Here is a 58337-nt window from a genome sequence, read left to right as displayed (position 1 = left end):
TGTGGTCCCTCAGACTTGGGAGGTAAATGAATAAGTAGACAGACTAAAATAGAAGTTGTACTGAATTGTGCAGGCCCCCAATATCACAGTGTGCATGCCGCAATTCATGTTCACACGGCAAAATAGGTGGGATGGATACCAAGTAAGCAAAACATGACTTTAATTTACCCCCTTACAGATAAAATTAGACTCAGAGGACTTCAAGAACATTTCCTAATACGACTTTTTCAGGAAGAGATCACAAGGTATGAAAATATAAGCCGTTTTTCCTCTCCTGTCCTATTTTTGGACATCAGTGGCCTTGTGTAACTTAACTTTTCTTCTCTCTGAGAAAAAATGGTTCAGCTTTTCATCGTAGCCTAGTAATTTTACTTCCTTGTTGTCAGGGTCAAACATGCCTTCCTGAAATTTTTTTAAATGCCTACTGCAGACAAAGATACAGGTGCGACTTGCATAAGCACATCTGTGTTACCTTTAAATGAGCCAGCCTGGGTACTATGGCAACAGCTGATTATTGGTGACCTGTGGTTACTCTGTGCTAAATTACTGAATTAGTGAATTAGTAACCTAGAAAATAAGCAGGCTACACTGCTGGATAAACGCAATCTAACTAGTTAAAGTTAGCTTAAATTTGTTAATATGAGCTGTAGTTACACAGGATCTGCAGAGCTGAGAATATTTCTGCGACATTAGACCCTAAATCACAACAGCCTTTCATGTAGCAACACATTGCAGTCTCCGTGGCCAGTAGATCACTGAGTTGATCTGGAATTCAGGACCCAGAATCCCCAGCTATTTCTCAGCCTTACATTGAAATGAAATCCAACCACACTCGACCTTCTCCACCACCTGGTTTGGATGGGTGGAATAAGAATTGGGCATGAGGCCAGAAAGAAGCTGTACTTAGGAAACTAAGGGACCAGGGTTAGGGTATGTTGTGCAGCACAACACTTGTGCAGTTTAGACAGGACTTGAGAACATTCAGACTGGTTTAGATGAATAATGAATTTGTTAAACACTGTGTGTATAAAAGTTCTTTTTTTCTGAATTTAATCACTGCTTAATCATGCCTCCCCAGCAGACGGTAAAAGAGCATAGATATTTCAAATTCTTTCCCTGTTTTTCTTAAAGTAGCATACCATTATTTTCCTGCTTCTTAAGAGTTACTTTTGTGGGAGTTTTCTAGGCTTGACCTCTGGCTGAAGGAATAATCCCTATTTATATATAGCAACAATTCACCCCATATATTTAAGCACTTAGAATTTAAAAACTTACCTATTTTTACTACATTCATCCTTTAAGGAAGGTTTAATTTAACTGATGAGGTCATAGTACCCTAACTCTCATTTCTGTTTGAAATGTCTGAAAGTTTTTCAAAACAGCTATCTCAAATGTTTCACATTTGTTATCATGCTGCTTTGTTTTGTCCTCTAAGAAATAAAACAAAGACATCTATTGATGAAGACCAGACACTCAGTTAACCAGAGACATAGTTTTTTATTCGAGCAGCACTTAATTAAACTGGAAAATCATCCTTTTGTAGGGCCAAAAGTGTTGAATCTGAACAGGAATATATGTCAAATTGCTCTCCCCTGCATAAGTGCTGCAGCTTGCAACATAGTCATTTTAAAATGCCAAGAAATGCTGGCACCAGAATGTGCAAATGTCAGAAATGTTAGTTGTGTTCTTAAAGTTTTAACTCTAAATATCTTATTCATCTCATAACTCATTTAACCTCTTCCAAAATTATAATTATACTCTTAAACTTTTTTTCCCTGAAGTAAAAAATTATTTATTTTTACTAAGTGCAAGCAATTTAATACTCTAAACTAATTAAAATAGCTAAGTGAATCATCCCTAAAGCTACTTTAATTGCTATTTTACTAATGTTTTATTTTTTAATAGGATTTGTATTAATATTTTCTTAGCATATTTTCTAAGAAAACAAGCTTTGTATGAAAGGTGGTCCCCGTCTGGTATTTTTTTAATTCATTGTCCAATTTCAGATGGGGCTGTCAGAAGGTTAGAAGTCTCAAAGTCACTATGAGGTTACGATGAGGATACTAAGGATAGACACTATTCATGTCTCCATTGACAGCAAGGGAAGGAGAACTCAGGAGCCTTCTACTCTATTTGGCAGGAGGTGCCACATCCTCACCAGTGAGTCAACCCATTCTCCTACTGTGGTCCAGGCAACAAGCTGGAAAAGAGCAAGCAGAGGGCAAAGGTGGCCCTGTACACATGAACTAGAAATATTACAAGGTGAGGGGAAGGCATTTGAGAGATGGCAGGGAGCTGAGGGTATTGGAAGGAAGTGCAGGAGGCAAAGAAAAAGACTGGGAGAATATTTTGATGGCATCGTGGTGGGAAGGTGTAGGGAACACAGGATACAAATTTATTAAAAAATGACCTTCATTTGGTTTACTACTCATGAAACAAAGCCGTGGTTTCATAGGTCAGCATCTTCTCAGTCCTTTTTGATGGAACCTATCTGCATACTAATTGCCAAAGTTGTTTGAAAATGGGGTTGTAGCCGGGATTTCTACATTTTTTCTTTAAAATGTGCCTGTTCAACTTAGAATCTCAAGTTGGAAGGGATCCATAAGGATCATCGAGTCCAGCTCCCTGCAGGACTACCTAAAAGTAAACCATACAACTAAGAGCATCGTCCAGACACTCCTTGAACTCTGACAGGCTTGGTGCTGTGACTCCTTCCCTAGGGAGCCTCTTCCAGTGACCAACCACCCTCTCAGCGAAGAACCTTTTCCAGTCTGAACTTGAATCAGTACTTGAAATGAGAAGAGACTGGTATAAATGATTGTGTAAGTTGGACACTGTCTTGGGATTTCCATATCTTTTTCAAACTTGAAAAAATATGATTTGCAAATCAGAGAGTTTTGGCTTTACAAATTTGGTAGGTTGAGTGATCAGAAATTGGTTCAATTGTCATCACATTTGTTTTCAGCTAATAAACCTATTGGGATTTATAAGTAAGAGAGATTTTTAAATGGGCATTATACCTTACGCCTTGATTCTGATTGAGAGATGCAAGAGAAATTGCAGGGTTATGATTCTAAGATACTACTTTCTCTTTGCACCAAGCTCAGATCTTCTCATTTATTCTTTCATGGACTAGTTGAACTGCATTCTTCCCAATGTCTAAATTCTGTTCACACTTTTACCGGTGTGTCCCAAATATATTTGAAGTCAAATAAACACAGATCTTCTGTGGGTAGTCTTATCTCTAAAAGTACAACCGTCTCCATGTCAGTTATGTGAACTGTCTAGTCTTACAATAGAAAATCAGCATTTGGCATCTTGGTCCTTAAAGCAAATCATGGGTTTGTTGGTCTGAGCTGCAACTTCACTTCAGGTGCATTGTTTCAACTGCAGCCATGCTGTCCATCAAGCTGCCTGCTTGTTGAGTGGGTATTTATATGGCAGCTATTGCTGAGAAAAACTGAGCATAACTTTATCAATAAGCAATTGCTGAGCAGGGCGGTATTCGTGTGACCTGCCCTTGTCATGTCTGCAGTTGTTGTAAAAGTTATGAAAAATCCTGAACCTAAATTCTTTTAAATTGGGTACAGCCCTGTGAGCTGGTTACCTTGAGCTACCGATTCAGTTCTTCTCAACCTACCTGGAGCAGAAGCCTTCTAAAAATCTGTCTGGAGTGTGTTGCAGGGCATTTTTCTCAGTATCACGTCAATGGCTAATACTGAACATTGCTAGAGGATGCAGCTGCTGCCCACACACTATGTAAATGGATTTCGTAGAAATACACACTTACTGTGAATTTTTTTTTAAGGAATCTCTTCTGATTGTATCCTAAGTCAGCATGTGATTGAACAGCTGTGTAGAGAGATGCTTCAAGATGCAAGAAAAAGCTTCTGCAGTTTATTAGACTACATGGTTGTCAGCAAGAGAGAAAGCATTGGAAATACAATGCATTTGCATAAGATAATCCATGTCCTAATTGCCACTCTATCCTCAACTGTAGTTCTGCAGCAGGAAAACTAACACCAAGAAGATGGGTGGCATTATTATTTGTGGACCAGTGGTGACTCACAGTGGCACAAAGACCTAACGAACCTGTGCAAAGAACAGTCTATCCACGGAGGAGTGCAGTGCTGCTGTGAAGGTTGTTTGGTTGTTTACTTAGCATGGTGATGAGGATTTTCAAATGGGACTTTCATACTGCGCTGGTGAGAGCTTTTCACACTTTCTCAGCTCGTAAAGGGCAGACCTAGACCTTATTGTAGGGAGGAGGGTAGAGCCAAATAGCTGCTGATCAATGCCTTCTGTCTTGTGCCTGATGAACTTTATGAATTACACTGAATAAAAGGGTAATTTGTCTCCTAAAGCATATAGCTCATATAAATGTGATCACTTTTCTGCACTACCTAACTTGGGTTAATGGAGTGTTGCTTCAATGTATTGTGTTTCTGGCATGTTCTGACTGTATTAATAATATCTCTGTGTGGTCTGAACTTCCTGTTCATCACAAATGGGTGAACAGCAATAAGCACTTCAACAAACAGATATTTCTTAAGCTATCAAACTTAAAGCCTGAATAACCTAAAGAGGAGTGCAAACAGACCCAACAACTGTAAACAATAAACACTTTTCTAAAAAGTAGAATGGCTTACAAATCGAATAAAACTGGAAAGTTAGGTTGAACTGCAACTCAGTTGTAGTTTATGAAAACATTAATACAGAAAAGAATGAAGGCAGCACCAGTGCCTGACACCAACTGCCTTCTTTTCTGCTTTTTTCTCTTTTTCCCTCCCTGATTATTTCAGGCACAGCACAACACACTACAGGCATACAAAGGGAACAGGCTGCAGGGTTCCCTGAACTGTTCCAGTTAACCCTCTTCATGTTTGACTGCCAACTCCCATGCATAGAGATTAGCAAGAAACTTGCAGAGATTTTAATGTTTTACTAAGCTGAAGCATCAGCAGAGCAAGAGGGCGGCGGTGATTGCTCCATGCAGGGGCCTGAGTATGCACAGCTACTGTCCCTGTGAGTTTGGCCCTTCCCTTTAGCTTCTACCTGTAAGAAAGTCCTCTGAAATTCTTGGGTCTGCACACACTTATACCTGAATTTGAAAAGATAATGTCATTTCCTTAGTTACTTTTTTCCCCATAACCTCCATACTTGCAAGCTGTTTTTTCTGTCCCTTCCTCTTTTCCTGCAGTAATTCAGAATTCTCTGCTGAACTTCGGACATAATGTTATGTGCTGCACATTTCCATTTGGTCTTCTGTGGTAGCATGCGTGTGCTGAGGCTAGACAGGAAGATGCCCAGGCTCTCCAACCCGGAGCCTCAGACCACAGTAAGAGTCTGGTCATTTTGTGTGTGTATGTGGTAGAAACAAGACTCCACCATCACTTTCTACTTCTACAGAATAAGGCCATCAATCACAACTGTACAATGTTAGAAATTTTACCCTGACCCAAACCCACAGGTAGCAGGCAAATATTGATTAACAACAGAAAAAATTCACAATATATTCTTGTGTTAATTTAGATATTATTTTTAAGTAAAGTTGTCTTACTCTAGGAGAAAGCAATATGACTGTCCATGAAACAGTTAACAGGGAACAGAAAATAAAGAGCTGAGTTTAGTCAAGGCTGTCTGTCTTTCATAGCAATTCATCAAAACCACAAATATTTTGGAAGCCCCAGAATGATAAAAAGGTGTCTTTTCGGTCTTGGAAGAGGAGAGTATCCTTTCAAGTACACAAGAGTGCTTTTCAGAAGACCAGTGACTGTGCAACGTCTGTCAATGGAAGGCTCATTTCAGAGCAAACCTTGCTTTACCACTTTAGGTAGCTATTGACTACCATTACTGATTGACTAAAATTCTTATTGCATAAAAATCTGTAAATATCACCTCTTTAATATGAGTAAAAATCAGGGTAAAAGCACAGATAAATTGCTTAAGTAACCACTTTTTGAACAGTGTCTGTTGAAGCACACTCCTCCCTTGCCACAAGTTAAGGTGAGGAGGGAAGAAAACTGTCTGGACTTCAGCATTGAGGGCTTGCTTGTCTGAGTTACCCCAGCCGAAACTGTGACTGGCCAATGGGACTTCAGCCAAAAACACTTCACCTCTCCTTCTCTCCCTTCTGTTTTTCCTATTCCACTCCAACACACAGTTTCCACAGAAACAGAGTAGCATGAATAGTACAGGGTTTTGGGTGCCTTCTGCAAAGTAAATTTTTTTTTGTACCAAGAGTCTGCATACAGTGTTGACTAATTAACACCCCATTTCGGTGAAAAGCTTTATTAGAGTTTAGATTCAAAGATTATCTGGATACTAAAAATCATATGCGGAACTTCTCTCTCAACATTTTGAACCTTGTGTAGTAACTCCATGGATTGCCTGACTATCTGGCAGCAGGAATACAAAACTAATATTCTATTTTATCACTTGGTTAAGGGCATTTCCAGGTTTCTTTTCCCCCTACTATTCATCAGCAACACTGGCAAGTGTCTGGCACAAGAAAGAGAATCAAGCAAACCACTGTATCAGCCCACTATATGGCTTCTACCACAGCCAAGCTTAGACTCAAAGCAGAATCCTCCCTAACATTGCACTTATTTCATAATTACAAGGTAAAGTTGTACCCTGAAAAATCCGGTGAAGGTGACTGCTCTTAGAACATACTCCATGCTCCCAGCTGACCACCAAGCAGGTAGCTGAGAGACTGGGTTGACTGGAAGGCGTACTCTCAGTTTGCCACTGACTCAGCCTCCTGACCTCCTTACAGCCCTTCTTCCAACTGCCTGTAAATAATTTCCCTGACAGAAAAATGTTGTCATGCCAGTCACTAAGCTCAGTGATTAAAAACTGGCAAGTACCTCTAGCTCCATATAACAGGCAAACTTTGCTGGGATGTTTTCAGGATTCTAGTCCTCATCCTCAGCTGCATTTGTGTGTCCCCAGTACCAACACACTGACCCAGTGAATGCCCAGCTGAACAAGCTGCTGTGAAATGACACGGTGGTGGAATACATTCCTAGTAACTATTTCCTATTTAAAATCATGAGTGTTTACTGTACTTCTTCAGTAGCTTGAAGTCAGTCGTGCTCCTTTTGTCAAGCAGCCAGGAGGACTCAGGGATTACTTTCGCCAGTGCTAATCAGTTTGGACAACTCCCTAAGTAAATGAAGGATCAATATTATCTACAGGCAGCAGGAAAGAGAAGGGTGATAGAAAGGTGGAGGATAGCCTGTATTCTGGATTTTATCATCCACAAACTACGTGAAGCATTAGCCATGTAAACAGGAATACTACGATGTGGCTACAGCCTAGAAGTTAACCAAATGCAGGCATCAGGATTTTCCGTATGGATGATGGGGAATGAGATTTTTAAGTCATTCACAGCTAAATACCACAGGTATTGCCATAATCCATTTTAGTTTCATGTCTGTCAATCTTTGACATGATTGCTGTGACTTCTAAAGTGTTTTTAGTGACCAGATCCAGTCGTACTGAGGACAACAGGCATTTTACCAGGAGCTTAACAAGGGATAAAACTTCACACCAATAACAGCAATCAAAGGCAGCCAAAAAAATTAGTGGAAAACTCAGTGTGACAGCAGGCACAGGCAAGGCAGGCAGGCATATGAAGAGCATGCTCTGCTACCCTGCAGGCCAGTGCCTGAGCAGTAGGAGCTGCCAGGATAGCTCGTTTTCTCCCTCCACCTTTGCAGCCTTCTGCTTTTCCTCCTGCATGGGAAGCAGCAGCTTTGCTGCAGGAGACAGTCTCACCCAGCACCGCTCAGCATCGTTGCTCTTCTACAGCCCTTGTGAGAGCCGCGGGAGCAGCCAGCGCTGCTGGCAGCTGGTGCTTCACGCTCTGCATCCTATCTCGGCTGTTTGCCTCCTCCCATGCATGTGGCACTAGCCCAAATACACAGAAAGGTCTTTCAGCCCTGGGAGGTGAAAGGCCTTCTGAGATAATAGGGTGTGGGAGTAGAAATATATAATTATTCCCCCAGCTCAGATTCCTGTTTCTTGTAATACTGGCTCTTTACTATCTTCACAAAAACTGAGCGCTGCCACTCAAACATACTTGATCTGTGGGCGATAACATCCTGTTTTGTCTATGCTGCTGCAAAGCTTTACAACCTCCCTGAATCAAACTTCTAACAGCAACACAAAGGTACAAAAAGAAAATATATTTCAGTTACCTCCCAAACCTATGATTAAGGTTTTACTTACTCTTCTATAGTCACATACATTCTTAATTCAAAATTACCCTGTACAGCACAGTACCTGACCGTTTGTTTACAGCTATTTTTATATAATAAATTTTTTAGAGAGGAACAAACTTGATCAAAAAAACCCCCAGTCCTCTGTGCTTAAAATTCTCATGGTCCGTCTAGATAAGAGGCTTTCCCACCTTTCCCCTATTGCAGACTTAATTGACTAAGGGATTTTGAGAGATGAATTTGAAAAATAAGCAGCTTTTCATTTTTTTAAAAAAACAGGGGAAGGGAAAAGTGGAAGAATCAACTTAAAGGTGATGGCCTGTTAAAGCACTATAAACCTTGATACTTTGTGTTCTTGGAAAACCATTTTTTGTTCTTATTTTGGAAACCTGTATGATTCTTTTTGGACTGTTTTCAACATTCTTCAAAGATCCTCCTCACTGAAATTACTTACCTTGTGCATTAAGTTCTCTATCTCCAAAAAACCCCTTTTTTTTCGTAACATTGTACTTTTAAATTTTGCATGGTAAGGAATTATCACCTCCACTTTTCGCTTCATGTAAGGCTTCAAAATAAGCATTAGAAATGCAAACAACCTACATATGAAAAATACATTAGGCTTTTAATAGTTCTTTCATTTTAATTCTCTGTGGTGCTATTAGTGACAGGTAAAAATCAGACCAGTTAAGTGCAGCTGGTGCAAAGAGGTGTAAAATTACAACTTATCTTAATGATTGTCTGTGCCCCTGGGAGGCATAAAACTGAAGAGTGAGTGCAGTTACTGCTGCTCTATTTTATTAGTTTTTCCTATGGAGTGGGAACAGCTCAACTTTGTACCTTTCGGTTTTTGAGGAGTATCTTTGGAGAAGACTGACTCAACATGCTTCCCACTTGTGTTCTCTTCCTAGCCAGATTTATGCTCCCATCTGCCAACATGTCTTACCCTGATTTCCCCTCCTGGGGAGCTTGAGAGTAGGAAGACATTATAAACTTATTACAGGCCATAACTATGGTCAGTCATAATTTTTTTTTGCACAAAACAAACTTTCTTTAAGTTGCATTAAATGAAGTTTCTATGGGAACGTACTGATACTGACATTTTAATTGATATTAAAAAAAAAAAAAAATAATGGTACCACCTGACGAGTATATTAGGCCATTTGTAATAAAGTATTTTTAATTGTTAAACCAAGCAGAGGAAAACATCAAGCTGAAGTTGCAGACATATCATTATTTTCTTAATTATATTTTACACTACACTTCTGTACATAAAATCAGCACTTGACTAATGGAAAGAGAGAGTGGTGATGACTGTGTGCCCTTTGCAAGCTCGCATTTGGAAAACATATTACGGCTAGACCATGACAGAAGGTCACTGAATGTGACCTCTTTTTTTTAAGTACTGATGGTCTCTACTTGCCAGAAAAGCTCAGTTTTATCTCAGAAGCAGAACTAGAGATTCCCTCCTTCCAGCCCCTGAACCATAGGAAGGATGGTCTCAAGGATTTTGTCTGCAGATTCTCAGACATAGGCAAATAGTTCTTTACCATGTCGGAGATGGCTTACTGGTATTGAGAGAGGAGTAACAAACTTTGCTGAATATATTAGAAAACTTGAGAAATGCATAGTAATGATATTAGCTATTTACCTTGTGCTAGCACCTGCAGGTCCTTCAAAATGCTGGTTCTTCACTGTATGAGGCACTTCATACCACTCCAAATTCTATTCGATCTGAGCTAATGGTAATGAATGATAGATGAACATAGTCAACAGGGAGAACTAACAGTAGGGTAATTATCATACCAAGCACAGGTTGTAACATACAAGCCTCTTAATTACTGACAAGGATTTTGTAGACGGCAAAGTACTTAATGTAGGAATTTGGAGGAGGAAAAATAAGTATTTCAGGGAACTTCCCCTGTGCAAGACAAAAGAAGCAAAAAGTTACATGAGAAAAAAAAAGTTGGACCGATGCATGGTATTGCAAGTCTTGCTGAAGGATCCCTCCAGCCAGATATTTTCAGCCAGATAATATGTCTTTGCCTGGGAGAGGTGAAGGAGCTACCTTGCAACATCTACATACTGCAGCTATAGTAATTGGTCAGATGACAGCAATGTTCAAACAACACATAGCTCCTTTTGTATTGCCCCTGACATCGAAACAGCCTGGGAGTTGGACAACGGTAGGCCTAGCTCTGGATTCCTCAGTGATGCTACAGTCTTCAGGAGTACCATACCCTGCCTTGTCGATCGCTGATGTCTACTGCTGCTTCCAGCCCACTGTTGACCTGTTCACAGAAGCTCATTAAACCCATTCCTGATACCCATACTGGTTTCTAGTACGTTATTTAAATCCCAAGTGTGAAGGGTGAACAGGGGGTAAACTAAAGCTCTGTGATAAAGATAAAGCTTTGATCCCCTAGTACTTGATAAAACCAATCTCTATGGATCCATCTCTGCTCAGAACTAAGGATAGCCACAAATCTTTGCCCCTTCCTTTCTAACTGCAACATGCATTTACTTGACGTGGTCTTTTATAAGTTAGCCACAGAGCAACACATGCGTACCTGGGATTTTTTAAATCCAAACCAAAGCAAAGCAGTCCATTGTGTTACCTCCCCTCTAGGAGCAGAGCAAGAAAGGAAGTACAAGGGATGAGAAAATAAGTCACCCACATATGAACAGCAATTGTAAGTCTCATCACATACAAGTGATGTACACACACAACTAGAGAATGAGAAACTAAAAAGTGGTGTTAATAGCCTGGCAAAGAGGAGCTCTGAGGCTGGTTGGGATTAAGATATGACACAAAGGGTCTTAAAAGTAAAGGCAAATCATACGTGTCAAAATTAATGAAAAGATGCTCTTTGCACCACTGCTTAAAATAGAAAGGAGGGTGGAAGACGACATTCTGACAATGTCAGAAAAGACTCATAGCACAGATCCATTTAGTTTTAAAATGGTAGCATGTTTTGCATAGCTATGGTGTAGGTTTTGAAATGGTGCTCGAACATGCCAGCGCCCTGGGACGAACGTCGACTTGCGCCACGTTTCCAGGGTTGCTCAGGAAGGCCACTACCTCCTGTACGTGACTCCCTGCTTTGGCTATAGCTGTATTTTGGAAATTAAACTTCTCTGTAGAGCTGTTGTTATTTTGTAAACTCCTGTCTGCTTCCCTTGGATGCTTCAAACTGTGTTTTACTGTCAAAGAAAGCATGTGCAAGAGCAGCCCCCCGATGGCTCCCACCGCCCCTCCCGCCCCCCCCCTTGCCCTCGCTGCAAGCAGCCGGGGCCGCCCCGGCCTGGAAACTCTCTGATGAAGCACGATTACGCCGCGGCAGGGCGCCCTGCTCAGGGCACCTCCCTCCGCCCGCGTTAGGGCCCAGCCCGGCGGCCAGCGCCGGCGGTTACTCGCCGCTTTCGCTCCGCGAGGCGCGGCCCAGCCCCGTACCGCAAAGCGGCGGCTCTGCGGAGGCGCGCTGGGACGCGGAGGTGCTGCTGCCGGCAAATGGCTGCGCCGGGCGGCAGCGCTCCCCGGCGGCCGGGCCGCGCTGGGCCGGGCCGCTGCGGCGGCGGCGGCGGGGCCGGCCGGGGGCGGGCGCAGGCAGGAGGCCGCCTCCGCACACGCGGAGCTGGGGCGGGCCCGCGCCGCTCGCTCCCGCTGCCGCCGCCTCCTTCCCCGCGGCGCTGGCGCCTGGCCCGTCCTCCCGTGCCGGTAAGTGGCACCCCCTCCCCGGCTCCCGCCTGGCGGCGGGCGGAGGCGCGCCCTCCCCCGGCAGCAGCGGCCGCCCAGGGCTCCTCGGTTGGCGGGCGGGAACTGGGGCCTCCGCGGCGGGGCCGGCTCCCAGCTCAGGCGCGGGGGCTCAGCCTCGGGGCAACTTTCCCCCCGCTGGCTCAGGCTTTTCCCGGCCCGCTCCGGGGCTCCCGCGGCGGGCGGCAGCCGCGTGGTGGCGGGACCCCAGCGGCAGCCGTTTCCTTCTCCCTCCTCCCCGTCCTCCCGCCTGCCCCAGCTCCTTCGCTCGCTCTCGCCCTGCCCCGGCAGCCCCGGGGCTGGCCGCGGCAGTGCCGGGCCGCGGGACGGGCCGCCGCTCGCCCGGCCCGCCCGGAGCGCTGCCTCCTGCGGTCGCCCGACCCACTCCCCCTGGCTGGCGCCGCCGGGTGGGTGCCGAGCCGCTGCCGGCTGCCCGGCCCCCGCGGCCGGGAGACGCGCCTTGCACCCAGGCGGGGTCCCCGCTGCCCCCTGCGCCCCCTCGCAGGGGCTGCTTTCGGGCGCTGCTGTATCATCGGTCGCCTCTTAATCCGATCTGTCTCGTCTCATAAGGAACCAGCTTCGTACCCGGCGCTGGCGTGTGCCCCTGCTCTGTTATTTATCAAGTGGGAAGGACCCCGTAGCCCCCACCAGCCTGTACCGCGCCAGAGATAATAAATAATAGCTCAGCGTCTCTTGCTTGGGAGAGTCAAGCCCATTATTTGTAAATTCAGTCTCTGCTGAAACATGGTCTCGTCTGAAATTGCTTCGGAGCTGCTGCTTATGTAGATTGTGGCTTTTATGGAAGCACCTGTTTGCTAGGAAAAGGACTGAGGTGGTTGAGCAGCTGTCAAAAAATAATAGGCGCCTCTCACCAGCAATCTGCACAAGTGAGACAGCGCGTGCCCCGCTCACTTCAACCTGCTCCTTCAAGTAATTTTCCTGCAGAAATTTTCCCAGATGACGGCCCCTGTTTGGCACAGGGTGGTGCTTTGTGTGTGACAGTTGTTCCTCTGCTGTGAGAATAGGCTGTATTGACAACTTTTCGGTATTTGTGGCCAACGTTGAATTCTTCTAACAGTTTATATCTTTCAATAACTGGGTATTACAATTTTATTTTAGAAACACGAGATTTGTGTTGTTACCTCCTTTGGCAGGTGTCTTGGAGGAGTGGAGTTTTTTTCGCCATGCAAAGACATTCACAAGCTGTCTAGAAGTCTTTTCCACATTGGTGCTTTGTAATCCGGGCTCCATAAATTTGAGTACATAGGAGAAGAATCTGGAAATGATGGTGAATTGCTTCTCTTGGCTATGATTTTTTTTTTTTCTTTTTAAAGAAGGATTTTATGTACTCTTTTTATTTGAGGACAAACTGAGATTGGTGCTTTCTGCTGGAAGGTACACTGATTTGCTAATTGTTCTGCTTTCTTCTCTGTGTGTTTTGTCACTCTTTAGGCAGTACGTTGGGTTTTTTTTTTTTTATAAGTCTCTCCTTATTTCCCTGTTGTCCATTCTTTTTTTTTAGTGTTCATTTTCAGTTCATTTGAGCAAAACATTTCAGGTGTTTCTAAAACAGTTGTTCCTGCCTCTTCACCCTAAGTTTGTGACCTCTACAATGGGAAGTCCAGGCAGTGAAATCAGCAGTGGCTAACAGCTAACTGGTAACAGTTAACAACCCAGCACGTGGTGATTGAGTTAGTAATGAGTCTTCCTTGAAAAACATGCCCTTTAAAATTAAATAGAATATGCTATCTAGTGACTGGAGAAATAGTACAGGATGATGTGTGTAGCTCTAAAATACTGCTCTGTGCCTAGATTAGTTTCTTAGTAACAGTTGAATACTATTAATTTAGAAATTTGCCTGTTGTTGTGGGCAAAACTTTCTTGACTCGGGGAATTTAGTTTAATTTATTGCCAGTTAACATAAACTTTTAGTTACTGATTTGGCTAGTGAGATACAAAGAATCAACCAGTTAAACACTTGGGGAAAGCTCCTTCCCTCCGGCTTCCCTTCACTCCAGACACCTCCCCTCCCGTGGTTGTCCCTGTAGGTTACACTCTGTCCCTTGTGTGAGCCAGTGGTGGTGCAGGAGGTTGGGGTTGGTGCATGGAGATTTCTTTCTGCTGCTCCTTCTTTCTCATTTCTTCTGCTCCCGTGTGGGCCCCTCTACAAGCCGCAGTGCCCTCAGGGGAGTCCTTGCCTCAGTGTGGGCACCTTCACAGGCTGCAGTCTTCCTAGGGGTGTCCCTGCTCTGGTGTGGAGAGCCTCCTTCCAAGAGTGCATCTCCAGCACAATGTCCCCTTCCCCGTGCCTCCCCCTGTGTCACTTAGCACACTGTCACCCGCCTTCTCCTGTGCTTTCTGCCACCGGCAGCTCCGCCCTTAAGTGAGCCAGAGCAGAGGCACTGTGTGCTCGTCTGATGAGTTGGAGTCTTGGCAGGCAGTGAGTTTGGTTTGTTATGGAGCCAGCTGGAACTGGCCGTGGCCAGCACAGGGTGGTTGATGGCCTCTTCCCATGCAGCCCCCTGCTACCAGAACGTGTGGTTTGTCCCCAGCACAGAAGTGTGCCAGCTGGGTGATGCTGGGAGAAATGTCCTGTTGTTGCCTAATTACAGGAACTCTGGTCTCCTTTCATAAACATAGAAATAAAACCAAACTTCTCTGCTGTAGCTCGATAAACAGCAATATTGTGTTATGTCACTAAGTTGATTACACTTTTACGATCGTATTTGTTACTAACTTGTCTCAGTAGTGTCCGCTCCTGTGTAACTACTGGGTTCAGAGGCAGCCAGTTTCTGTAATGATCACTTTCATACATGTTTTCATAGCCAGGTTTTTTTGCCTAAAATTTTCTTGAAGAGTTAGTTTTCCTCTGTTTTTCAGATCTGAAAGTACTAATTCTGCTGACGCAAAGGCAGCAGCTCAAGTTGCCAGGGAAGAGTCAGATCTCTGCTTGACCAGTGTGAGTAGTCATGTTCTTCTCTGAGATCATTTCACTTCCTTGTTGTTTTGTTTGTCCCACTCATTCAATGATTTTGTTATCTTATCCCTCCTGTCTTTTGGTCTGTATTGCTGCTACCTTGGCTTCCATGTGGGACTGTGTGTGTCTGTTAGAAGAGATGAGATTTTAGGTTTCAGCCATCCTCTCTCAATCCTTGCAAGACTGAGTCTTGGTAGAACAAGAAATAATCGAGAATAGTTACGTTTAACAGAAGGCTTGGGAACAAAAAGTTTCTTAGGCACTAAATTGCTATTGACAGCAGAGCCTGTGTGCACAGGGCTGGATGCAGCTGTGGTAAGAGTCGGCAAGAGTGGCGATGGTGGTAGATGGTTGGTGTAGCATTGAATCCTGCTCTTCTGTGGCCTGACGTGCATGCTGTCTTGGGTGGGTATTAAGTCCCCTTAACATCTCCCTTCTTTCTTCCCAAGTGCATATTGTTTCTAGCTGTACAAAATCTTTACTTGATGTTTAACTTAAAAATGCAGAAAGTTACTTGGTTTTCCTGAACTGTTGCGGGGCGCAGAGTCCTTGGAGTGGAGACTATGTATTGATATTGCTCTTAAACAGACAGGAAATAAGCCGTTCTTCTCGCTCCTCAGGGCTTTTTATCCTATACTGTGCCTTAAACATGGAAACTGTAGAAATGAACAGCGTATCCTTGAAACGTCCTCGCTCTGAGGATGATGCGGCTAATGCAGACGAAATTAAAAGACAGAAGATCTCAGAGAAGTCTCAGACAGGGAACGACTCTGGGCAGAGCGTTGAGACTGTAACAGGACAACCTGACAAATCTCTTCATGAAGACACAAAAAATGAAATAATCCCCAATGAGGAAAGTGAGGAGCAGGAAGATGAGGAGCTAGAGGACAGTGATGAAGATGGAGATCCAGAGAGCTTTGCAGACATGATGAAGCACGGACTGACAGAAAGTGATGTTGGCATAACTAAATTTGTTAGCTCTCATAAAGGGTTTTCTGGAATCTTGAAAGAGAGGTAACTCTTTGTCTTGTTATGTATGTAAATTCCTTGTGTTAAGGAGCTGCTGTTCTCCATTTTTCTTTTCCGACTTGCAGGATGCAGCGGGATTATGTATGGCCACTTGAGAGGTTCATCACTTTCTTTTCCTAGTGGTGAGACTGAAAGAGAGGTTTAATTTGGGACTTTTCTAGATATTTTTTTAAAATTTTTTTAAATTTCTTCGTTCCTTTCAAATGGAGCTCTGAAGAAGAAGCTGTGTATGGATAGAAATACATGATTACACTGATCTTTGCCATTTGTCTTGCTCTCCGGCAGGAGCATGCAGCATGAAACCTTATACAGTACACTCACCTTTTGTACCACTCTTCAGTGCTGATACAAGATGCACTGGAGAACAGTATTGAAACCATCCCTCTTTGGTGGTTCTTTGCTTTTGCCTGGCTTTTTTGTGCTAATGTCTGTAAACATGTATGTTGTCAGATGGTCCATTAGGCTTTAAATTATAGTCTGATCAGTTGTAATGTCATTTCCAAAACATAAAAGGGAATTTTATAACTCAGGGCGTGAATTTTACATTATATACTTCAAAAGATGTTTGGGTTTTAGTAGCTTTTTTAAAATGAAACTTCTAGGGTTTTTTAAATAACATCTTTGAATAAAACAGAATGCAAATACAAAAACCTCACTGAGGTGAGTATCATTGTTGCCCTGACTTAAACAAAACAGTTAAGGATGTTTTGTTTACACACCAAGAAGTCCCTGTTTTTAAATACTGGCTTCATATCTAGATCATTTTACATAATAAAGCGATATATACATATTGTGTATGTATTTAATCTTTATATGCAGCATTAAGCAGCTAGCATGGTCCTTCACTGGGGAACACAGTCTGTGTTGAACTTCCTTCTGGGAAATCTGCCAATTTTGAGCTGAGGTGGCCAAAGGTAGCTGGTGGTAGAAATGTTCTTGGGCTCAGGGTCTTTCTTAGATCTTAGCTTGTAACACCTATCATTAATTTCGTCCTGGCATTTTGATGGTAGCAGTCACTAGCATGTCTAGACAGCTACAGCTAATAAGAGTGAGGACACATAACACTCCTTAGGAAGGAATTCTACCAGTATGATATATGTAGGTACGTACAGAGGTACAGCAAATGGGGGCTTGGGGGAGATACAGTAGAAACATTCCTATTGTGAAGTTTTATTAATCTTTCATCATTCATAGACTAAGGTTTTGTTTGGTTTTTTTTTCCTTTACAAGCAGATGCTACTTAAAAATCATTTAGCAATTGCAACATAGGCTGTCTGTGCTCTGTCAAAGTCAGGATGTTTTTATTATTGGACATAGTGACTTGATCGAAAATGTCACAGTCCAGTTCTTTGTTGCTGTCACAGAGTATGCAGAGTAACTGTTTCTTTGAAAGATGTTCTCTATAAATGAATATATGTAACAGAGATTAATTTGTCCTGCTTTCCTTAGGGTGGCTAACATGCACTTTATTCTGCAGGTTATTTGAATGGCAGAGTTAGTGCATATGTGTTCACATTGTGGCAATGCAGTAGAGTCTTGATTGTCAGTAATGACTGGAAGTGAGGACATGCATTACTGAGCTCTGCAAGCTAGTGAGAAAATGACTCAGAATAACTACAGCAGGTGTTTGGTATCTGCAAAGAAGTCTGCTGTGTTGAGATATGCCAGACTTTCTTCTGTGCTCTCGTGGTATTCTTCTGTGGGGTGGGAATAGGTGCAGCTTTTTCACAGTTGAAGTTTATTTTGTGCAAGTTGAATGATGTGAATTCAGAATTTTTACGTGAATTCTGCTAACAAACACGTTCTTGGGAAAGGACTTTGTGATGTGGGATTTTTATTTTTTAAATTACAAATTTAATGCATGTTTCTTCCTATCAGATACTCGGACTTTGTTGTCCATGAAATAGGCAAAGATGGACGTGTGAGCCACTTAGATGACTTTTCTGTTCCAGTGGATGATGAGGTAAATTTTGAGGTAAAGATTCGGTAATGGCTATGCTCCTTAAGCAAAATCACAAAAAGGCTGAAAGTTGTTCCAAGAGGGTTACTGGATATTTATTTTTCCCTCCCCAAATGTGTATTAGGACCCATCAGAAGAAACATTTACAGTTTTGTCAGATGAAGACAAGCAGCGTTTAGAGGAGCTCCAGCTTCTTAAGAATAAGGAAACTAGTGTTGCCATAGAGGTAAAATTAATAAATGATGGGGCAGGGGATGGGGGGCATGAGAGGGTGAGTGAGTGGCAGGTACGTACTTTCTAGTGCATGTATACCAAAATGTTTCCGGTTTAGGGTTTAGTTCTGTAAAGCGTTACAGATATTCTCAAACTCGTGCACGTGAGTTGTCATTTTGGTTTCGGTGGGACACTACACATGAACTCAAATACACATCTTCGTTTCTGTGGTGTTAAAATTTTCTCACATTATTTTGGTTTTTGACTAGTAGTGTTTTGTAGAATAATTATGTAAGAAGGATTAAATAAAACATCCATCCTGATGAAAGACTATTTTCAAGGTCAGTGTTTAGTTATTTAATAGAAAAGAAGATAAATATGCTCTTCTGTAACAAGAAAAATAAGAAAGTACAAAATGAAATTAAAACTTGGTATTTTTAAACATCCAAATGTTCCATATACTTGAAAAATAACTATTGCCCTAAATTTGGGACACAGAGATGAGCAGGATTAAATCTGGTCATTTCAAATAAACATTCACACATTAAATAATCTTTTCTAGCTGCTTCCCCCCCCCCTTTTTAATGCGTTTAGAAAAACTGCATTTTGACAGTGTTTTCTTTAGAAGAAGGAATTTTATTAAGCACAGAAGAGGGGAATGAATCTTGAGAATTTTCATTTGTGAATGTTGAGACTGGCGTTTGTAGCAGAGTTATTTATTATTTTCAAACTAATTTTAATAAGTGGGGCAGACTTTTAGAAGTATACCTGTTCAGTACTTTAGTATGATTTGGTAGGTTTTCTTTAAGCATGCAAAGTTTAACTCTGAGAGAATCCCTCCCCTTTTGTATTACTTTATTTTGTTTCTGCATGTGTGTGTATTGACACAGGTAATTGAAGACACCAAAGAAAAAAGAACGGTTATCCATCAGGCTGTGAAGTCCTTGTTTCCTGGACTGGAGACTAAAACAGAAGATCGAGATGGAAAAAAATACATTATTGCTTATCATGCTGCTGGGAAAAAAGCACTGGCAAGTGAGTTTCAGTATCACAGCAGTTGGGTAAAGTAAATGCTAAAATTATCTCCAAAATAAAAACCATTAGTAAGTACTTCAAGTGGAGTGTAGCTGCTAATGTAGTCTGGCTTTGCTTTTTCCTCTTTGCAACTGATGCTGTGCATCTAAAATGACTGGGAACACAAGGAGTGTCTCAAATTGAAATTTCTACTTGTTTTTCTTTCCAAATCATTCATCAAATACAACCATGTTAGAAGTGAGAGGATCTTTTGTTATTGCAGTGGGAATGGGCAAAATAGGGGCTTTATTTTCAGTGTTGTTTGAACTCAGCTTTCATGAACTTACCTGAATGTGTCAGTGTGCACTGTGGTAGTAGGAAGCTGTAGTTCAAATGCATACATTACACTGGAAGTCAGTGTAATCTTGACTGTCTTGAAAAACCATGACAAAGCTCTCAATGACTTGAATAGAGACAAGCACCTATTTGTTTTCTCAGAGTTGAAACTTTTTATAAACATAATATATTTACCATGATCTTTAAGGCTACTTGTGCTTCCAAGGCTAATTATATTTGCAGAAAATTGTCTTTATTAATTATAAATTAGTTACTCTTTTTGGAATAGTCAAAGTAATGAAGGATTTTCAAAATGAAGTGTTACCCACCTTAATCTTGCCAAATACTGTTTTGGTTCCTGGGGTTAAATTAATGTGTTCTACATCTTTTAATGTTGTACGAATTTGTTGCTACTGTAAGTTGAGAGGACTGTATACGTACGGAATGTTGCGCATTTAATGAAAGGTATTAAGGTTTGGTTTAAACTGATTGCACTCCTCTGTAATTTCCCCCTACTACAAATGACAGTACGTAAACCTAGCCTTTTCATTTTAAGGATGAAGGAAATGGAGAAATGGTAAGGAGATAAGATAATTTAAAATTGGAAATAACACCATCTCCTCATTCAGTTTAGTTACTATTTTTTTAAGGCTTGTTCTAAGCAAATGTGGGAATGTGGTACTTTTATTGGTACAATTATAATGTATTTATGTATCTTGCTTAACCATGTTTAGAAAATTTGTATGTTTGCATGCTTTATGCATGGAGTATGTATTACCAGCACAAAATTCTCCTCAGCCAGTTTTGTTCTCTGTTGGTTTGTAATGGTTTTACCTCCACCTTTTCCTTCTGCTGCTTCTCTTCTTTATCCATTGTTACAGTAAAGTGATTGTTACTAAGCTGACCAGTCTGATTTAAGAGATACTGTATAAAGGAATTTAAGTATTTGAAATATGCTGAAAAGAATTTAGTGATGTGTCTCTAGGATTAAAACATTATCTGGAGCACCGCCTTGTGATGCAAAGCAGCATCTTCTATTTAAACCTGGATTCCTAAGTTGTGATGCTACAAACACCTGTGTGCGTTGGAGATGTGTGTGGTTTCAGTGTGTGTGTGTGTGTGTAAATGCTTATGAATGTAGGATTTAAGAGTGCAAGGTCTTTTTAGTCAGGATTATATTAATCTTTCATGTTTATATTGCCACATCTTGGTCCTGAGCGGGTTCCCCAGGCAAGAAACATTTCAGAAGTGTAGAATATTTGAATATCAGCTGAGATACCGGATTACTTCTGTTGATAATGTAAAAGGTTACCAAACATGCTTTTCTAAAATTTAAAATCAGAAGTTGCTCTGTGTCTATAGTAAGCTCACACCCAAAATACTTAAAATACCGCCTTACTAAATTGTCGGTAAACTGCTGTTTCATCATTGTCCACAAATGAAGTTTGTTGCATCTCCGATTGAAGCTTTCCATATGTTCACTGTTTGCCTCTGCACGATTCCATTGCATAACTGTCTAAATTGCTGTCATCCACCACCTAACCGTTGGATGCTCCCCAAAGCATACACAATGCCATGACCATAAACCTGCATGTTCACCTCTAAAAACCCTTCGACAGTCTAAAAATTAAATGCTACTCTTTTGTGCTCTTTATGCTATGCATTGGGACAGAGGTCAGAACTGCAACAGGTAAGAGATGTTGACATTTCATACTAACAAAATGAAATGCCAACCGTTATGACCTCCTAAATAGCGACAAGACTGGCCAAACTAGTAACAATTAATTCTTTAAAAAAACTCTACACATAAGTAATACTTAAAACTCCCTGAAACAGCCAAAAATTGGGCTTGTGCTACCTCTTTTTCCTGGTGCAGTATAGGCAGTAGTCATTTGCTGCAGAGAAAGTCTGCCAGCAATAAGTGATGTGAATTACCAGTTTTGACAATACTTTTGACTTCTATGGTAAATTTTCCATTGATGTCATTAAGCCAAGCCTTTGCCCTTCAGCCTGGTATTTCAGACACCACTATCTGTATTTATAAAACTCAATATATAATACACCCCAATATTAAAAAAAGCTTCCATCCCTCAAGTTGCAGCAAAAGGTTTGGAAAAATGGCTTGGAAATACAATTTTACTGTCAGAAACGTAACATTACTTTGAAACATAGCAACGAGGACTGCAAACAGTCCCTCTGGTCCATCTACTCAGTTGAATACTTTGATGTATTGGGTGAGCAATGGTTAAATATCAGGACTGTAGCTGCAGCCTCCCACTACTCGGCATGGCTGGCAGTGGGGTGCACAGGCACATGGCTGCGATGCCCAAAGCAGGAGGAGCCCATTGGTATAGAGTCCTCTTACTCTAGCCCAGATTAGGGCTCGCTTTCTGAAGGGTGTTGAAATGACCGTGTACAAGATGGATTAGTTAAATTTAAGAGCAATTCCAGCTGGAGAAGACTTTCCTTGTGAATCATGCTCTGTCTTCCTCTTCCCTTCTAACTACTGAGTTCTTCATGAAGGACCTTGCTCTTCAAGCTGAATGCAGTGTTTCATTGACTGTGTTTAAGAGCAGTGGTGGCTCAGAAGGGAGACCAGCAGGAGCATGAGGTCTCTTAACAGGTTTTGGACCATACTGCTCAGTTTAGGCCCTAGGAAACTCCATGGGGGGGGCTTTGCTTAGAAACTGATGGCACAACGCAAGTGTTGCAATAACTTTTAAGTGATTAAAAACTACGTGTATAGTATTTTATACTGTAGCATCCAAAATTGTTTTTGCTGAAGTGTGTGTGTGGATGGCAGCTTCTCAAAAAAAGCAAGAAAAATTATCTTTTACCAGAAAGTTTCCTGAAAATGTAACATATTCACTATCTGTGTGGGATTTCTGGGCTTTATTAAACTAATGTGAACAAAAAAGAGCAAAACTTCCCCAAGAAATTCCTTCCTGCATTGGTGTTTATATACTGGAATAGGACGGGCTTTTGCTCTTACAAAAGACGCATAGGCCCTTTTTGTACAAAACCGCGAATGTCTGCTTGATAGCTACCAAGAGATAAGGGACTACTTAGTTAAAACAAAACGAATCCTTAGTTTTGTTCTTATAAAACAAATAATTGATAAACAAAGCACCTCAAAGGTGGTTGCTAAAGCTATGTAGAATCAGTCCCCCTTCCCAGTAATGCCATCAACAGTGGATGATTGTAAAAGGAAAGTTTTATCTCTGGAGGCCTTTATGTGCAACAAAAGCTTGCCAAATACATTTTCTTTCCTCTCCAGAAAATGCCAAATAGTTGTACAGAATTGTTGTTAGTCTGCAGGAGCTGAAGTTATCTCACCCTCTGGCCTTCTCTAAACACGGCACAGTATCTGGCTTGAAGGATTTGTTAATGTCTCTATTGTGCCAGATTCCTCTCTCCCATAGGACTTAAAAAAAAAAAAAAAGTTCACCTTAAAGTAATTTTTTGTGAGCATACTTTTTTTTTTTTAGGCTTTTGTAGCGATACGGTCAACACTTTTGCATGACACACAGAAAAAATCCCACAGAAATAAAGACTATGTTAGTACTATAAATAATAATTGTAGTCTTCCCACAAACAGGGCTCCAATGGTCCTCATCTATAAATTATAGAAGGCATTAGGTGAAGGGTGGAATGGCTTTTATTGCTGATAATGTTTTTGAGAAACTTAATTGGGCAATATGGCAGTTAAGTGACTAGAGTATAGTTTTAGATAATTTCATGACAAAGGAACTGTCACCATTTCATTCAAGATTTTCTAGGTGACAGAATTGATTAAAGAGAATTTTACAACCCAGTGGAAGGGGAGAAGGTCTTTTTCGATGTGCTTTGCAGCTTTTGCTGTCAGTAATTAACTTTTTTTTTTTTTTAAAAAAAAAAAAGGGCAGATGGAAATTAACAGAAATTTACTCTTACATATTTGTTTAAATGTAGCTGCAGTGGGAAAGATACTAATTAAATTTTTAAAAAATACTCTTTACAAATTTTAACTTTTTGTTTTTAAAGATCCAAGAAAACACTCTTGGCCAAAATCTAGGGGAAGCTACTGCCACTTCGTCCTGTACAAGGAGAACAAAGATACTATGGATGCCATTAATGTCCTATCCAAATTTTTAAGGTAAGGTGGCTGTTTCTGCTGGCCTGGCTAGCATGCAGTCCTCTCCTTGTATGTTTCATCTTACTGTAAATGTTATACTTCAAAATTATGGAAGGGCATCACAAGTGATTACTATTGCCTAATTTGTAGCTAGTGTGTGTTAAATTTTTTTTTTTTTAAGAAATTAATTTGGAATATCAGATTTGAAACTTGTAAGTTTTGGAAGGAGGTGAGAATGGAACAAAATGATCCCAAGAAATTTAAAAGACTGTACTCTACTACTTCAGTGGAAAAAGGTCCGCAATTGAAGTTGGCTGATCTGAGAAAGGCTTGGCAGCTCAAAGCCTTGATGTGCCTAACCTGAATTAAAAGTGAGATTTTTCCCAGGGTGTGAATATATGCAAGTATGTTATGAACCTGTCAGATATTGTTGTGATAATACGCTGATCATTTCCTAAGCAGTTACAGCTGATAAACTGTTGTTCCATGTATTAATTTCTCCATGGCAACACAGTCTTAGTTCCTTTCACCCCATCAAGTGCAGCAACGATAAGATTTGCCAAAGGCGTGATGCAAACACAGTGAATTGCAGAGGAAGGACTATTTTAAAATTGGGTCAATTCAGTGATCTACTCCTAGGGAAACTTCCCCACTTCTCCCCTCCCTTTCCCTTTGCCCTTCCTGTCCAAAAATAAATGTTCATAATCTAGACTCTTAACCATTTTACTACTAGTATTTGTATTTGAGAACAGAATGGTAGGAGCATAGTTTGGTGTAAAAATGTATGTACTGGCAATCCTGCTACCCCCTGGTGCCCATAGCTGGAATAACTGGAAATATTCCCTGTGTAACAGCCTGTAAAGTACAAAGTGGAAAGGAAAGGAAATTTTCCTCTCAAGGAAAGAACTGGGTCAAATTTTAAATTAACTTTTCATGTTCTCACCTAATGTGCATGCAAGGTATTCAGACAGACGTGTTATTTGAAGTTTAAGGAAGAAATGGACATGATTTTTTTTTTTTTTTTTTTTTTAGTGAAATTAGTGGTGGCTGCACATTTGTGCATTGAGTGGATGTATATAGAGAAGTACTTCAAAGCTCATATTCTGAAAGCACAGTTGTGGTAAAAGTGAATCTGTCCACATGTAATTAAAACAGAGAAGTTTCCCTATATTTTATGTACTTATAAATGAGATTAGAAAATGTCACACATGTCAAATTGTAGACAAGTTCTGGGGAATATATGTGTATTTTCTGTTTTTACTATAGAAAATTAATAATTCTAGGTAATCATGATGAAAATTATGTTTGATCTGTGGCTGTTTTAATATACATAATTTCTGTTACTGTTGCTTTTAAGAGTGAAGCCAAACATATTTTCCTACATGGGAACTAAAGATAAAAGGGCTATAACAGTTCAAGAGATCGCTGTTCTTAGGTAAGTGAAAGTATACTGGTACTATTCAGGTAGTTGTAGAGAGCAACAAGGTCTCCCTTCAGCCTCCTCTTCTCCAGATTAAACAACCCCTGTTCCCTCAGCCGCTCCCCATAAGACCTGTTCTCCAGACCCTTCACCAGCTTCGTTGCCCTTCTCTGGACACGCTCCAGCACCTCAGTGTCCTTCTTGTAGTGAGGGGCCCAAAACTGCACACGGTATTCGAGGTGCAAATAAGTACCTCACTAAATACCTTGAAGACTCGGTATGCACGTGACACAAATGGCAGATTCAGGTCCTGATCTTGTAAAGTACATGCATTAATGAGATGCTGCAATCCTTTTTTATCCCATGGTGATTGCTAGTATTTTCAGTCAGTGGTGCTCCGAGCCATAGACTGGATATACATGTGTTTGGCTGAAGCAGTGGGCCAAATTGCCCGTGTGCCCTAACACTGCATGGCTCCCATGTAGCAGAAGGAAAATGGAATGACACTGTGAATGTTATGTCCCGTTTCCTTCCTGACTTTTGTTTCTCCGTTCCTCCAGCTGGAATCCTATTTTCTTTCTCACTGAACTGTCTGAATGGCTCCAGAGAAGGCTAACCGCTGCCTTTGCTCATCTTTTGAGTAGCCAGAAGGGGCAAAGAATGATAAGGAATTTTTCCTGCCTTAACCTACTCCCATAAGTCGCCTACTAAGAAAATAAAATTTATTTTGTCATATTCCAAGATAATTGTATGATTTCTGGGCCCTTGCAATTAGTGTTACATCCATAACTGAGAATGATGGATGCCTTGCAGTCATGTATTACAATATCTCTTCAGATAGCTGGAATATTCTGCGTGGGCTACTATTTACAACTGTTTGAAAACCACACTCTACAAGTGAGGAATTCCAAGGTTTGAGAGCCAGAAATTTGATCAAATCCTTGTGAGAAGGAGGGCATTCATTATGTAATTGTTCACATTTTTCCTCCCAGTGGTTTGCATGTGCATACCTTTGCACATATAAAAGGCATTATTAATTTGTGAGTCATGAGAAGCCCCAGATTCTTGTTGCTGGAAGGCAAGTTTGTAAAGTGGTGACAGTTAACAAGACTTGTGGTGTAGCCATCTCAGGTGCTGTTCCATTTACTTTTAACATGATCACATTGAATATTGTGTCCAAGAGTTTCAATGTGTTGTAAGCATTGGTTGCTGGGGGAACGTACTGATTTGCGGTGCCTGTTCAGTAGTGCCACAGTACCTGACTCGCCTGCACAGCTGTGGGGAAGGATGGCACAGGAGAGGAGACATTACCTTTATCAGCCCTCTCTGAGCTGACTACACTGGCCATGCTAGTTAATAAACTTGTCTATCCCGCTATAAATTTTAGCGAAGTGTCAAAGAGCGGCTTGGTGATGCAAAGAACAGGGTACGCTTCCAAAAGCACTAGCAACAAAAATGACGGATAGCAGTGGCAGACTGGATTTCACACTCCTTCGTCTGCACGAAGCTTACGCAGTGGCTAATAACTTAGCACAGTCGTAAACACAGAGTTAACTGGAGTGTATTCGTGGTGTAGTTACTCAAATGAAGCAAAGTTCAGCTTGTGCGGTACAGTATACATCAATACTGCAAGATACTTTTTGTTGAGTGTGTATTGTAACATAGATGTGAAAAGACAGTACTAACAGTCTGTGTCACACTGTATATTTTCTCTTGTATGAGCAGTCTTAAGAATTATCTGTTCTTTTCTTTTAGATGTTTCATTAAAATACTTTCAAAAGGCAACAATAGACAATTGAGGAGACTGGACTCACTGCTTTTTGTTTTGAAATGCAAATATAGGCATTTCTATATTTATTTAACTGGGTTTTTCTAAGCGTAGGTTGGTCACTGTTGTCTGTTTGTTTTTAGAATCACTGCACAACGACTTGCTCATTTGAATAAATGTTTGATGAACTTCAAATTAGGAAATTTCAGTTACAAGAACCATCCACTGAAATTGGGAGAACTGCAAGGGAACCATTTCACTGTTGTTCTCAGGTAATATGTTAGTACATATTTAGACAGTTCTGTTAGAATTTTTTTTTTTTTTCTTTAAATAGGTAAGAGAGATCAGTGCATCTTGTGTTACCAAAAAGAAAAGTCCTTCTATTGGCAGGAGTCCGTTGAATTTGATACATGCTATATAATGTTGATGCTGAGCTTTAATATTGTGGGGATCACAAAATAGTGTAAGCCCTTAATAATCTGTCCATAACTACTTTTTTAAATGCTAGAAACATAACAGGGACTGATGACCAGATAGAGCAAGCAATGCACTCTCTCAGGGAAATTGGATTCATTAATTACTATGGAATGCAAAGATTTGGAACCACAGCTGTTCCTACATATCAAATCGGCAGGTATGTGCTGTTTCCATCCCTTTTTTTTCTTTTTGTTTTAAATTTTATTTTTATCCCTCTATAACTTCTAATGTATTTTTGGGAATGTTTTTCTAGCATATTGCATGTGACAGTTTTAATTTTAGATTCAAGAAAACTTACCCGCTGAAGCAAGTTCAGAAACATCTTGCATAACACCACTACTTTTAATATTGCATAAATCTAAACACGAATACTTCTTTTTTTGGATAAATTGGCTAAATCTTAAAATATATTTAGTCACTTCTTAATACACTTTCCTGTTTGAATCTTAGAGCTATTCTACAAAACAATTGGAATGAAGTAATGGATTTGATACTAAAACCACGACCAGGAGGTAAGGACTGAAAAATGATACATCAAGTGTTTCTGCCTCTCCTCCAAGAATTGTATGTTCAGGAAAAACACTTTTAGATTCTTTTAATTTGAAAGGACGTTTGTGAGGACAGCTTTGCACATGCTTCACTTCAGTCAGTTTAGCAGTGGAGAAGCAATCTTCAGACTCTTTGTCTTTCTGCTTCTCTTTCCTTGCTGTGCAGTTTCTTGCAGTGGGGGTGAAAAGGGACCTGAATACTTGCACACAGAGTCTGCTCAGACTCCACGTGAAGCCTTCCAACCTCAGCTATTCTGTGATTCTGTTAATCTGTGTAATTACCGAGACTGAAACTTTAATTTTTCAACTGTTTTAACAAAAAGTGAGATGGATGCTTTTTTGCTGTGTAGTTAAAATATTTTTACTTTACATCCTCGTTCTAGCTGAGAAGGGATACTTAGTAAAATGCAGAGAAGAATGGGCAAAGACTAAAGATCCAGCAGCAGCCCTCAAGAAACTACCTGTAAAAAGGTGCGTGGAAGGACAGCTTCTACGTGGACTCTTAAAGTATGGAATGAAGAACATAATCTCTGCATTTGGCATAGTGAGTGTAAAAGTGCTCTGGGGTATTTACTTGAATAAACGCTCTTTTGATGGTACCATGATGAATTTGAAATAGACTCATAGGTGCTTGAAGAGTAGAAGGTTAAGTGTAAAATCTTCACATTTTTCCTGCCTCTGCTTGAGGCAGTGCTGCATGGTAACTGACGACATCTGTAATTATCGTATGCATAATGAGCTTTCCAATTTATACAACAATCACTCTGGTGTGGTGGAAGCAATACAGTTATACTTAGTAACCATGTATAATACAGATCAGAGAATTGTGCAAAAGTTCTGTATCAGAGGTTTTCTGTTGCTTTAAAAGTATAAATCAAGCGGATAGTGTGCTAATGAATCAGCTTGGCATAGAGGTGGTGGATTCCCTCTCATTTTCAAGTACTGTAATCAAGATCAAGTCTCTGGAGAAAATACCTCATCATCATCAAACTACTGGGCCCATCGTAGATGCCAAGGAATAATTTCTTGTTTGTGAAGAAGATAATTACAATAACACTGCGCTTTTGCGTCTGCAGAGTTTACTTACGATTTCAGGAGGTTGAGGATGACTTCAGTGTTTTATAATAGCCCTGGTGTTTGAGCTGTTCAATAAAAAAAAAAAGCTTTTTTTTTTAATTTAAGCACAGGGGGATTTTGTGCACGTTTCAAATGTGTAAAAGCATTATTTCTTCATACACTCTTTTCCAAAATAATGAACAAACCCCAAATCTGTATACCAAGAAATTGTGTTAGTTTTGTTGCTGGAGAAGGTAACATTTCAAGTATATGCCTTTTTGGTTATGATTGAGAGAAAAAATGAAAAATACATCTTTCTAATACTTCACTTTTTTTTTTCTTTACCACTAGATACCAAGAAATAATCGTTTAATGTACATCCACAGCTACCAGAGTTACGTGTGGAATAATATGGTGAGCAAGAGAATAGAAGAATATGGGCTTAGAGCTGTACCAGGAGATCTCACACTTAAAGGAGGTAAAATCAGACAAAAAGCCAGTGATGCTCTGTAGTTCAAATTCCTAGGAAAACAAGGCACGTATCTTTTTATGTAATACTGCATGTGTGTTTCTTTTCCCTCTCACTCATTTTGGTCCAGTGATTTCTGAATCCATTGGCCAGTTCTAGTCAAATTTTGCAAGGAATTGGAAGTGAGGTATTACACTTCCATGAGCTGCTTGTTTGCTTGTTTTTCTAAATAGCTGGATAGGGAAGAGAAACTATGAAGGACTGATGGTTCTCAAGAACAAACTCAAACCTAGTTGAGCTATGGAGAACTATGGAAGGCTGTTATGTACGTTTTAACCACAAAAGTTTTTGTTTGCATTACTATCTGCAGAGGCTCCACTCAGTCAAAACTTTCTTCACTTGGATTTGCTCTGGCATTTCCCTGGGGTGAGAATATCCACAGTATTTCTGCTTCATATATGTCTGATGCCTGGTTAGAGAGGACTGTTCATCTAGCAGTCCTTACTTCATTCAGCTTTAAATGTCATGGAAACAGGCTGTGATTCTGCCAGTAACTGTGACAGCCTTGAAGACTTATTACTTTTCTTGGACATGTTGTCTATTAAGCAGAGATAAAACACAGTAGTTATCCCTCAAAGTAGGCTTGTTTCAATCAAGTGGTTCATTTTAAATTTAGCTAATGTTAACTGTCACAGGCATCCATACTGGTAACTCTTCATTTTTCTGTCCTGATTGTAGCCACAGCTGTTCATATCGAAGAAGGGGATGTTGATAACTACACTATCCACGATGTAGTGATGCCATTGCCTGGGTTTGATGTTATTTATCCAAAGCATAAAAGTAAGTCTGACTGTTAACTTATGTACTCACTCTAAAAATGTAATTCTGCTTTAAGATCGTTCTTAAAGGGAAGATTAGATCTGTGCAACCTTTGTGACCATTAAAACAATACACGGTTTCAGAGCTCTGATACATTACTGTCAGCCTTTCCCATTCTCATAATAATAGTCTGCAGTGTAACTTGTTTCATTTAACCTAAATCTGTTTCATATTTCTTTTTAGCTAGTAGCTTTTCCAAAGAAAGAAATTTTTAACTGAGGCAAAATTATTTGTCTCTGCACAAGGGGGGGAAAAAAGATGAAATGTTAATTGAAAAGTGTATGCATTTGATTTTTCAATTAGAAAATAAAGCAAACTTCTAAAATTTGTAACCTGAGCAAACACTTGAAGTTAGGAAAAAGAATCAGATCTGTTTAAATATTAACCAATATGAATGTTTTAAAAAAAGCGTATCGCACCTCCTGCATATAAAGTGTATTGGATCTAAATTGTTTTTAATGGAATACATTGAGTGATCTGTAATTATCTGCATGCCACACGATGTTACTATTAAGGCGTAGAGTTGTAGAGTCATTTTGATTGGAAAGGACCTCAGGAGGCCATCTGGTCCAACCTTTTGCTCAAAGCAAGGTCAGTGCTGTATTTAGGTCAGCATCGTCCTGTCAGGTCTGAAACTTTTAAGAACAGATAGTCTCTGTGTTCTCCTCTAAGTCTTCTCTTCTCCAAACTAAAAAAGCCCACTTCTCTCAGACTCTCCTCACAGGGCATGGGCTACAACCTCTGGCCACTGAGGTGGTCCTCCATTGGACGCATTCAAGTTTATCAGCATCTGCTTGGTACTGGAGACATTATTCCAAGTGCAGTCTCATGAGTGCCCAGTAAAGGGTAGTGATTGTTTTTCTTGGTGTAGCCACTGGCTAAGCTTTAGCTTTTATTGCTGCCAGGGAGCTCTGAGTCTCATTTCTGCTGGGAGTACCAGGTGACTGCCAGCAGAGTTGCTCTTCAGCCTGCACCATTGCGAGGAGTTAATCAGTCTCGGGTACAGGACTTCGCCTGTGATGAATTTCATGAGGTTCCTCTTGGCCCATTCCTCTAGCCTGCCTAGGTCCCTCTGCATGGCAGTCCTGCCCTTGGGTGGATCGACTGCCACCCCAGCTCAATTTTGTCCACAGACTTGTTGGGGTGAATTCCAGCTCCTCCTCCACGCATGCTGATAAAGGTATTTAACAAGGAACTCTGCTTGTAACAAGCTTCTCGGTAGAGCTTAAACCAGTAGTGACTATCCTTTGAGATGATGAGGCAGGCAGTTCTTTACCCATCTAGCAGTCCACTCACTGTAATGTTCTAACCTCGGATACAAGGATGCTCTGGGAACATGTCAACAGCCGTGCTAAAGGCAAGGTAGGGAACAGCCACTGCTCACCCCTCATCCACAGATGTAATAATTTAATCATAGAAGGCAGTAAGGTTGGTGAGTTTTTTGGTTTTCCTTTTTTCCCCTTTAGTAAAACCATGCTCACTATCGTTGTGTGCCCAGAAACATGTTCCAAGAAGATTAGCTCCATTGTTTTTCCCAGGGACCAAAGTGAGTCTGACTGGTGTGTAATTCCCTAGATCATCCTTCTTGCCCTTTCTGAAGATGGATGCAACACTTGGTTTTCTGCAGTCACCTGGGACCTCCCCAGATCTCCACAATCTTTCAGAGATGGTAGAGAAGAGCTTTAGCATGACGAGAGCAAGCTCTCTCAGCTTGTATCTTCTTCCGCTACCGGTAGTCTCTCTCTTCTCTGAACCTTGCCTCTAGGAACAGAGGCCTGGGAGACCTTGCTGGTCAAGACCGAGGCAAAGGAGGTGCTGAGACCATCAGCCTTATGTCTGTCACTAGACCACCTGCCCTGTTTAGCAGCAGGCCAACATTTTCCTTGTTGTATTCTTTTATTCTTGATGTTGCTGTTGATGTCTATTGCCAATTTCAATTCTAGCTGAGCTTTGTCTTTCCTAACACCATCCCTGTGTGCCTGGACAATGTTTGCATATTCGTTCTTTGTAGCTGGCCTTAGCTTTCACCTGCTGTATGTGTCCTTGCATATGAGCTTATTCATGAGCTCCCTACTTAACCAGTCCAGTCTCCCAATACATATGCTTGTTTTCCTCAATAGTTGGTTGAACTGCTTTTGTACTTGGCTGTCCTCCTCTGCCTGTCAGAGCTAAGTCCCAGGGCTGGGATCCCATTTATCACCCATCTCTGAAACACTTGGAAGGTAAAGATCTGTTTGTGATGAGGTGTGGCACTGAACCACATGGAGTTAAAAGGTTGGAAAGAAAAGCTGCAATTTTTTACATTCAGTATATTTATACTGGGATTTGCCCACAGTGAGCCAAACTTATTCCTGTTTAAAATTCTCAACTGCATGAAGTAATGCTGGCAATTGCACTGCAAATCAAAGGCACCAGACAGCATTTTAGCTGCAGTATATTCTATTTCCATTGCCTTCCCTGTCTTCCCCACGTGTGCACACGCCCTTACTTAAGGATACAAGACTGTAATAGAATTACTCCTTCTGTTGGCAGTGTACTTAAAGGTCCCTACCGGCTGATTTCTTCAGAGGGCTCTTAACTCATTTCACTCTGCTTTTTCAAAGATAGACCAATGGGTAGTCTGGCCCATTTTTTTTTCCATATACTTTGGATTAGTCTTGTGAAGTTTAGGTAATTGGAAAACGTGTATGAGATGTTAATGAAATGTTATAAAATATTTCATGAATCTTGTTTTCAGCTGAAGTTTTTATTTGCTAAGACTCTTTCTTGGTTACTGCTTCTACTAGTTGGGTTGTAGAAGTAAACATTGTAGGTAATAAAGATTTCATAATTTTAAAATTCCGTGTAGCATTTATCCCGTATGTGCTGAAAACTACTAAATACAAGGGAAGGAATGATCTGTGAAAACGTGCTGTTTCAAGCAGCCGCACTATGCTCTCCTATTAAATATTTTCCTCTCTTGCAGTTGGTGAGGCCTACAAGGAAATGCTGGTAGCTGACAATCTTGATATTAACAACATGAGGCATAAGATCAGAGATTATTCACTTTCTGGAGCATACAGAAAGGTTATCATTCGACCTCAGAATGTCAATTGGTAAGTAGGAGGATAAAGGAAATTACACTTGAATTGACAGCATGGAGTATATGTGGGATGACTAAGTACAAGGACCATTAGATTGACCCACGGGACTTACATGCAGGCCGAGGCACAGGTGGGGAGGAATCTCTGTGCATTTCCCTCATGTTTTTAATGCAGTTGAAGTTGAACCATAGCCTTACTTCTTCCTTGGTCCTCTGGTTCTGTGATGCAAGACATCTATCTAGTTGTCACACTCCTTGCAAGGGCTTGGCTGAACACTTCATAGATATGTATTTATGTAGAAACCATGTAGATAATATTCAAACCAATTTTTTTTGTAGTCTTGCTATGAGAAAGTTGGTCTCCAGTTACCTGTCTGCCAATCAGAAAGATTTGTGTCACTTAAACGTACTAAATCAGTGTTAGAGTAAGGCAAATGAGTACATACCTTTTAAACCAGTGACTGTACAGATGTGCAGAAAGACTTGATCACTGATGCACAGAAAAAAAAATACAGAGGGTTTAGGACCGAGACAAAAAATACAGAAGTTTACACTTTATTTTCATTAGTGCTGATGTTTAAAGCTCATCTACCTTCCAGTTACTTTTTCAGCCCATCATTACATACGGAATATCTGGGAAATGCATGGCAGAAAGAGTAGAGTATGTATTTAAGCCTTTTCAAAGAAGTTTAGATGGCTTTCTTCAAAATGAAGGCTTCCCCCCCCCCCCAAGGGTTCTTAGAGTTGACACCATTCTTCCCCTAATTTCATAAACTACACTTCTTGTATAGCTGGAAATCCTGACAGCCCATGAGGGAAAACAGATGAGTTATGCAAAGAAACTTCTCACTGAATTTTTTATTTTTATACTCTTCATCAAACAGAGGCGAGTCTTTTACATAAAGCTTTACCAGTTATTGCACCATAAATGCTGTCTTACCTTATGTTATTGGAAAATCAATTCCATTTCAGTTGTAACTGCCAAACTGGAAGAATAATAAATATTACTGTTGTTATTATAAATATAAATTCATGTAAAACAATAAAACATATAATTTTATTTTAAATAAGTAAAAAAAAATTATGTATATTATAAAGGGAGGTTGTTGCATATGATGATCCCAGAATCCCATTATTTACTACGGATTTGGATAAACTGGAAGGAAAACCATTACCAGTTCTTCCTCCAGGTAAGCTGATTTTTCTGCTGATGTTTGCAAAATAGAAGTTTGATCTGGCTGTTGCTTTGAATTGCTATATGTTGAAAGCTCTTTTAAGGAAGAGCTTTCATTTAACTAGAATGTTAAGCAATGGTATTAAAGATCTCCAAAGTTAGGTGTCTAAATAAGGACTCTTATTTCTCAAGAGTGCAAGCAATTCTCCCAGCAGACTGTGGTGACTGCAAACGTCCTCTTACAGGCATCTGTAAAATGGAGTAAATGCTTAGTAAATGTCTGAAATGCATGAAGATGGGATCAAGTCACAAATGTCTAGATGCTTAAGCATATATTATTTGTGCCGAACACAAGAGACTACTCAAACACTGAACAGAAATCAGTGGAATTTTTAATATATAACTCTGATCACAACATCTTTTGGTGCTGCTTTCCAGAAAAAGTGAAGAGATGCTAGGAACTCAGTTTTGAAAGAACAAAAGTTAATTTTGCTTTTAAAAGAAGAAAACCCCCCAAACGTCACTTCCTGCTGTGAGAAAATGTTAAAAAAAAAAGTTGTTTTATGGAATTCCACTGTGGATCGTAAATTGGAGTGTGGTGGTGGTTGTTTTGCTTTATGGGTTGGGGGGGTTGGTTGTGGAAAATTTCTAGTGCAGTTTAGATGGCATCGAGAATAAGCATTACTTGTGCCCTTAACTTCTTTCTTGTTTTGTGTCTCCTTACCTCTTGTGATAGATGGTAAATTCAGGGCACTAAAGATGGAGTTCTCCCTTCCCCCATCCACTTATGCTACCATGGCGATTCGAGAAGTTTTGAAAATGGACACAAGCATAAAAAACCAGACACAACTGAATACTACCTGGTTACGCTGAATGAACTGCAAAAACGGCTTAGATTTTAACATCTGTAAAGCGTTCTCCTATTTACATGTTCTGTACAAATCTTTAAAGATGGGTAGGAAGAGATTTGTATTTTTTTAAGTTTTTATTAGTGCTAGCATTTAACTTCAGTAGTCATTTGCAAGATGGGGGCTGTAAAATAATAGATTTTAGTGACTGGTGCTTTTTAATGAATGAGTAAGTTGCTTGAGCTGTAACATGGGTGCATCTTTAAGAAACGGGCTTATAATAGTTTCAGACCTGGAAGAATGTTTGGCTTGCTTTTTTATTTGGCAAGCACTGAATGTTTTAATGAGTTCAGCACGCCTTGAAGTCTCCTTCAACCACATTAAATGACAGCTTAAAAAAAGGAACTGCCACAAACGGAAGGCATCGATGCACGTTTCTATTGCGGGAGTTGCCGCTGGTCGCATTTGCACTGATGCGTAGAGGGTGGTGTTAGCAAGGCTTTTTATGTGCGGTGAAGATGTACAGCTGTTTTAGTTAGCTGGCCTTTTCAGGGAGAGAACACTTGTGCTGTACCAGTACCTGTACCAAAGAACAGGTACCGAAAATAAATTAACCTGAAAGTTTGAAGTGTGTGTCAGTAACTCTTTCCTTTGCGCATCTCGCCTGCCCGCTGCCCGCACGGGCTGAGCCGCCTTTCGGCGGGGAGAAAACCCTTCTCCAGCCGTTCTAAAGAGACACGGCCTTGCCCGCCAGCGGAAAGCCTGCGCGGCTGAGGTCGGGGAAACAGAAGGCGGCTGCGGCTGCTGCAGGCCCTGGGAGGCCGCTGCCGCCCGCGGAGCACCTCAGGAGCGGGCGGAGCCTCCCGGCCCCGCGGGGCGGTGCTTCCCACACGGCAACGCACGGCGCTGCTCCCGCCCCCAGACCTCCGCCCCGCCCCCAAACCTCCGCCCCGCCCCCCGCACATGCGCACTGGCTGGAGGAGGGCGGCCAGGTCCGCCCACCGGCGCGCCTCATCCGAGAGGAGGCAAGGAGCTGGCGGTGCGCGTGCGCCCTGCGGGCGGGCGGGCGGCCCCGCCCGCAGGCGGTGCTGCGCGCACGTGACCCGCCGGCCGCCGTGCCGAGGGCTGCTGACGCGGCGGGGGGCGGGGCTGCGGCGGGGGCGCGGGCCGGTGGCCTGTCAGCGGGGCCGCCTGGCGTCCGCCGCCGCGGGGAGGGCGCGGAGGGGCCTGGCCCGGCGGCTGCCGCCCCTGGGCGGGGAGCCCCGGCCTGCCTCGGGGGGAGCCCCGCGGGACCTCCGCTGCCCGCCTGCCACCCCGAGCTCCGCTGCCCGCGGGGCCCTGCCGGGCGCCGTCCGGCCTGCGAGGGAAAGCGCCGCCTCGGGGAGCAGGGCCCACACTGAGGCGTTAACGGCTGGCGGGGAAAGGGGCTGCTTGGTCACAGGGCCTGGGCGGTGGGCGGCCGGGGGCCTCGCCCGGTGCGTGCCTGGGGCCCGCGGAGCCTCCTAACGCCCCTTGCAGCGGCCCGGCCCTTGGCGAAGGTGGGTGCAGGGCTGCGCTGGAGCAGGGAGGTGGGGGGGGGGGTGCACCCGCTGCCCCATTGCTCTCTTCCCCCTGGGTCCCGATCCTTTCCGCTAGTCACAGGAGAGCAGCGCCTGGTCAGTAGCCTTCTGCGGTGTTACTTGTTCGCATCGCTGCCAACAGCACGGTGCTTCTTACTACTCTGTTTTCTGCTGCTCTTCTTTATTCACTTCTTCCTCAGCAACACCCTTGGTCTCCCGGTTTGTTCCTCCTGATGCTCTCTATTGCTTCTCCAGCTTTGGCTCATCAGCTGCACCATTTTCTCACTCTTTCTGGTTGGCTGTTTAGTAGGGGGTTTCACTTAATAAAGGCTTGTAGCAGATAAAGTATGAGTATGCACGTTTCATTTTTAAATACTGTTTTTAAAGTGATACTAAAAAGTTTAGAACTGAGCTAGCCAAACACTTGCCATTGCCTTTTTTTGTTTCACCGTACGTGATCATCCTCTCAGTTTCAGGTCTGGTTTTCTCTGGGTGCTGCCAAATGTGTGGATCAGCAAGTGTTACACTCTCTGTTATGCTGTGTGGCTTTTCTCACAAATATTTCAGTGATGCTTTTACTTTACTAATTGTTGCAAGACCTGAGTGGATAGTTGGCTGGGAATATGTCAGTCATCAACTGAGACCTCTGGAACATCCTAAACTGTATGAAAAGGCAAAGCAGAACATTGTTACCTTCCATTGTATTTTATGAAAATATTTTTCCACTATTTTTCATTAATTTTTCGTGTTACATATGTGGAAACTATATATAGAGGGAACTATTTTTAATAAAATTTGCACTTTTGGGGAAGGAAGACATTAACAGGCATAGTTCTCTTCAGTAATTAACGTGTGATAAATCACCAGTTGGATGTGTAAGCACGATTTTGTCGTATCTCAGCTAAGGCTTAGGCCAGCAAATTGTCTCACTAAAAGCAGTATATTTCTTGACTGCCTTATTTAGGTTTCAATTTAAATTGAACTTCCCAGCTTTTCATGGAGTTTCGTGTCCTCAGTATATACATAGTTGTTTGTGCTGTCTTAGTGGTGACTAATTAGAAATTGTATGATCAGTATTGCAGCAAAAGAAAACATGGCAACTGTTGCTGTTAGAAAGAAAGAAGTCACTAGAGATCTAGATCATTGTGATATCCCATACTATGTTTCTGAATTTGTGGAAAGAGAAGTTGGAAACGACTATGATTCTCTGAGTAAGCTAGACAACCTTATTGACAAGCTGTCTGAAAATAAGAAGCAGTTAGAAGAACAGGTAAGCATCTTTTTTTCCCCCTTTATTTCTGAATATGCTGTATGATTGATTAAGTATATTTAAGTAAATTAAAGTGAAGTATTAATACTTAATACTTCTCTGTGAATGTAGGTGCTTACAGTTTCATCAGAAGTCCCTAAAAGAATTCAGAATGCCTTAAAGAATGCAGAAGATTCTAAAAAGTCTCTGAGTCGGCTTCTAGAGGAGGAAGCTCTTCTATCTGATTCAATCAATAGCCACTTACTGAAAGCTCAGCCATGGATGGAGGATCTCGATGTACTCATTAGTCAAGTAGAAGAGATTGAACGACACCTGGCCTACCTTAAGTGGATTTCACGAATAGAAGAGTTAAGGTGAAGTTTCTGAGTACTGCATGTATGTTCTGAGACTGGTACCTTAGTTTGTCCCATCATTAAAATATTTAAGATTTGAGAAAGGTTTATCTTCATTTTTCAATATATAAATGATTCTTTCCTGTTATCTTTAATGAATTTTTTGCCTTGACTTTTTTTTTTGTATTTTATAGTGATAGCATTCAGCAATATCTGATGACCAACAATGTTCCAGAGGCAGCCAGTACTCTAGCATTCATGGCAGAACTGGATATTAAACTTCAGGAGTCATCTTGTTCTCATCTTCTTGCTTTTATGAGATCCACTGTTAAATTCTGGCATAAAATTCTTAAGGACAAATTGTCAAGGTAGGGGATGCACTGTCACTCCCTCGTCTCTGCGTTGTACTGTAAGTCCATGTTGAGGTGCCTGTTTTGCCTTGCAGTGACTTTGAGGAGGTGCTGACCCAGCTCCGCTGGCCGTTTGTGGGGCCACCACAGTCTCAAGCATTTGGCCTTACTGCACCAGCCAGTGCCCCTGATGTGTACAACAATTTGGAGATGTTGTTTAGTCAGCTTCTGAAATTGCAAACCTCGTATCCTTTTAAATTGTTGTGGTGTATTTAGTAAGACTAATAAATCTATTTATTTAAGAATGATAAATAATGTACATTCTTAAGGAGAATTATTTAAAATTTTGTTTTCAATAAAGACAGGAGATAATTTGAATTTATTTTACTTTGTATTAACATTAGAATGTTTTTTTTTGTTGTTGTTGTTTAGAAAATGCCAGGTGCCAAAGTTGCCCTTTTGGCACTAGTGACATTGTAGTTCCAAGTCATCAGATCTCGTGGTAGCTGATGGCTCAGGTTTCCTGAGGGTCAGGCCTCACACTTCAGCAAGATTTCCCATGTTAATAAAAAGAAATGGTGATGTAGATTTTATTTTATAGAGTTAATACTTTTCCTTTCATAGGCTTACTTGAAATCAGCCTTCATCATATTAATGTGGCCCATCCCAGAAGGAAAAGAGGGAGCGATAAAGGTACATGTCTCAGAAAGAGACTTTGGAAAAACGGGATGCTGCAGAAGGATTTTTGTTGTGCAGTGATAGTAGTCTGCCTTTGCGGTTAATCAGAAGGCACTGCTGCTCATCCTGTTCCTTCTGTTGTGAATTAAATAAAGTACAACTAAAACTCAACCAAGCAATTTTTGGGGTTGTGGCTGCCCTTTTTATTTATTTATTTATTTTAATCACGGAGTGGGAAGGTACAAGGCCATTCTGCACAACCCTGAGTTGGTAACAATGCTGGTCTGGCAGACTGGGTCACTTAATCAGTTACATGAAAATGGGAAATCATTATGGCATTTATCAATCTCTGGCATCTTTTATCCTTTGTTAACACATATGAATAAGCAAGTCTCTTGGACAGCCCCTGTGCTTGATACTGATAATGGTGGGTTTCTGTGGGTTTTTTTTAATTAGAGGAGTTTCCTAAGTCCAACTGACTTAAGTGACTTCTGTTGTCATTGAATAAATAATCCTTAGCCGCCTGAGTTGTGTTAAATATGATATAAACTTAAATAGTTTGAGTATCCCTTGTGTTTGAGGAATTGTATTGATTTATTGCATAATACTGCCTGCAGCCAATGAGGTAGAACTAAGAAATGTTCATTTTTATAAACCCATTCTATTGAAATGATGATGTTGGGAGAATTCAACACTTGAATTTGTCCTTGACTGTCAAACTTAGAGATGAACTGTTAACCAAACGCAAACAATTGCCAGAAAAGTACTCTTTACCCCCATCACCACCCATTATCCTTCCAATACAGATCATGCTGAATCCTCTTCAGAAAAGATTCAAGTATCATTTCACTGGAAATAAACAAACCAATGTTTTAAACAAGGTAGGGGAAAAAGCAGTTTGATTTTTTTTTTTAATTGCTTTTTTAAGCAACAGATAGATTGCTGCATTTAAATTGTACAGCTTTAACACTTTTCTTTCTGAAACTAAGATTCTTCAGAACTGCAGTTTTTGTGCCTACCGAAGTGTGGACAGACGTCAAGAGACCTTTTGGAGGCAGAAGCATTTTCTCTGGGCCAGGCAATATTTCTCCCTTGCCCAGATCCTTTGGAAAGCGTTATTACAATCTTAGACTGACTCCCTTCATTTCAGAAGTTTTGATTAATTTGCTCTGTTCTCCTTGCAAATGGTTTTGCTGTGTTCCTTACCGCTTGAGCTCAGAGGCTGTACAAAGCTGTGACTTGGGCACATTTTGGCATTGCTGCCTTCATGTGAATGAAAATGTTGGATTCTGCTTGTTAGTATATAAGATGTGCTGAGTCTAAAGGCACTGTTAGTTAGTTTTCTGAGTTAAACTTTTTAATTGACATACAAGGGATGTCCAGTTTACCAGTTGGAAACTGACTCACTTTTAGTATGAATCATCTTCAAAGACTGAGGGTTTTTATCTGAGAATTATCATTGGAACAAGTTCCAATGTGTAGCGCTGCTGTAATACGTGTGGAGCTGTTTTGTAGCAGTTTAGTTGCATGAGTCTGTGTGTTTGGGTTGACAATCTTGGGAAAATGCAAATATATTTGCAGTCTTGATAGTTGCTACTACAGTGCTTTTTAAAATAATGTTACGTATGTTAGTGGGGAAGAGTGTTTGTAGACACAAACGAAATTATTATTTCATAAGCAGACAGGAAAATTATGTTCAAGAGATGAAATTTGTTTTTCACAACAATAGGTGAACAGCCATTTCTCTAAAAAACTTGTGAAGAAAAGTTTACAGGCAATCCAGTGTCAGATCAGAAAGATATTCCAACAGGGCTTGCTCAAATTAGGGTTGGTGTTTTGTTTTGTTGTTTGGTTTTTTTGGTTGTGTTGGTTTGTTTTTTTTTTTTTCCAATAGTAACTTGGCTAATGGAGTAAAGAAAATACCCATGTGAAATATTTGAAAGACATCAACCTGGAAGGGATGACAAGTATTTCAGAGGACAGGCTTAGAGTTTTTGGCAATCTGGGGAGGGACTGTCAAAAAAACCCCAACAAGTGATGAAATTCAATAGGCAAGTGAAAATCAGTGCAGAAATGAGAAACAGGCCCACGAAACGTGGGAGACTGTGAGCACAGTTCAACAGAAGGTTCTTTGGCTGTTGGGAGTGAGGACAACAGGAACTGCTTCCACTTGCACTAATATTGAAAGAAGTGTTCATCAAAAACTACAGACCGTATTTTTAGGTGTGGAAACTGAAAAATCTTAAAGACGTTAAAATGTAAAATGAGAAGGTGATAGATTCCCCACCTCCTGCGTGGGCTGAGGTCGGGTGCAATGACAGTAAGAACAGAGCTACTGGGAAGAGTTTTCTCAGGAGTGCATTCTTTTTGCTGTACCAAGAAATAAAGACCACACAGAGGAGCAGGAGGAAGTATGCAAAGCAGAAAAGAGGACCTCATGAGAAAGCAGTAGAGAAGGGGGATATAAAAAATGGAGGTTTTGCTTGAGAAGAAACAGAATAATTGGTGCATTTAAGACAATTCAAATCCAGAAATACTTCTCTGATACTGCTCTTTTGAAAATCAAAATTAAGTAAAACAGAGTGAAAGACTTGTGTGATAGGAGATCAAGAGAAGGCAGGGAAAGAGACTGGTATTTCTAGAAGTTTGTCTTAAAATATTAGTAGCACTTGAGTAAATGTTGTTTGGATGCATTTAATATTTCCTTTTCCTTTTTAAATAAGCCTGAGTGGTATTTAACACAAGTACTTATGTGGATTGGGAATCACGCAAAGTTCCTTGATGACAAAATCCAGCCAATACTGGACAAGGCAGGATCTTCAGTGAATGCTGGGGTAAGCGCTTTCATGATTTATATATATGAATGTGTGAGTCAGCTTCTGATAGATATTTGTGTCAGCCCACTTGCACTGATGTCACTGAGTATGGGGTGAGACTTAACTCTGTCTAGAAGCAGTTAGGTACATGTTTGCACGTGTCAATGCTTCCTATCGCTGACATTTTACTCACTTTTTTCTTTCAAAAGCTTGAATTCTCTCGTGCTCTAGTAATGCTGATTTTGGAGAAGCTGGCTGCTGATATTCCGTGCCTGTTGTATGATGATACACTCTTTTGTCACCTTGTGGATGAGGTACTTCTATTTGAGAGAGAGTTATACAGCGTTCACGGTTATCTCAGCAGCTTTCCCAGTTGCATGCATATTCTGTCAGAAGAATCCTGCTTCCAAAGGTGGCTAACAGTGGAGAAAAAATGTAAGACTTCCGGTGGATTTTGGCCTTTATATTGTGCAATCAGAAAGTTAATGTATATAGGTACACAAATAGCCTTCTCAAATAGGATAAGTCATTTGGACAGGGCTACTACATAAGACATACATATTTTTTTACTGTGTGATTATTTTGACTAAAAATTGGTTAGGGTCTAATAGTGCTTCTGTAGTTTGTAGGACTCTTGCCCCCAAGAGATTGTCATATGGAATCCATATGCTTATTTTTAGACAAATGTTTTATTTATGTGTGTGCAGACAAGGATGTACTTTAAATTGAAACAGGGGAAGGGTATTAATTTTTGAGAAATTAAGAGGAAATATACTGGAAAAGAGCAAGGCAACTATTAAAAAAACCAAAACAGAACCGCCAATCAACCCCCAATAGCTGTTAACAGCATTGCAAATGCAGGTACATTGAAGCCGGTTTGGTATGAAGCCAGTCATCAGTAGTTTTTATAACTGAAAACGCAGACTCTTACTAGAGAGAAGGCTTATATGTTTATATATTTTAGAGGGGATTTTGTTAGAATTTTTTTTTACTATTAAAAAACAATTTACAAGTTTTGCGCCATCTCAGTTGCTCTTCAGAAAATGGACTCTATGCTTTCATCAGAGGCTGCGTGGATATCACAATACAAAGATATCACTGACGTAGATGAAATGAAAGTCCCAGACTGCGCTGAAACTTTTATGACTCTGTTGTTAGTTATAACAGGTAATTATTAATCGGTGGGCATCGCTCATTTATCATGAATAGTAACATAACCTCAGCTAACCTATTTCTTTAGTAAATATGCATTGTCAGCAGTAGTCATCAAATAATGTTGCAAAGTTGTGATGTCTGCAATTTACTAGAAGCTTTCGTGTTCATTTTGTATTTTGGACACTACCTCAAGCATGAATAATCTTGAGTTAGTGATGTGTTTACAGAGTAATAATTAAAAAAATAAGATTTGATATTTGGCATATTAAAACTCGTTCATACTTGAGAGACTATAATTTGTTACAATACAGTAACAAAAAAAATCTGCTATTCCTTTTGAATCTGTGACAATTTAGAAGCCACTAAGTAACATCTGCTTTCTTGGCACAGAAGTAAGAGCAAGTAAGTTTTCAGGAGACAATTGCATATTCAATGGCTTCGTCTTACTCTGTGCGTGTACGCTTTAGGGGCCGCACTGGATGACGTGATGTAATCACGTATTGCTTCAAGTAATAGAACAAAAAATGCTAGTGAAATCAGCAGGGGGGAGAAGGTCGTTCCTTTACACGTTTAGCCTTTGTATCGAGTAGTTCCCCTGAAATCATTAAAATATGTCAGCTGTTTTAAATCCTGTATAATGTTCTCATAGGCGTGAGGTTGTGCAGTAAGATGTCTGTAAGGTTTCTTTTTGAAAAGCTTTTATTCGGTGTTGGAAAACCTAAAAACGTTTTATTAATGTCTTTCCAGACAGGTATAAGAATCTTCCAACAGCTTCTAGAAAGCTACAGTTCCTGGGCCTACAGAAGGAGTTAGTTGATGATTTCAGGATACGATTAACTCAAGTAATGAAGGAAGAGACTAGAGCTTCCTTAGGATTCCGATACTGTGCAATCCTTAATGCTGTTAACTACATAGCAACAGTGTTGGCTGACTGGGCTGACAATGTAGTAAGTAATTATCTTACTTAAAAAAAATAATTAAAAATGGGCTTTGCATGTTTGTTTCATAACAAACATTTTACTCTCGGCACTGTTTATCTAAGAGTATTCAGAAGAATTAATTACTGAAAAAATAGAATAAGATGTAAATTCAGATTTAATAAAAGATGTATATAGATAAGGACAGATTATTGTTTGAGATCTAAGCTGTATTAATTATAAACTTTCTAGGGAAATGCAAAGAGAGCCTGGGGGATGGAATAATCTGAACAGACAAAAAAGTAGCCTCTTTTACATGCTTTGTATTGTAAAAAAAAACTTAGTGAGTTGATTTTGGAGATCTCTGAGCTGGTGTTAACAGCATCGATGTTGAAGGGCGTGCAGTAGCCTATCTGCGACACTTGAGCTACTCCTGTGGCAGGTGAGCTTCAACGGATTCAGCACGGGTGTCTGCGTTGCAACGTGGTGTAGGTGTTGCTCAGGAAGGCCACTCGCTGATAACTGGGAACTGAGAATGAATTACTTTGCTATATAACAACCTGACAGCAGCTTGGCTTTTCTATGGCACTGTGTGCGAGAGGAGCAGCCTCCACGTTCTTTTTTGGAGGAAACTGTGGCTCTAGCAGAGGATGATCTTGACTTGATAGGGCAGCAGCCTTCAGGTTGTATAGCTGTGTCTGTCTAAGCATCTTGATCTGCTTAAAAGCAAACCCAACAACTTCTTACCGCTATGTCATGTTAATCTCGATCCATTGTCTTGCTGTTGTCAGCCCAGCAAATTTATGATTTAATGAACGATTACTTCTAAAACCACTTAGTTTACTAAAACAATTCTAGTTTACTTTTGCAAACATTAAAAAAATGAAAATCAGTTTGGTTTTTTAAGCATTCTGCTGTCAATCTTAAAATACCTTTTTAGTATTTCTTCAGATCTGTTCCCATTAGCTATCTGCTGTTGTATCTGAAACCCATACCAGTTCCATCACTGGGATTAAACCACCGTGTTTTGTTTTTCAGTACATCAGGACTATGGGGAAAGATAAGAAAGTGTTTTTAAAACCTTAAAATTTTAAGATTTTAAATGTGTCAGGAGAGTGTTTCTAGAACCGTGCCTATTAAAGTACCAATGGAAAGTTCCAATGGTAAGATTATTTTTTGTAGTATTCATATCTGGGTTTGTTTCTCTAGTTCTTCTTGGAGCTACAGCAGGCTGAACTGGAGGTTCATGCAGAAAGTAGTGCTGTCAGTAAACTACAGCTAGGGCAGCTGGCTTCGATGGAGAGTTCTGTCTTTGATGACATGATTAACCTCCTGGAACGCCTGAAACATGACATGCTGACTCGTCAAGTAGATCATGTCTTCAGAGAGGTCAAAGATGCTGCAAAGCTGTACAAGAGAGAGAGGTGATTCTGTCTTTTCTTCTCTTCTTCCCGTATTATGGTATTATTTCCTGTTAAAAATACTGAGGTAAATAAAGGCAGGAATAGCCAATAGGCAAAGTTATTTTCCTGAATAAGAATGGGACAGGGTAGTAGGTTTTGGAAAACTCTCTTAATGCTTGCTTCAAGACTATTTTAGTGCTATATTTCTAAAGTAGTTCCACAATTAGCAGGCATATTATCTTAAAATCCCTAGGAAAAAATCTGGATCCACTCTAGTTTGGACAAGAATTATTTTCCTTATAGTGGCATTAAAGGGTTAATATGAAATGGCCTGTAATGACTGTTCTGTCTTCAGAGACTCATAGGGCTAGAATGTTTGCTCCAGAGTAGAATTTCTGAAGTACTTCACAAAAGGAATACAACAACTCTATGATTTTCTAGATTAGATGGGGTTTCCTTGAATGGCATGTTCAGAGATTTATAACTAAAGCATGAGTTTAATATTGAATGAAACTTAAACATAGCATTAGACTGGGATTACTTTTAGATTTAAAATGGGAAAGGAGAACTCTCTCTGAACTGTTGTAAATGGGTGAGGTTTTTTTTTTAAAGGATAATTTTAACTTCAGTTGTTGTAATATGAATAATTTCATTTTAATGACCTCAGTGCAATATGAATTTCTTTCAGGTGGTTATCTTTACCATCTCAGGCAGAGCAGGCAGTAATGTCTTTATCGAGTACAGCTTGCCCAATGCTGTTGACCCTACGAGACCGCTTGCTACAACTGGAACAGCAGCTCTGTCACTCGCTGTTCAAAATTTTCTGGCAAATGCTTGCAGAGAAAGTGGATATATACATATATCAGGAAGTAGGTGTCAGCAAAATGTGACCTATGCAGTTCAGTGTGGGTGTCAGTGACTGGCATAAACAGTAGATGCACCTCTTTGTGTTTGCAGATAATTATGGCAAATCATTTCAATGAAGGAGGAGCAGCACAACTCCAGTTTGACATGAGTAGAAACCTGTTCCCTTTGTTTTCACACTACTGCAAGAGGCCAGAGAACTACTTCAAGCAGTAAGTAGGCAAACTTTGATATATCGGTGTTTCTGAAGTGAATGTCCAGACAAATGCTTGTGTTTTACACGTCACAGAGATTTTTTTTCACAGTTAGTTGTGATCTACTCTTAGAATACATGGATCATTTATGCTTCCAGTGTTTACAGCCAGGAAAGTTTTGATTCTGCAGCATGTACTTGGATAGCAACGGACTCGGGCATGTGTTCTGGAGTATTTTGTGCAGTCAGGATGTCTAGAGAAATTAACTTCTGGAAGGAATGTAAGTAGCCCAGACTTAAAAAGTGGGGCCAAAGAAACTACTCAAAGATACAGTTAAAACTTACTAGACTTTCTTTATCGTTAGAAGAAGAAAGATGACTTTAACCTATGTTACTGCTCAGAATTGCCTTTCATAGCAGTCTGGTTGCTCTCAGGGATGAGAAGAAGCTGCCTTCTTTGTGGTTAGTCTTTTTTAAATAGCCCACAGTCTTCTAGCGTCCAGTGGTAAACTCCTAGGCTAATTGGGGCAGAAATCTTAAAAGTATTTAAATTAATACGGAGCATGGCATTCACTCTTGAACACTTGAAGACAAAGATTATATACTGGTATTTTTGAATTGGAATATTCATGTACCATCTTCAGGTTTAAGGTTTCTTTTGAGCACATCACCTGCACAAAGGTAACTGATACATACATATTATTCCCAGCCTAAGAGGAAGCAGTGCATAAAGGAACTGTAAAAAATAATGCGTAATAGGGACATGGCTGTGTATCGCATTTAGGCTAGAAACAATGTGACAAAGACAGGGTATCTGTTTGCTCCCTAATGGTATTAATTAGGGAAAACGTTCACATTCTAGCAACTGTGTGTTAAATTGTGCTCTTAAAATATACTGGGTAAGAAACTCCTAATTATCTTAGGGGAGAATGTAGTTAGGGAAAGCTAGAGAGATCATGTGGTAAATTCTAGTCTGTATTTTTAATACTGGTGGAAAAACTTAGGAAGCAAAAGCCATGCTGAGCACTGGGAGGCAAAATACTGATGCTGATGAAGTACACATACATAACGGAAAAGGCTTAGACAGGAAGAACAAATACCCTCTTTGCCTTGATCTAAGCAGTACTTCTCAGTTCAATACTTCGGATCCTTTTCAAAGTCCACACAGGTTTTTTTTTTTCACCACTGTGTGCACAAAATTAGGGGTACCTCACAGGTGCTTCTTGCATTAATCCATGTAACCTTTCCCTCCAGCATAAAAGAAGCCTGCATTATCCTGAACCTGAATATTGGCTCTGCCTTGCTTCTGAAGGATGTACTACAGTCAGCTGCAGAAAATGAAACATTAACGCCAAACCAGCCATCTGCAACAGCAGCACTAAATGAACTTGGAGTTTATAAATTAGCTCAAAAGGATGTTGAAATTCTTCTCAATTTGAGAGCTAGTTGGCCAAATACTGGAAAATAAGATTTCTTTGGAAATGGTTAATAACTTGCTCTAGATTTCTTTGCTTTTTTTGAAATAAGTAAATATGTTGTAATATACTTTTTTTTTTCACTACTGTATGCTGAATGACTGGTTTAATCTGATCTTATGCCTTATTGTACACAGTTTTAAAAAAATTTCAAAACATTACTGACTTGGTTTCAAACTGTGCAGATCTTTATTTTCCATAGCCCCCTTGCCATTGCATTTAGAAGCTAAATCTCTTCATCTCTAATGACTGTGCCTGCCTTGTCAGTGTTGTGGGCTGTAACACCCTTCTAACAAGTACAGAGTATTTACAGTGTAAATACACCTGGGTATAGTATGGACAGCTCTTCCCTGTGACCTGGTCCACCTTCACTTAAACACAGATGTTTTAAACCTCTAAATCCCAGATAATGGATGTTTGGTGTTATAAATGTGTATGAACAGAACCCAGAAAGAAGGAATATGTCACTTTGTTTTCTTTATTTATACTAAGTAAATTTTTTTTTCTTTGCTGTACCCATCTCTTGTACTTCTTGAAGTTTCTACTTAAAAATTGCACAAATGCTGCATTGTATGTTTGAAAATAGCATTTTACCTTTCTTCAACTGTGGACACTTGTCATATTTTGCTGAAGTTGGTCTTTCCTTTAAAAAAAAAATCACTACCACAAGCCCAGTAAACAAAACCAACTTAAGAAATAGCTCAACTCTTGAACTGAATTTTATTCACTGGTAGTGAGCCAACAGGTAACAACCCCTTCCTGTAAGCTACAAAAGAGGAGGAAACTCAAAAACACTTTCAGCGGTCTAAGAGATCTCTACTTTTTTTTTTTTTTTAACCACCTACTTCTTTTAAGAATAGCAATACTCAAATGATACCACTCCAGTGTCTGGTAAACATGAAAAATTTCATTTGTCCTTCGCACCTGCTTGCTCAAATGGGCTGGGAAATGAGAAAAAGAGAGTACTGCTTAAAATCAGCTATCCACAGCTGACAAACCAGAAGAATTGAGCAAAACGCCTTTTTTTAATACATCCAGCAGACCACTGCTCAAACTAATACCCAGCCCAGCTCTCCAGCATCTTTTTCTTCCTAAGACAGAAAAAAAGAATTCTAGTTAGAGTCAAGCTCAACAGGGTCATCTTTCCCGCTGATAACAATGAGGACAATTACATCCAGTTACCTTTCAGTGATTCCAACAGTTACCAAAAAACTTGCCCCTAGAACCATAACTTGACCACAAGAAATTATAACTCTGAGCTTGTTTCATCTACAGCAGTGCTACTACCTTGAGCAAAGATGGCAACACTGCTTCACATTTCTAGATGACTAGAACATCATCTAGATATTCAAACCCCCGGGCTACCTGATGACTGTGTCTGACCTGAGGGGTAGGTAATCTGAGAGCTCTGCTTTGAGAGGATCCTGGAACTGAGATGGTGGAGGAAAATGCTGAGTTTGGTTCAGGTTCCAGTAAGCCAAGCAAGGTCGGGCAGTGCAAAGTGAAGGGGTTAAGCTTAAACCAGCAAGTGTTTTAAGGACACAGCTTTGTAAATAAAAATCAAATCTCAGTAAAATATCTCCTGTGCATATTCCCCACCCAAGAAACCCCCTTTCAATTAAACTTACACTTCTTCCTTGAATACGTCCAGTGTGATATTCTCATCATCTCCAAACTGCAGACCTTCAGTGCTCAGTCCCAAAGTTTTAAGAGCTAAAGTTAAGGAAAGAGAATTTCCTATGCAAGTCTTGGAAAGAGTAATTTAACATCTTAAAGTGGCCTAGATATAACAAAAGGTAAACGTATGTAACTTAAAAATATGTAACCTTAAACTTTCCAGGTTCCAGTTTGTGTATTGGCAGATGTGCGGATGCTTTTAAAGTATGCATCTGTGTATCTCTGAAACTATTTTAATAACCCTGTGCAAACAAACACAAACACTTGGGTGTGACCTGCTGCTCAGGCGAGACGCACCTTCTCTGTACTGCGCTGCCGTTATGTGCCCTTGGCCTACAACGTCCAGCAAGCCGAACATGGCGGCCAGGTTGGCCTCGTCCATGAGGTGCGGGTACTCCCCCTCCGCTCGTTTTCCAGCCTTCACCCTTTCCAGCGCCTGGATCAGGAACTCGCGCGGTCTTTCTGCAACGAAGCAGGACAACCAGCTCCTGACCGAGGCCGGCCAAGCCCTTCTCCCCGCCCTGCAGCCCCACGCCCGCTCTCTACGGCCGCCCAGGACGAGACGGGTCGTCCCGGCCCTGCCCTGCCCGCGGGTCGCGGTGCCGCACCGGGGCGGTGGTAGAGCAGCAGCGCGCTGAGGCGGTGGAGCAGCTCGGGGATCCGGTGCCGCCGCAGGTAGTCCCGGCCCTCCTGCTCGCCCGCCGCCATCCCGCCTCGCTGGGAGACGGCGCGCCCCGCCCCGCCCCGCCCCGCCGCGCGCGCCGGCCGTTGACCGACCCCGCCCTGGCGAGCGGCAGCGTGAGGGGAGCGCGGCGGGGGCGGGAAGAGCCGGAGCTGCTCGTACACGGAGGGGGAGGGGGAGGAAACACAGCAAGAAAATGGCCGTGGGGTCTCGGCAGGGTGGGGGAGGAAGCGGCCAGAGCTGGCGGGGGGCTCCTTCCGTCAGGGCGGGGCGGCACAGAACCGAAGACAGCTCGAGGTGGAAGGGACCCGTAAGGATCATGGAGTTTGACCCTCCCCCCCCCCCGGCAGGCCTGCCTAACACTAAACCAAACATCGGCACCCTCCCTGCCGCCCCTCAGGCTCTGGGCTGCAGGTGCCAGTTTTCACTGGGATGGGGCCAAGGGGAGCCGCTTGGTACTGGGACAGGGCCCAGCCTGTGCTGGGAAGAGGCCAGTAAATGGGATTACTGAGACTTTACTGACTGCGCAGCCCCTGCTTCAGTGGGTAGAAAGTGGAAAGCAAGAATTAATTTGCCTGGATGTCATCACGTTAGCACTAGAACAGAAAATCATCGCTTCCAGCCAAGCCACTAGTTTGTACTGCAGTTGCATTAATTCATGGGGAAAGCAAATGACATGCCATTGTTTTTAACATTTATGCAAGTCTTCTCACTTTCAGCCACATTGCCTTCCTTATGCGGCAGTGCAGGCTACACCTCTTGCTCTTCCCATCCACCATCCACTACCTGGACGCCCTTGCTGCAGGTGCTCTTGGTTAATCCTGGTAAATGCAAGGGGAGAGCAAAATGTTCAGATGCCACCTCATGGAACATGGTCATGCTATGATATGCAAAATCAATGATTAGCAACTAAGAATAAGAAAGGTTACATTTTAAAATCATTATTGAGGTGGCCTGTGGAAACAGGGAAGAAACAAAGAACCTTTTTATTGTACTAATGCTGTGAGTAGGAGAAAGAGAATCAAGTAAATTGTCCCACTAAAAAAAAAAATTCAAACAAACCTATAAAGGCATAACCATCTGCCATCAAATAATAGACAATGATAAATGAGCATATAGTACACAAAAAATGGTATTCCTGTCAAAAGTCTAGCACTATCTCTAACTAATTTGCCGAAACAAAAATATCGCAACACATTAATAGAATTCACCTTTTTTTTTTCTTAGAGAAAGGCAGCACACAAAACTGGAGAGAGTGTACAGCCATGCTCTGGCTGTATTCTTTAGTTAATTTTAAACTGGTTATCCTACCTGCTTCCAGTCTTAATTAGGGCTAGAGGAGTTGTAGATTTCTAAGTTACCTCCCTTGACAGCTACCTGGCAGTGATGGAAACCTCCTTTTCCAAGAATACAATTCACAGTGACTGAACCCATTCCTGCATTTGCCTTTTCTATGCCTTTCAATAGAGTTTGCACTAGCAAAGTTTTTTTCCTAAAGAAGAATGATGGGCCAAAGTGTAAGTTGAAGTGTGGAGAAGTACAAACAAGAGATTGAGCTGCCCAACAGAGGAGAAATAAAGACACGGAAAATATTTTTGTGAAAATGAGAACCTAAGGATAGGAAGATTGACAGGAAAGAAAGGAGCAAATGAAATAAATACAGGAATTACAGATCGAAGTGTCTTTTTCTGAGGAATGCTTCAAAAAATCACTAGGCAGAGCAATTTGATTTGCAACTAGGAATATTTTCTTATTCTATTTCACTGTTAAGAAAGCACAATCTATTTCCTTGAAAAAAAATGTTCTGATAATGAATCATGTATTTGTTATTTAAATAATAAATTATTATCCTCTGCTCATATGATGGTAATATCAGCTATATTTATGACTCCTAAAAGTATGATAGTTTAGGACAATTTGTGAGAAGCTCACATGGACTGCTGTAAGAGAAATTGAACTTCTGGTGACAGAGAAAAACAGGATTTGACAAATGCCTGCAAGTTTTCTGGTTCTGTTACACAGATGCTGCTAATTGAGTTTGAATCAAGAACTAAAGGATCAATTCTATTTTCATGCATTTAAAGTGTCCTGGTTATATAAATTGAATTTGGTTGAAAGACTTAATACCTGTTGTGACAGGAGCTGAGCCTTTTGCAGAATATCGTTAGTAACTTGAGCCTTTTATCTAATTACATAGAGCTAAATAGACTACCAGGAGTCTTAAGGGTTGTAATGAAGAGGAACAGGGACAGCAGGTCAGATACGAAGCTGGTTGCAGAACAAGCATTTGTCTCGCTGAGGAAAACAGGCAGACGGACATACTCTTCCAAAAGGGAGTGTTAGAAAACTGATGTCTAGGGCTGTGAGGAGACACAGGAACAATAAGGGCTGGGAGAGTTGCCTAGGTCTGCCATCCGCTCGCTGTGAACATGCTGAGTAGCAGCTCCTGTAATGCTTTACTCACCTCTGCTCCTCATCAACATGGACGTGAGAAAGCGCTCTGTGTTAGGGAGCATAGGGTGGAGCTGTAAGGGTTGGGTCCTGCCATTCCTGGAGCTGCTTCGGAAGAGCTCCGCTGCACCCTTCCATTGTGTATCCTCAGGGACCTCCAAGATACAGGCAAGTTCCTCACGAGGGGATTTTACACTATACATTTATATGGGGAATATAACAGCAGGAATATTAAGCTTCTGGGTATTAATTATCTCAACAGCCAGAACCCTTTAATCTTTTGTTCTGTTTTGTTGGAACAGACTTCTGGAGGTCATGTGGCCAACCCCCCTCCCTCCTCAAACTGGGCTAATTTCCAAGTTGAGATCAGGTTGTTCACAGCCTTGTCCAGTCAAGTTTTACTGTCTCCAAGATGGAGAATCCGCACCATCGCTTGGTCCCTGTTCCAGCGCTCAGCTACATTGCAAAGAATTTTTGCCTTGGGCCTAATCAGAATTCCCCTTGCTTTACCTTATGTCTATTGCTTCTTGCCATTTTGTTGTGCACCACCAGGAAGAGTCTGGCTCTGTCTTTTCTATAATCACCCATCTTGTAGTGAAGACAGCTCTAAGGCACCTCTCCCCTCCTTAATCTTGTCTTAAAACTGAACAAAGCATTTTTTTTAGCATATCCTTATACATCATATGCTTCAGCTACTAATTGTCTTGGTAGCACTCCACTGGCCTCACTCTAGTATGCTTGCTGTGTCTTGTACAGTGGAGGCCCAAACTGGACACGGTTCTGCAGGTACAGTCTCACAAGTGCCAGAATAGAGGGTTCCCTCTGACTGCTGCCTCTGACTGCTGCCCCTACTGTATCAATCACCTCCCTACCCCCAACTCATTGTTATCCATGAATCTGCAGCCCATCCCAACATCCAGGATGGCGGCGAAACCCTTCAGCATTATTTAGCCCGGTATTAATCCCTGAGGCATGTTACTAGTAACAACCAACGAACTGGACTCCGAACGGCTGACCTCAGCCCTCTGAGCCCGGCTGTCGAGAAGGTTTTCCACCCACCTTACAGTCCACACCTTGAATCAGTATCTCTCCAATTTATTGTAAGAATACAAAAGCAGATGGTGTCAAGAGCCTTGCTAAGGTCAAAGTAAACAACATTCCCTGCTCTCTGGTCAGCAGCTGAAGGCATTCATTTCATCACAGAAAGCAAGCAGGTTGGCCAGGCACAGTTTCCCCTTGGTAAATCCATATTGTCTGGATATGGTTTATAGGAGAGTTCCACAATCTCCCTGGGACTGAGGTTGGGCCAAGCAGCCTGTAGTTCCCCAGGTCTTTCTGGAAAATGGGCATGGCATTTGCCTTGTTCCAGTCCTTCGAAACCCTGTTCACCATGATCTTTCAAGGATGATAGCCCCCCAACGATATCAGCCTGCATCCTTGAATTGAGCCCATCTTTTCCCGTGGACTGGTATAGATGCAGGGTAAGTAGTCCTTAACTCAGGCTTCCTCTTATGTGGGTAGTACCTCACTCCCCAGACTCTGCTCGAATATCTGAGCACAGACCTCTCCAGTTAAGACCTGAAGCAAACAGAGCACCGAGTGTACGTCAGTCGTTTCCATGTCCTTTGTCACTAGGTTGCCCACTCCACATAGTGGGGCCCATGTTTTACTTAGCCTTCCTTCCATGTTAACGTACAGGAATTCCAGCTCCAGCTGAGCTTTGACTTTCCTGGTTCTACTTCAGCGTGCCTAGGCAGCGTTTCTGTATTCCTCCAGGGTAGCCCACCCCTGCTTCCACAGTCTGTATGCTTGCCTTTTGAATTTGATTTCAGTCAGGAGTTCACCATTCAGCCATGCTGGCCTTCTCCCATGTCTGCTCCACTCCCTGCGTGTCAGAATGGACTGTTCTTGTGCTTCAGCTAGCTCCCCTGGGCCCTTCAGGACACTCTTCTGTGGGATTCTGCCAACAAAACATCTGCAGGAGACAAAGTCTGCTCTCCTAAATTCCAGGGCTGCAATTCAACTATCTATCCAGGGTTGCAATTCAACTATCCATCTTTCTCACTTCCCTCAGAAGCTTTGTTATCTTGTAGTCACTGCTGCCAAGGCTGCCACCAATGTCAATGTTCCCAGCCAGCCCTTCCTTATGTGTGAGTAGCAAGTCTAGCACAGCCAGATTCAGCTTGTTGAGCACTTCTGTCAAGAAATTGTCCTTGATGTACTACAGAAGTAGCCTGGATCACTTGTGCCTCCACCATGTTGCCATCCCAGTTCACTGCACAAGAACAAGAGCCTGTAGTCATAAGGCTAAGATGCAAATGTTGGGGTGTTTTTTTTTTTTTTTTCATTCAACTGCAAAACAAAGACTAAACTTGCCATTAAAAAACATATAGTGGGAAAAATTAAATATCAGGAATCAGAAAAATACTTCCAGTTAACTGCTTCTGAGTCAAAGAGACGTAAAAATAGGTCACAAAAAGGCTAGTTTAATATCAGGAGACTTAGCTCTCTTACAGAACTGGCTACTTCCCCAGTTGACTGAAAACCCAAGAAATTGATTTCGTAGAACTACAGTGGGAATCTTGCTGAAGGCAAAGGGAAGAAAGAAGCTACTTAGCAGGAGCCTTCGTTCAGCAGTATCTGTAAAGCGAGTTCACACAGTGAACATGGGGTGGTAGAGATCAGAGATCCATCTCCACCACCGTAGTTTCTGTGACCCCACCCAGCCCCAAAAGAGACATTTTGAACAACAGGCTGGGCATGGAGTTAGGAAGCAAAAGTAAGTGTGGATTATGCATCTCCAAAGACTTATGGTACTGATGAGTAACGTCTTTTCCCATATTTGATTGTAAGCCCACATGTCTAGTCTAACGGTAGTCACTTCAGGCCATACCCTGTAAAAGCACAGTTACCAGGAAGACGTCTTGGAGCGCTTCCCCGATGTCAGCGTTGCTCTAACAAATCCAATGCTTCTGGATGCATCCATGTTTGGTGAAGGTGAATGTCAATGTAGGTGGTTTCCCTTATATGCTCTTCATATAAGCTGCAATACTGCACATGCTATAATAGAGAATGTGGTGGTTACTGGGGATAGTAGGATTTAAAAAATATGCCTTCTAGTCCGTCACACAGCTAGCCAGCCTTAGGGTAAAGATGTTCATGATTCCTCAAAAGAAAAGGTTAACATGCCTGGAGAACATATTAAGTGCTTGGTTCTGTGAATGTAAAAAGACAAGACTTAGGGTGGGCAGTAGTTTCTCTGCCTCATCCTGTGCTGTCTTAGAAACAAAGCAGGTAAATTTATTCAAAGGGAACTCTGTGGTATATGTCAGGGAGAGATTTGAAAAAAAACTAACAGTGAAATACCTGTCTAGGAAAGACACAGTAGAGTGAGGAAGGCCAGTGATAAGGTCTTGCACGTCACCAGCTCTGAGTAGGAATTAAAGCTACCAAAAGAGCTGGTTAATGAGTAGCATAAAGACCAAGCGATGAAGAGGGTTTGGTACTTGGAAAACACCCTAAGAAGGCCCTAGAGAGCATTTCTGAGAAAATGACACCATGAGTCCTTGAGAGAGGCATTAGATCATCATTACTGCTTTTATTGCTTTCTTCTCACCTGGATCATAGGACAGGAGGTCTGTAGCCCAGCTTCCTGCTCAAAGCAGGGTCAGACCAGGTTGCTCAGACCTTCATCCAGTTTGGGTTTGAAAACCTCAAAAGCTGGAGATTGCACCTACCTCTCTAAACAACTTGTTCTAATGCTTGACACTCTCCATGGCAGGAAGGTTTTTCCTTGTATTCAGTCTGAACCTCCCTTTTATCAGCTTATGCCCATTGGTTCTGACCCTCCCACTGTGCAGCACTGCAGCGCCCGGCTCTGGTCTCCTAGTGACCTCCTCGTGGGTAGTGTCAGGCTGCCATTATGCCCCCTTAAGTCTGGGCAAGTGGTGAGTTGGAGCCAGAGGTTCATGACAGTGCTGACCCACTGGCTTTGTGCTTCAATTTCTTTTTCCCTTTTCTTTTCCTTTCTTGGCAAGCTCATACGGGATTTTGAAGGCCAGTCTGGGCCCAGAGGTGCTGGACAGAAGCTGGAGATGGAGATGCTGGTAACTTTCAGGTGTCATTGGGATTTAACTGCAGATGAAAGGAGTTTGGGATTGGAAGACCAGCAGTGAAAGTCATGGGAGTGAGTGGTCCAGTAACATGCTAGGGGAAAAGTAGAAGATGCTTTAGAGGACTGTCCATTAGGAATGAAAGGCCCAACACAGAGTCTGTTAGGTACTCCAGGAGCAAATGTGCACACGGCTTGTTCTAAGTTAAGAGGCACAAATGGAGCATTTCCCGTTGAATTTCCCCCCCCCCCCCCCCCCTCTTCGGAAGCATCCCTGCTCAGGGTGTGAAGCTGTAGGCCTTGGAAGCACTCTGCAAAATAACACAAGTGAAAAACAGCTTTCTGCACTTTCCTGGTGTCTCCTTGATGATGAAGCAGCAAGCCAAGTGCATTGGTATTACTGTTCAGGCTATGGAGTCCAAACACAAATCTTAAAGAGAATTAACAAGGAAGAAGTAACTCAAGGCAAGATTAAAAAAACCCCAAAACTCCAAAAAACCAAACCAAACAAATAACCCCCCAATGAATTATGAATCAAAATAAGAGAAAACTAAAGAAAACGGAAGGCAAATAGTTGCAATTTAAGAGTGGAGCTGACCAGAAGGGAAAGTTTCTTGCATCGGCTGATGAGAGTATCTTCAGCACTAAGGTGACAGGCATGTGTGTTCTGCATCTGCGGTGGCAAAGGCCAACGCGTTGCGCCCGAGTAATTCTTCTGCAGTGACCTGTCTACTCACTTGTGCTGCAGCTCTCCAAATCATCGGCGAGTACGTTTGTCACTGGGAAGGGCTGACGGTTTCTCTTCTGCAGCGCTGCCTACTCTGTCACCATCCCCTCCCCTGCCTCAGTAGGGGCCAGACTGGGAACAGCTGACACAGACACGGGACTCACAGGGTTGCACTCCTGAGTTCCTCAGGCCGTTCACTGTATTTACACCTGGAGCGTTCTGTAAACATACTTTGTTCACGCTACGCAACTTTTCTGAAAAGATAGTCTGTTGTGGTGTCACATCAGCCATGTTAGTAACTGCTCCAAGTTAATCAAACCCAGATTCAGTTTCAGAG

General features: G+C 41.5%; 3 protein-coding genes across 6 annotated transcripts; 2 read left to right on the top strand and 1 right to left on the bottom strand.

The window, feature by feature from the left end:
* The first annotated feature begins 15602 nt into the window (after window positions 1–15602).
* PUS7 (pseudouridine synthase 7) lies at window positions 15603–35964 on the top strand. 4 transcript variants are annotated; one of them, XM_086474198.1, is made up of 16 exons: window positions 15603–15967; window positions 17861–17945; window positions 18067–18168; window positions 19046–19190; window positions 21178–21195; window positions 23529–23640; window positions 24977–25054; window positions 26951–27079; window positions 27316–27441; window positions 27735–27796; window positions 28216–28376; window positions 29240–29366; window positions 30096–30197; window positions 33202–33331; window positions 34417–34508; window positions 35229–35964. In XM_086474198.1, exons 1-16 carry the CDS (start codon window positions 15603–15605, stop codon window positions 35363–35365), a joined length of 1971 nt encoding a protein of 656 aa, XP_086330324.1. In that variant the 3' UTR covers window positions 35366–35964. The 4 variants fall into 4 exon arrangements, with proteins under 4 accessions (XP_086330324.1, XP_086330332.1, XP_009956981.2 ...); XM_086474206.1 differs by having other exon boundaries at window positions 17861–17957; XM_009958679.2 differs by lacking the exon at window positions 21178–21195.
* Window positions 35965–37942: 1978 nt separating this feature from the next.
* Window positions 37943–48867, top strand: RINT1 (RAD50 interactor 1). Its single transcript, XM_086480698.1, has 13 exons — window positions 37943–38169; window positions 38281–38522; window positions 38696–38869; window positions 38947–39096; window positions 40254–40410; window positions 42253–42363; window positions 42555–42780; window positions 43375–43512; window positions 44248–44447; window positions 45627–45841; window positions 46509–46689; window positions 46778–46896; window positions 48132–48867. Exons 1-13 carry the CDS (start codon window positions 37966–37968, stop codon window positions 48343–48345), a joined length of 2331 nt encoding a protein of 776 aa, XP_086336824.1. The 5' UTR covers window positions 37943–37965; the 3' UTR covers window positions 48346–48867.
* Window positions 48868–49381: 514 nt separating this feature from the next.
* On the bottom strand, window positions 49382–50737 carry EFCAB10 (EF-hand calcium binding domain 10). The gene is made up of 4 exons (XM_086480707.1): window positions 50638–50737; window positions 50327–50491; window positions 49981–50065; window positions 49382–49443 (listed from the first exon to the last, which is right to left on the bottom strand). The coding sequence occupies exons 1-4, from the start codon at window positions 50735–50737 to the stop codon at window positions 49407–49409; spliced, it is 387 nt and encodes a 128-aa protein (XP_086336833.1). The 3' UTR covers window positions 49382–49406.
* Between the last annotated feature and the right edge of the window lie 7600 nt (window positions 50738–58337).

The sequence above is a fragment of the Leptosomus discolor genome, chromosome 1, assembly GCF_034619465.1.
Source record: "Leptosomus discolor isolate bLepDis1 chromosome 1, bLepDis1.hap2, whole genome shotgun sequence".
Lineage (NCBI taxonomy): Eukaryota > Metazoa > Chordata > Aves > Leptosomiformes > Leptosomidae > Leptosomus > Leptosomus discolor.
The sequence above is the reverse complement of the archived record's forward strand: the minus strand, read 5'-3'. Positions and strand labels throughout refer to the sequence as shown.

Coding starts and splice junctions, on each gene's coding strand:
- EFCAB10 (XM_086480707.1), bottom strand. CDS start 50,737: ATGGCGGCGGGCGAGCAGGAGGGCCGGGACTACCTGCGGCGGCACCGG. Junction 50,492..50,637: donor GCTGCTCTACCACCGCCCCG/GTGCGGCACCGC, acceptor GCTTCGTTGCAG/AAAGACCGCGCGAGTTCCTG. Junction 50,066..50,326: donor GGCAGCGCAGTACAGAGAAG/GTGCGTCTCGCC, acceptor CCTTAACTTTAG/CTCTTAAAACTTTGGGACTG.
- PUS7 (XM_086474206.1), top strand. CDS start 15,603: ATGGAAACTGTAGAAATGAACAGCGTATCCTTGAAACGTCCTCGCTCT. Junction 23,641..24,976: donor GTCCTATCCAAATTTTTAAG/GTAAGGTGGCTG, acceptor GTTGCTTTTAAG/AGTGAAGCCAAACATATTTT. Junction 27,080..27,315: donor CATTTCACTGTTGTTCTCAG/GTAATATGTTAG, acceptor TTTAAATGCTAG/AAACATAACAGGGACTGATG.
- RINT1 (XM_086480698.1), top strand. CDS start 37,966: ATGATCAGTATTGCAGCAAAAGAAAACATGGCAACTGTTGCTGTTAGA. Junction 42,364..42,554: donor GATCTTCAGTGAATGCTGGG/GTAAGCGCTTTC, acceptor TTCTTTCAAAAG/CTTGAATTCTCTCGTGCTCT. Junction 45,842..46,508: donor AAGCTGTACAAGAGAGAGAG/GTGATTCTGTCT, acceptor AATTTCTTTCAG/GTGGTTATCTTTACCATCTC.